This window comes from Peromyscus eremicus, chromosome 6 (genome assembly GCF_949786415.1).
Source record: "Peromyscus eremicus chromosome 6, PerEre_H2_v1, whole genome shotgun sequence".
Taxonomy (NCBI): domain Eukaryota; kingdom Metazoa; phylum Chordata; class Mammalia; order Rodentia; family Cricetidae; genus Peromyscus; species Peromyscus eremicus.
Genome location: NC_081421.1, coordinates 109,177,745 through 109,249,016, shown reverse-complemented (window position 1 = coordinate 109,249,016; position 71,272 = coordinate 109,177,745). Strand labels below are relative to the sequence as shown.

Sequence of the window (71,272 nt, the reverse complement as noted above, 5' to 3'; positions counted from 1 at the left end):
CTGTAGACCAGGCTGCCTTCAGGGATCTGCCTGCCACTGGCTCCCAAGTGCTGGGACTAAAGATATGTGCCTCTACACCTGGCTCAAGTTTCTAAAATTTAAAAGTAGGGCATCTAACTCCTCAGATAACCTGTTTGTTGATTTTTGTTGTTGTTGTTTTGTTGTTGTTTATTTTTTGAGACAGGGTTTCTCTGTGTAGTTTTGTTGCCTGTCCTGGATCTCACTCTGTAGACCAGGCTGGCCTCGAACTTTCAGAGATCTGCCTGGTTCTGCCTCCCAAGTGCTGGGGTTAAAGGTGTGCGCCACCACCACCTGGCAACCTGTGTTTGTTGAGTTGAGTGAGTTGTTAGAGAAACGAAAACCTTCTGTAACATGAATAGTAGAAGTTACAGTTCTTTAAGTGAACAATGGATGAGAGGCAGAAACAGGACTGGAAGGTAGATTTTCTGTTAGCTCCATCTAGAGGTGATCTGAGCTGCAGAGTGTTTTAACACTTCTAGTAGTTGTATTAAAAAGTGGGATTAATCAGTGGGATTTAATTCTTTACCCTTTGAATCCATTATACTTTATATCTCCCAACATTTAATTAGTATAAAAGTTACTGAGATACATAATACCTACTGTTTTAGTTTTTAATATTTGCGGTCTTTTTGTTTTTGTTTTATATTAAAAACCCATCTATTGCTGTGGCAGCATCAGACAGCACAGCTCTAGATCCCTGTATCCCTTTTATTCTCTGTGACACCACACAAGAATTTTTAGCATTTTCTCTTACTGACTCCCTGTAAATCAGGCCATTTCAAGAGAAAGTTCATGAAATTAGAAATGAAAAACCTAATTCTTATAGTTCTTAGTTGATTTATTCTTCCAAGGGTTCACATGAGTTTAAAAACAGGATTTGCAGTTAATGCACTTTGGGAAGCCTAGTGGGGAGCAGTATGGCTGGCTGTATACCAGGAGGGGGCTGGAATGGAAGTGTGTAGATGAGGCTCCATCACACCTTGTCCACCCAGCTGGAGTAGATACAACAGCCATCCTGCTGAGATGGATGTGTAGCTGGAGGGTTTCTCTCCAGGTCCCGCCCAGCCCCCGCAGTCCTGCAGCCCACTTATAAAATGATCACTCAGAAGCTTATATTACTTATAAACTGTATGGCTGTGGCAAGCTTCTTGCTATCTAGTTCTTATATCTTAAATTAACCCATTTCTATTAATCTATAAGTTGCCACGTGGCTTGTGGCTTACTGGTATCTTAACATCTGCTTCTCATGGCAGTGGCTGGCAGTATTATAAGTCTCTGTGTGTTTACTTGACTGCAGGACTGCAGGGTGAGAGAGATTTGTCTTGACCGTGGGCCAGGAAAACTTCAGCTACATGGATGCCTTTGACAGGAAGAGAACCTTGGAGCGGCTGATGTATTTGCCCTCTGGTGGCCAGCCTGAGTAAATGCCGTGTTCATTTAGCTGATAAATTTATCACCTTTTATGCTTTAAATTTTAAAATTTAAACCTGTGCTCCATATTAGACAGGATCTTCTGAAAAGACTGTTCCTTGGAGACGAAGCAGTACTGGGTATCCTTAATCATGTCTCATGGTGGTCCTGAAAAATATTATTTGTGAACTTGACCAAAGGCCAAATATTTAGAGTGTGAAATGCAATTTGTTTTTAGATAGAAAGAAATGTCTCCTCATCACTTAAACAAATTGTCTACTATGCACAGTTTTATTTCCATTTGAGAGTGAGGTAAAAGATTCCTTACAAACCTTTCTGAAAGTTGTGTATTTGTTTCTATAGTGTGTGTTCCATTATATATAAACATACTCCCCTTCCTCAAAGAAGTGAGAGGCTTCTGATATGTGACACAAATGTCACTCAAACTTCCGAAAGTGGATGGGTGATGGGTAATGGCATTCTGTTTGACAACCAATAAACACATCCCTCCACACACTTGCGGAGTTCTGGGAATTACAGTATGTTCCATCACACCCAGCAGTGATTGCCTTTTCTAGTCTGTATTAACATAAAGACTGCTTTTCCTTAATGGTGATTGTATCTGGAGCCTAGCCTGTGGACACTTCTGTATTTTATCTTAGATAGCATAAGTCTGGAATAAAATCTTCCTGCAGACAGGTGGTTACTGGTGATGGCCTCAGTGCTGAATGACAGCTGTGAGGAGTTGGGAGAGTAATGAAGAGGAACTGCAGGAAATGCCAGTCCCATGTTCCTGCAAGCTGTTCAGTTCAATGCTGTTGAGTTTTGGTATCTTTTGAGACTTTCTTTTAATTTCAGAAAATAAGGCAGTTGGAGTGATGAAGTCGGGCCATGTGTTTACAATTGAGCCAATGATTTGTGAAGGTGAGTGTGAGTGTTCCTATACTCTTATTTGTAACTTTTTTTTTCTTTTAAATTTTTATATCTTTCATTTTTGCAAGTGCACACATAGTATGTAGAGGGCAGTGAGTGGGGATTGGTTCTCTACCATGTGTGGCCTGGGAACCAAATTTAGGTTGTCCGGCTGGTGGCAAGCACCCTTTTCTGCTGATGCACCAGACCTTTTAACATTTGTTGAATTTTTATTTATTTTTGTTACCCATCAATCAGTAGCTGGTTCTGCTTGCTTTCTTTTGCTTTGTTCTCCGTTGCATCTTGATTGGTAGTGTGTAGAGAATTGACCATCTAAGGATTTCTAAGAAGATACTGTCTACATCATAATTCTTCTGCTGTCAGTAAATGTAAAGTACCTGCCTGTGGTCCCTATTCATCACGATCTTAATCAAAGGATGAGTTGTTATACAAGTTAATTCCAGCTAATGAAGAAGGCATCAGAAGAGTAACTTGCCCAGGACACATAGCTGCTTATATGGCAAAATTTGCCAGACTGATGAGCCATCTAGTCCTTCAGTCAACATTCACACCTTGTGGTTTCGTGCAGCAGCACAGGGAAGCACCTCACAGACGCTGGTCTCTGGTGGCCGTTTTCTGTGATCCTCTGCTACAGGATGGGCTCTTGTTAGGAGCATTTCTCAGATTATCGCTGGGAAGTACTTCTGCCAGCTCACTGGGTTTAAGCAGTGCAGCACGTCAGTGCTGTTGGCCAGTTTCCAGATCCTCCAGGTGTGAATACTCGGTGTACCTCAGTGACCAGAGGTCGACCTCTCACGTTCTGTTTCCCTGGGGCCGTCCACTTTGTTTTTGAAGTAAGTCTCCCATTGGGACATGGGCTTGCCAATTAGCTTAGGCTGGCCGCCAGTGAGCCTCAGGGGAGCTGTCTGTGTCTAACTCTCTAGAGCCTAGCGTTCTGCACAGGTGCTGGGTATCAAACCCAGGGCCTCATGCTTTTAAGGCAAGTGCTTTGTCAACTGGGCCATCTCCTCAGCCCTCTATTTTCCTTAGCCCTCAAAAAACCTACTTCTCAGGCTGGATGATGGTGGCACAGGCCTTTAATCCCAGCACTCTGGAGGCAGAGGCAGGCGGTTCTGTGAGTTCCAGGCCAACCTGGTCTACAGAGCGAGATCCAGGGCAACCAGGGCTACACAGAGAAACCCTGTCTTGAAAAGCCAGAAAAACAAAACAAAATAAAACCCCACAAAATCCTATTTCTTTTACTCCTCTTTCTCTGGTTATAAGGATTTCATATCATAATCTGTCACCAGCCATTTACAGTTACATCAGGAGTGACATGCTGTAACAGTGCAGGAACTCATGTTCACTTTGTGCACTGGGGTAGTTCAGTCCATTAATCTGGAAAGTTGACAGTGCAAGTTTCTGCTCAGTTTTTTGGGGGTGGGGAGTAGTTTCCATGTGTTTGCTGAAAGGAAGTCTGATGCCTTTATTTTGGAAATGCCACCTTGATTTGATAATGAGGAATAGAGAAATTGTCAAATTGCTACACAATATGAGGAAAACTAGACATCGTTACTTCATTAGTGCTGCAGATGGGAATGAAAGTGGAAAGGCTTTACCTAAAACGAAGCATTAAGAGGGGTCTTGATAGTGCCTATTTCCTCTTTTTTTGATTTTTTTTTTTTTTTTTTTGAGACAAGGTTTTTCTGTGTAACATACCTGGCTGTTCTGGAACTCACGCTGTAGACTAGGCTGTCCTTGAACTCACAGAGACCCACCTGCCTCTGCCTCCCGAGTGCTGGCATTAAAGGCGTGTGCCATGGCTGGGCTGTTTCCTTACTTGATACATACTTACCTAGAGACTGTTTAGAAATGTGAATGACGAATTTAAGTAACTGTTTTTGCTTGTTTAAGGTGGATGGCAGGATGAAACCTGGCCGGATGGTTGGACTGCAGTGACAAGGGACGGAAAGCGATCCGCTCAGTTTGAGCACACTCTGCTGGTCACGGACGCTGGCTGTGAAATTCTCACCCGAAGACTTGATAGCTCTCGACCTCATTTCATGTCCCAGTTTTAATTTCTCTCAAGATGCCTAAATGTCTGAACACCATCTTGTACTGTGCATTTTACTGAAAGTACAGAAATGAAGAGCTTTTAAAAAATCACTCATTTTGTTTTGACTGTGGATAAGAAAGGACTACGGCATTTGGTGTGTGTCCTCAAAAGCTTTCTTTGGGGTCTGAAAAAGCTGAGAAGAATAAAGGAAACATTGTTTACTTCCTTCAGTCCTTGGCCTCACCCCCTCAGTTCTCTGTACTGTGTTTTCTTCTTTGTTCATTGAGCATTTTGACCCTAAGTCTGCTTCTCATTGCTTTGTCACTGCCACAGACCAGACGCCAAGGGCCAGCTTTTGTCCAGGAGAATGGTGAAGATGAGAAATCTTGAAACTCTAGCAACACGTTGCTCCAGATTTTTTATTATATATTGATATATATGGAAATATATATGCATACATTTTAAATTCCATATACGTAATTACTGAACACTCTATGACCTTTGGTTGGGTTGATTCTGCTTTGACAGGATATCTGCGATCATAAATGGATCCTTAATTTGTTAGTGATGGATTCCTGTTGGGAATTGGCCTCCTCACACCCTCATGCTAATTATTTACCCTTGTCTGTGTGCAGGGAAGACTCCTGCAGTGTGCACTGTCAGTGAATGAGAGGTGGTCAGACTTTGTAAGGTCTTTGTAAGGTACGGTAGAAATCGCTGTGCTGCAGGTGGTGGCTGGCTGCTGCAGTCACTTCACAGTCCTCTGCTATTTCAGACCTCTATCTAGCCAGAGGTGTGAGGTCAGAAACCTTTCTTCAGAACCTTCTGTTGTAAGGTATACCTCTGAAGAACTCAGAAGAGTGGCAGTTGTCCTGTGGCAGATGATGGGAGAAAGAATTCCAAATGTCTCCAGGCCTGCGCAGAGTCACGGGTGGCTGTGAGAGTTTACTGTTTAGTAAGCAGCAGTGAGAACTAAGTGCTCAGTGGGGATGCTGCTCTCTTGTATTGCAAATGTACCTCCCCTGTGTAGTTGAGAGCCTCATCAGAAATGACCCTGGTCCCCAGAATCTGTGCTCTTCGGTTGTCCAGATACAGGTGTATGCAGTGGAGACACACCAGATCATAAAGTTGTCATGAGAGTATCCTTGATTACTGGGTATCTCATGACTTTATGGTATATGATTTGATACCAGTGACACATACTTTAAGACATCATCTTTTCCAGAGTGCCTCAGACCTTATTGCTTTAAGAGAATGATGTTTTCATGACTTTAATGATTTAGTAAAGTGATTGAATCTGGTGTAGACTTCTGGGTGTGTGTGTGTGTGTGTGTGTGTTTAAAGTTTTTATTAAACTGTAATATTTGTGAATGGAATGCCTTGTAATATGAATGTTAATATAATATGTAAAGGGAGATTAAAAGTTTGAATGATTATCCCACTTACTGTAGTTGCATTTGTTGGGATTTCAGAGGGAATTGATGGGAATGAGGCTAATTCATAATCTAAACTGAACTCATGACCATTGGAGCACACACCTTTTCAGGTATAATATTGTTCCATAATTGCATGTTGTTTAATCCAGCAGCATGCCAGCACCGTTTGAGGTGTAGCTATATTGTTAGAGCTTTTAAGGCCAAGAGTATGGCATATTTAGAGGAACAGTTTGTATTCTTATAGAGTTGGTAAAGTGGGGATAGTGTTCAATCTATACAAGTAGAAAATAAAGCTTCAGAACAAAATCTTGGGATAGTTTTGTGAAAAGATCAGACATGCTGGTAGGAATGCTTTCCTTGGTTTGATTTAAAACAAAACAATGTTGACTCTAGTCTAGTTATATATCTCCAATTAAAAATAATTGATTTAGTTTACAAAGTATCCACTTTCATCATTGTACAACCACTAGTTAATTTTGGTCAGTACTGGGATTGAACTGGTGGCCTTGTATATAGTAGGCAAGTGCTCTGCTGCAACTCTGCAACTCTGCTGCAACATCCACAGGTTAACTTGTAAGATGGTCATTCTTTTTTATCCTGTCTTGCACTTCCATAGTTATAATCCAAAAAAGAAAACATGTCTGCCCTTGGTACTAGTGCTTTTTTTGTTGCTAACAACACTCAACAAAAGCAACCTAGGGGAAGATTTATTTGGGCTTATAGGTTAAAGGGACATGGTGTATCTTGGAAGAATGGTGTTTTCCTGTGTCCTGTAGCCATCCAGTCCCAAATAAACACTCAGAGGCTTATATTAATTATAAACCGTTTGGTCTATGGCCCAGGCTTATTACCAACTAGCTAACTCATTTTAACTTAACTCATTTTTATTATCTGTGTATCGCCACGTGTCTCATGGCTTTACTTGAGTTCCATTACATCTTGCTTCTCAGGTGGCGGCTTGCAGCATCTCTGACTACGCCTTTCTTTTCCCTGTATCTCTCTTGGATTTCCCGCCTGGCTGTCTCCTGTCTTGCCATAGGTCAAAGCAGCTTCTTTATTAACCAATGGTAGCAGCATATATTCACAGCATACAGGAAGACCATCTCACAGCAGAATGGCGTCCTGGTAGAGCATCAAGCTTGTGTCCTCAGGAAGCAGATGAGATTATGCTGGTGCTTGGCTTGCTTCTTCCTTTTCCTCTTTGTGTTTATTCCAGTACCTTAGCCCATATGATGTTGCCGTTTACATTCAGCATGGGTCTTCTCAGTTAAAACTCTATGGAAGCACTCCAGACACTCCCGTGTGTCTTCTAGGTGACTCCAAATCCAGTTATTAATGAAAATAAATGATCACATTCCTTTGTTTTGTACTTTTTGTGGATAAGCAGTTTAGAACTCCTTCACCGGCATGTATGCTGCTTGTCTCCCATGTGTTTTAAATTATAGACAAGAAGGCTGGGGATTTGCTATTGTTCTTCTTACTGCCTTCTAAATCACTTCTGGTTTGGTTGAAATGGACAACAAAATGCTCTACAAAAGTAGATACACACCTATGGTGTATGTAAATGAGCTCTATCTTTAAAATGTTTATTCTTGGACTAGAGAGATGGCTTAGTAGTTAAAGTGTACTGGCTTGATGCACAGTTGTGAGCACCAGAGTTGTGATCCCAGCATGCATGTCAAAGCCAGGTGTGTCCCCACACGTCTGTAATCCCAGTAGTAAGGGAGATTGCTGGGGTTTGCTGACTGCCAGCATACCCGAAAACCAGGGGCTCCAGGCTCTGTGAGATGCTGCCTCAAAGGAACAAAGCAGAGTGGTAGAGAGGGATTCCTATTTTCTTTAGTCTCAGTGTAGGTGTGTACTTCTACACACACATCTTACAGAAAATAAAATCTGTTTTGAAAATTTTATAGGAAAGTTCAAAGTATAGTGGAGTGAAATATTCGTTACCTATATCCAGCTGTAGAAATTTTGCCACTTTTGCTTCATATATCTGTCTACTTTATATACTTGGTCCTGGGATTGAACCCAGGGCTTTGTATACTTGGCCTGTTACTACTTCAACCCCTATTTCTTTAAGGATGTTTGTTCCAGGAGTATAGATATAGAGTGCTTAACTAGCACACGAGGCTTTGCAGTTTAATTCTCAGTAAGTACCCACACCCCAGGAAAGGATTCTACATGATCATAATGTAATTGTTATACCAACGAAGTTTTAACGTTGTTGCATAATAAATTATATACAGACTCAGTTTCCCCCAAAGTTCTTCTGTGCACCCCACCCTGTTATGGAGCAGTGCTTGTCTTCGTTCTAGAATAACTCCCCTGCCCTTTTAGGGTTTTAGGAAATTAACACTAGAAAAATTGTGTCAGTTGCATATAAAAGTCTAATTCTCATGAGGATATGCTGAGGAGAAATATTTTGACAGACTTCATAGACATCACATTGCATTCATTATGGCCCATGAGTTGTCATAATATTCCAATGTGCTTGATCACTTCGTGTCTGTTCCCATCCTTGTGAATTTTTTAAACAAGTAGATTGGGAGCTACTTGAGGCAATATGGATATCATGTTCACACACTGATTTTAGCATTCATTGATATTCTTTCCTAAATCCACCATTTCCTTGTATTTGCCCTGCAAGTTCGATTTCCCAAATCTAGTATTCTATTTATACTGACATATTACAAAGAAGCACTTCTCAAATGTATCATCCCTCTACATTTATTAGTTGTAAGTCCACTGCTCTTCCTTTAGCAAGCCCCTCAACTCCAACTTGAATATCACTATCAGCTCATAGATTCTTTTGTTGAAAGGGTCAGGGCAGGTTGGAGACAGGCTTTATGTAACCTTGGCTGTCCTGGAACTTGCTCTGACTCAGAGATCGGCCTTCCTCTGCTGGGATTAAAGGCACATGCCTCCACTGCCAGGCTAGATTCTTACTTAAATTTTTTATTGAGAATTTGATACAATGTAGCCGGGTGGTGGTGGCGTACACCTTTAATCCCAGCACTCGGGAAGCAGAGGCAGGCGGATCTCTGAGTTCGAGGCCAGCCTGGGCTACCAAGTGAGTTCCAGGAAAGGCGCAAAGCTACACAGAGAAACCCTGTCTCGAAAAACAAAAAAAAAACAAAAAAAACAAAAAAAAAAAAAAAAAAAAAAGAATTTGATACAATGTATTTTGGATCATATCCCCCCTCACCTCCTCCCAAATCCACCTTCATTTTCCTACCCACCCAACTTTGTGTTTTCTTCCACTTTAAACTCATTGAGTCCAATTTGTGTTGCCCAACTACTCAGAGTGGAGGCCTGCCCTAGAATGTGACCTCAGGGGTTGCTCCCTAAGAGCTCCTCAGTTAGTGATGGCATTTTGTGCTCTCTCCTGTCTTCATGCTGGGACTCTTGACTTGATCACATGCAGTTCTTGTGTGCGTTGTCACAAACTACGAGTTCCTATGTGCAGCTTCTAGGTTGTATCTGGAAAAGTTTGCTTGAAATCACCTACCACCCATGGCTCTTAACAGTCTTTCTACCCCCTCTTCCACAAAGATCTGAGCCTTGGAGAGGGGTGTGATAAACACATCTCATTTAGGGTTGAGCAATCCAGTTATTCTCTGCATGTTGACCAGTTGAGGATCTGGTAATTGCCATCTACTGAAACTTCTGTGAAGAGGGTTGAGAAATCCCTCTGTACAGCTTAAAAAAAAAAAAAAAAAGATGGGTTAACAAATTCCCCACCAGTACCTGCTGGTGCAGATTTCTCCCAGGGTCCAGAGTAGACACTACTAGTGGCGAAGAAATTAATCTGAGGGATATCAAAATAATCTAAGCATACCGAGCTCTATAGCCCATTCACTTTATTCTTCTAAGTCAATTCTATCTACACAGCTTCTTTTATGTTTTCATACTTAGCTCCTCTCTGTCCCTTCTGTTGTTTTCTCACTGTTCTATCTTAGTTCTTTCCATCTTTGTTCTCCCCCAAGTCTCTAAAGTTTCCAGTTTATATACACATAACAATCAGCAATTCTCTGGCTATGTGGCTTTCTGGTAGGGCAGGGGAAGTTTACTCAGTTGCTAGGCAACCTGCATCACAATGTGTAGTATTTGGTTAGTAAAAGCACTTTCGCTCTGAGTTAATTGCTAAGAGGGAATCTTTAGAACTTGGTATAGCACCTGGGCTGAGATAAAAGAGGGAGGGCAAAAGCTTAATTCACACAAGAAATGAAGCTTGGCACCTATCATCCGCCTGGCCTTGTCCATTGTCTCCTTGGGTCAGTGGGAATATTTACCTTATCCCAGTAACTAGCAGATGGCCCAAACACCATCCCAGAATTGTAAGCAGTAAATCTCTTAAATTAGGGTCTTGTGTTAAGAAACCAGGGTGAAGGTAAGGAGTTAAGGATTTAATTGTTAGTGGTTATTTTCTCTTATCTGTAGGTGAGATGAGCTAATGCTTATCTATCTGGAGTCTGTCCTTGGATGTAGGAGAAGTATCTCAGATAAAATACTTTTGTCTGGAGAATAGCCCTGTCCAAATGTTTGCTAATAAACACCGCTGGGGAATGTTATTCAAAATACCCCAATAGTATATGGGAAGTTGTGCTCAGTAAATGATCATTCACACTGTTGGAAGTTCTTGGGAAAATAATCAAATGGGAAAGCTACAATAGCACACAAGAAATTCACTGCAGGACAGTGAATTAAAAAGACAGTAAATAAAAAAAAAAATAAAAAAAACAGTATCACTGATACTCCTTGAGTTCTGGCTTCCCTCTGGAAAAGTTCTTGATTCTTCCAGCTTTGCCAATATCAGCTGAATTCCTACTTCATATTTCTGCGGCTTGCAGCAACGGGTAAAGCTTTTACTTGGTAAACTTACTTTTTTCTTGAGTAATGAGGTTCTATTGTTCACCTTCCTCACCCAACTCTCAATAACAAACAAGCCAAAGATGCCATTTTCAGAGAAGCAATGACCAAGACACTAGGGATCTGATTTGAACTGTGTGGCTAGAGGGACAAATTATACCTTTGTGCACTGACATCAGGGCTTAGCAACATCTTATACGACAATGTGACTGTGAAATAAATTTGCATCAGTAGCTAGGTAGGTCACCAGTTAATTCAGGCTCTGTTTAAACTTAAATCAGTATATGAGCCCTGAGTGAGAAGATAAGTCATGCTCCTGCACACTGTTCTGCAGTGATCACAGCATGGCCTCATTTTGGGCTGTTTGGGAGCAGTTGAGTATACATTTAAGTGGGAGGTAATCCTGGGGTGTTTTCTGCATGCCCTTTATTTGTAATATTTACCTCACACATGGAACTGTCAGGGTCCAGTTGACAGAGTATACTGCACTGTTTATTCTCAAAATTCTACCAAAAGACGCCCTATGGAGTGGGCAGAGCTGAGTTCACGTGGCCACTTGGTTGCTGTCAAGACAGTATTATGTATTTATTATCAAAATATTTGCCTTAATAAAACTTATCAAAAGTTTATTGAATGCTTTGTAGTATACATTTCTAAAAGGTATTTGATGACAAATACTCTAATTAATCTTGGCTTGTTAACTAAATTCATGTGAATGAATTAAAAATCAGCCTTTCTTTTCGGTCAACACTGCTTCTAGACACCGTACTGGGCAGAGAGACAACAAGATTACAACTTATACACAAATGCAGAAAGTATTTTTATTATGTTAAAATATTTCTTGATGAGCAGCAATTATTTATGTGAAGAATTAAAAAAACTGACTTGCGATTATTTGCCTTGTCCTTGATTAGAGCCATGATTACACACATTCCTTCTAGTAGTTTCTGAAGTCTAAGAGGCTTGCAGATCTGTCAGTCTGTTCTGATCACAGGAAAAAGTACAGGATGGACAGTGTTCTCTTCTGAACTTACACCTTTAGAACAGTTCGAATGCTGTGAGACAGAGCAAGAAGAATAAAATTTGAAAGATGAACTAAAAAAATTACACTTATTTATTCCATGTGTATGTATGTGTATGTATGCATCATGGCATGTGTGTGGAGGGCAGTTCTCTTTTTCTACCATGTGGGTCCTGGGGATTGAACTTGAGCCATCAGGTTTGGCAGCAGGCACTTTCTCCCTCTGAGCCCTGAATGGTGAATTTTTAGACCACTGATATTCTATTTGTTTTGATCCTCCCTCCCTCTTTAAGTATCAGGTCATCACTAATTCTGTATTATACAGCTGAGTTGAAAGCTCACCTTTTCCCCGAGTGCAGCAGGTCGAAGGCTTTGTTAATTTGGTCGAAGGGTAGATTGTCAGTCACAAATTCGTCAACTTTTATCTTTTTGGACATATATTCAGACACCAGCTTTGGGACACTCTCTACACTCTTCCAGCCTAAAAGAAATCACATTCTTAAGGATAAATTAAAAAAAAAATAATTTGTTTAACTTTATTTTATGTACATTGGTTTGAGGGTGTCAGATCCTCTGGAACTGGAGTTGTGAACTGCCATGTGGGTGCTGGGAATTGAACCCGGGTCCTCTGGAAGAGCAGCTAGTGCTCTTAACTGCTGAGCCATCTCTCCAGCCCCTCTTAAGGATAAATTTATGCGACAAGTTTCTATGGTGTACCTAATTAGTCATGTTCCTTTCCTGGGTGACACTGATACAGTTAAGAGGTTAAGTAGAATTCAAGGGGAAATGAAACATCCTATAACTGGTGTGAAGTGGAAGAAGAATTAGACACAACATTAGCTGTGAAAAAGTACACACTTAGAGTTAATTGTTCTTTTCCTATATTAGGGCTACTAAACACTGGGCCTGATGACACAGACGTGAAAAGTTCGTTACAGTGGAGGCTGAGGCAGGAAGGATTTAAGTCAAGCCTAGTCAACTCTGCCTCAAAAACAAACAGCTTCTAATTCTGCTGGAGAGCACTTGCCTAGCTAGTACGTGTAACTCTGGCTTCAAAGGCCCTTTCAAATCCAGCTCCTGGAATATGGTGCTCCCAGGAGCATGTGCCAGTTAAATAGTTCCAAGATACTAGAAACTATTTAGTCAGACGGACATCTCCTAAGGTAGACAGTATAGTCATAAAGAAGAAAATTTTGGTCATGCCCTCATTTTAGCATTTACTTTCAAGGCTTTTATTGTGGGTTTCAAAAAAGTTGGTTCAATACATAGTCTGGGATCTTGACACATTCTCTTCAACAGATCGTTCAAAATGTCTGGGATATTTTCCCGCCAATAAGGACGATAGGATAGGTTTGGTTATTTAGTTTTTGAAAGCCTGTAAGAACTATGGAGGTCATTCGTTCACAATAGTTGTGAGACATGTTTTGGTATCTTCTCCCAGCTGAGCACCACAAAAGACTCTTTCCCCAATCTTCTACCCGTAGTTAGATACTGCCAAATGACTAAACAATGATTACACCAGGGGGAAAATGATCAGTTTGATAGCTTTTAGTTTTGCTAAAAAGTTTTGTCAGTGTTTTAGTTTAGGACTCAGTATTGGTTACTACAGAAACCAGTGTTATTCAGAAAGGAGTCTGATCATACCCAATGATGGCTGCATTCTCTCTTGCTCAATTAATTCTTGCTCTCTCATTCTTTTGGTTCTTGCCTTCTTTTTGAGACAAGGCCTCACTGTGTAGCTCTGGCTGTCCTGGGACTCACTCTGTACACCAGGCTGGCCTTGCACCTGCCTCTGCCTCCCAAGTACTGGGGTTAAAGGCCGCTACAACTTGCTCTTGCCCTCCTTTCACAAGTGTGTATCATTTGGTTCTGTTTACTTCAGAAGCCGAATGCCTCCCCAGCCCCAGCAGCCAACACTGACTGATTCTGAAAGCCTTCTTTTCAAGTCTCCCACGAACAATTCATGATAGAACTAAAACGTGTGATGATTTGTGTTCATACAAGAGAATGAGACTGGGATTTAAATTACACCAATGGAAACAGAGTAGAGAAAATCTACTTCTCCACTGCGTTACCTCCAAAGGCAGTGCCTTTCCACGTGCGGCCTGTCACCAGCTGGAAGGGACGAGTGGCGATTTCTTCACCAGCAGCAGCTACGCCAACCACCACACTGACTCCCCAGCCCTTGTGGGCTGCCTCAAGGGCTGCTCTCTGCAAGCACAGAGATAAGACGATCACGGGTGTCCGTGAACTGCACAGAGAATGCCCTCTTCCCCAGAAACTTCCAGCGGAGGAAGGGTGACAGAGCCTTTAAAAATGGCAACAAATCCCCACACTTTTTACAAGTATCTTTAAAAATTAACCTGAGTATTAAATGGGACAAATTTCCTTTTCTTTTTAAACTTTATATCCTATATCCACAATGAAAATGAATGAATCTGGACTGCTTCTCTCTCATAAGTTATAAAAAAAAAAAACAAAAAAACAAAAAACAAAAAAACAAACCAACTACAAATGGACTTAAATTTAAGACCTGAGACTTTCAAAGTACTAGAAGAAAACATAAGGGAAATACAGACACTGGAACAGGGAACCTTTTTGGGTAAGATTTCAAACAACACAGGAAGTGAAAGCAGAAAACAAACAGATTGAGCAAATAAAGACTTCTGCACGGCAGAGAACACCAGAGTGCACACAGATCATTTACAAGAAACCCCTAAACTCCAACAACAAAGAGCTAAACAACCTGGGCCAGAGATGTAAAAAGACATTTCTCCAAAGCAGACAGAGGGCAAACACATAACTGAAAAAATGTTCAACATCACTAGTCACTCCTGAGACTCAAAACCACAACACATCACCTCACTCCAGTGAGAATGACAGTAATCAGGAAGGTTACAAAGGAACTTTCTAGAATTCTCCACGAAAGGAGGAGGAGAGGAGGAGCAGGAGCTGTCCACCCTTCTGGCCTCAGCTTTCTCATTAGCTGTAGAAAGTGGTAAGGAAACCATTTTATTGTGATTGTTTTTTTCTTGGGGTGGAGGGGGTTAGTCAAACCCAATGCTACCTAGGAAGAACTACAAAAGGCCAGCAGAGAATCCAAATGAGGGAGAAAGGCTTAAACAGATTTCTCAAGTCTCTGAGAGTCTGATTCCAACAGCAGGGAATTACATGACAAGGGAGAAGAGCAGGTAATTGGGGATGGTGCAGGTGGGGACTGTGGCTCCGACATGAATGATGGTTTCTGGAGGAGGAGGAGAGAGAAGAGAGATGGAAGTGTACATCAGCTCTCAGTGTCCTTGAAGAAGGTCCAAAAGAAAAAAAAAAGGCTCTGCAAGTGTCTGTGACAATGTGAAGGCCAAAGAGTAAGAAAGGAGCTGTTGGGAGTGTGACCTCAAGTGCTCAGGCCCTGTGATGCAAATCAGTACTCAAAAGCCAGGACAGGGACGGGCTCAGCAAATTCAGTCTGTGTGCATGGAGTGCCAGGGTCACGGGGGACGGCTTGGTCCCAAAGACAGACTGAGCTGCAATGGAGAGATGGTTCAAGGGCAGATTCTACAAGTTCATCTTGAAAATGCACTATGGCTAGAAGATAATACTGTCTGGTGTAGGAGACCAAAGCCCAGGATTGAGCCAGGGGATACTGTTAGAGTAGAGGGACCATGTTGTTTTTGACTTTTTATTTGATGAGAAGACCTTTTATATGTACCACCAACACAGCTTCCAAAAGCCAATACCTACTCTTCACAACCAAGTCACACTCATCACCTCATCCAAGACAGACTGTCAGCATTGAGGAGACATAGAAGGTGAACTAAATGAAGACATGCCAACACATCATGAAACATGCAATACCATATGGAAAGACCTCATCATCAAGTTAAAGCTAAGATTCCTATGAATGACGTCTTCTCTCCTCATAAACGCTCTGTGCCAGAAAACCTCCTTCCTAAGAGAAAGGAAGAGAATGATAAAAGGGATCAGGTAGAGCTGGGGGACTCTGACCCAGACAAGAAGGGAGCAGCCGCGTGTTTGCTGTGGCACAGCCCAAGTGTCTGCAGCTGCTATTCGTACTTGACACAGCTAGACAATCTTGAAGGTTTCCCCATTTAGGCAAGTGTAAACAGTACACAAAGGATTGGTCGTTACCTGGTAATCCAGCAACGTGCAAGTTTTATGCTTCTAGGTATCAGTTTAAAAATAAAAGTAAACCCCAACTCAAAAGTAAAGATTGTAGTGCTGGAGAGAGAGCTCAGCGGTACAGAGGACCAGGTTTCAGATCCCGGCACCCACAAGGTGGCTCACAACCATCCCTAACTTCAGTTCTCGAGGATCCAATGACCTCTTCTGACTTTGTGGGCACCAGGCACACGTGTGGTGCACATACATACACAAAGGCAAAACATTCAGACACATAAATCTAAAAAAAAAATTTTTTTTTTAAAATTCAAGATTTTAGTGCAAGAAGCTGTCAAAAGTAACTGTGAGACACTCACTATTTAATGTTACCTACGTCTGTTAGAATCTGCATCCTTTACTCAGGTCACCATGTAAGGATGTGTGTGCACATCCAATTCCAAAGCTCATGCTCTCCACACTATTCAGCTTTTCATTCCATGCAGTCAGAGGCAAAGAAACACTGTTTTGTTCATCTTTCCCTGATCCCTTCTATCACTTCCCACTCAAATAGTTCCAAGTAGTTGAGAAGCTACTACCATCCTTCGCTTTCTTTAGAATTAATTCCTATCAAAGCTGTTCCTTCCAAAACAAAACCACCTTTAATCTTAAGGACACTGCATTTTAAAAAGTATTATAAGCAGAAAAGAATGGAGATACACAAATACTCACCATGACCTTCACATTGCCAATACACTCAAAGGAGTAGTCCACTCCCCCATCTGTCATCTCAATGAGTACTTCCTGGATGGGTTTAGTGAAATCTTGGGGGTTAATGCATTCAGAGGCTCCAAACTCTTTAGCCTTTGCGAATTTATCTTTATTGATGTCGACGCCAATGATTCGGGATGCACCAGCCACTTTACAGCCCATGATCACTGCCAATCCAACTCCTCCCAAGCCGAAGACGGCACAGGTAGAACCAGGCTCCACCTATCACCAAAGACAGTGTGTAAGCAGCAAGCCAAGAGTCACGGCCTCCCAGGACAGCCACTGTTCCAGCCATGTCTCACTGGACTGAATTAAGGCAGAAGCTGAAGCCCAGGCCAGTCTCTTACCTTGGCCGTGTTCACAGCAGCACCGTAGCCGGTTGAGATGCCACAACCAAGAAGGCAGACTTTATCCAAAGGCGCCGCCGGATCAATTTTAGCAATGGAGATGTCAGCCACAACTGTGTACTCAGAAAATGTGCTGGTTCCCATGAAATGAAAAACAGACTTTCCTTTGCAGGTAAATCTGCTAGTGCCGTCTGGCATTAGTCCTTTCCCCTGAGTGACTCTAGAGAAGAAAAAAGGAAAATGAAAATGGAAGGGTAGACTCATTTCCTTAACTCTCTAGAAAAAAAAGTCACTTTAAAAATAATACCAGCAAATACTCAGAAAAGTATACTAAGACAAAAACTCCTAACTTTGAATGCAGTGGTTCTCAACCTTCCTAATGTTGTCACCCTTTAATGTTGTGGTGACCCCCAACCCTAAAATTACTTTGCTGCTACTTCAAAATTGTAATTTTGCTACTGTTATGAATCATAATGTAAATATCTAATATTTAAGATATCTGATGTGTGACCACTATGAAAGAGTCATTTGACGCCCCCAAAGGGGTCGTGACCCACAGGTTGAGAACCGCCACTCTAATGTATCCATTAACAACTTTCCACATTCCAACAAAACCTTACTAGATAAACTTACAAAGACTGATCTTACTCAGCTTCGGTATCCTTCTGGGATCTGCATACCATAAGCACTATATCCACCTATGTTCTATCTCAGTTAAGTTGTGCTATCAGAACTGAACTGATTTTTACAGGTTCAACTTCTGTGACATTATTTTAAAATTCTATAAAAACTTACAAGCAAATAAGGCTTCATAAATAATGAAGCCCAAACTAGAATTTATACAAGAAGAGATTCTAAACAATTATCCAACTCATCTTGTAAAAAACAAAGGCACCTCCATGGAGCTTCAACAGAGTAATATTTCTCAAGGATCTGAATTCTACCCCACCTCTTTTTGAGACAGGGCTTCACTATGTAGCCCTGGTCGGCCTTCAGGGTGATATGTAGACCAGGATGGTCTCAAACTGAGAGATCCACCTGACTCTACCTCTTGAGTACTGTGATTAAAGATGTGCACCACCATGCCTGGCCTTTCTCTTTGACTGTGGTTAACTATCACTAGGGTGTGATGATATTGTGTTCCCCAATATATTGTGCACCTTAATAAACTTATCTGGAGTCAGAGAACAGAACAGCCACTTATGGTGATATTTTATTTGTACTGAAATGTGATTTTATTTGTATGTTAATAAATAAAGTTGCCTGGAGGTCAGAGCTAATAGCAAGCCATCGCAGAAGCTGGGCGGTGGTGGTGCACGCCTTTAATCCCAGCTCTTGGGAGGCAGAGCTAGGCAGATCTCTGTGTGTTCAAGGATACAGCCAGCATTGGAGACACACGCCTTTAATCTCAATACCAATCTCAATACCAATACTGTACAGACGGGCAGTGACGAGGAGGTCATGAGGTTGGGTTTACAACCAATGAGAAGGCAGAACAGAAAGTCTATATAAAGACAAACACAGAGGAAGTAGCTCTCTTGGCTGAAGAGGATAGCTACAGCAGTGAAGGGTAAGGCTCTTAGCTCTGACCTCTGGGCTTTCATCTTTGCATTGACTCTGTGTTTCTTATTTAATAAGACGGTTACTTCTACAGCCACTAGATATAGAGGCCAGAAAATGGTGGCACACACACCTTTAGTCCTAGCATCCAAAGGCAGAGATCGTCTGGATCTCTGAGTTCAAAGCCACAGTGGAAACAGCCAGGCATGGTGACACACGCCTTTAATCCCAGGAAGTGATGGCAGGAAGCAGAAAGGTATATAAGGCGTGAGGACCAGGAACTAGAGCTGGTTAAGCTTTTAGTAGCATTTGGATTTACTCAGGTGAGGACTCAGAGGCTCCAGTTCAAGGAAACAGGATCAGAGGAGAAGTTGGCGAGGTGAAGAAGCTGTGGTTTGTGTTCTGTCTCTCTGATCTTCCAGTATTCACCCCAATACCTGGCTCTGGGTTAGTTTTTCTTAATAAGACCTTTTAAGATTCATGTTACACTAGAGGGAAAAACAAACAAGCAAAATGCCCCCCAAACAACTCCCTAACCTCATTTATCTCACAAGAGATGGGGAACAAGCATTTGCTTAGGAGCACAGGCCCAGTCAGATGCTGATGGCCCTGAGCCACTTGATGAAGTGTTGCTTCTGGTGCCTCACTGCAGTGTGGAGAAGCAGCAGTCTTCCTTGTGGATTACTGCTACAAAAATCTGAATGTGTGGCATGAAAAGCATTAACACTGTGTCCAGTGGTGTGAGGGTTCACTGCGTGTGTGTAGGTCAGAGGACAACCTTAAGGTGTTGCTCTTAGTCCCTCCACCCTGTCTGAGACAGGGTCTCTTTGCTACTGTGTCAGTTAGGTAGCTCATCTTCTGACTGTCCTGTCTCCTTCCATCTCCCTAAGGGCGTGTGGGACTACACTCTTGTGCTGCTGCAGCTGGCTCCGATGTGGTTTCTAGGGATCTAAAATTTCCCAACTGAGCCATCTTCTCAGCTGCAACATTTGTCATTTCTAATACATACAATAACCTGATAGACACTCAGATAAATTGTTTGAAATTTATACACGAATAAATACACAAATGAGGAGAAAACAGGTCTTCTATACATTGTTGTAGGAGTATAAACTCTTCCATTCACATTGGAAAGTTGTGTGTGTACTTCTCACAACTTAGCCAATCAAATCACAGGAATCCACCTTGAGAAAGTAGCATACATACCCAACAAAAAACCGGTAAGAATGCAGCGCTAATTTTAACAGCTCCTCTTGGTATGACCTAGTGGCCAAACACTGGTATTTGGAGTGGAGTATGACAGAACAACACAAAAGTAGACACGCACACAGGAACGTGGACACTGCTCAGAGACACAAATAGAAGAACCCTGACAGCACACGCCTCATGATCCAACTACACAAAGCCCTACAGGGAAAGCCACCAGGACAGTGGTGACTGCTGCATGAGTCAGGTATTGGTTTGGAAGGGACATGAGGAGCACAGAGGGGCGCTGGCAGAGATCTCTACCTGTACCTGGGAGAAGGGTCTACCCAGCAGGTAGGTATACATGTAAACATTCACTGGGCTGCACATTTACAGTCTGTGTACCATGAGTAGTGTACTGATGTATGGTCTACCTCAGTAAAAAAAGGGCAACAAACAAGATCTAAATGGTCTCAAAGGGTCCTCAAGTGGCAAGCCATACCTCACAACAGAACTGCCGTGTCAAGGGGCTTCTTATCTCCTGTAGGCTTCACACAACCCTTCTGTGGTAATTTTTATTACTTTGATTTAATGGGCAATAAAACAGCTCATAAAAAAAGACTTCATTTCACTTTAAAAATCATGTTTTTCCTTGCAAATTCAGCTGGCTGTTACAGGAAGGGAATGTATTTAGAAAACTCTGACTCCCCTATCCCCACCACCCTTCTTTGGCTCTTTGAAACAAGGCCATACATCTGTAGTCTGGACTGTGACCCTCCTGCCTCCATTTCCTGAGTGTTGAGATTACAGTTGTGGGCCACCACGCCTGGTAACAAGCTCCTGTTTTATATCTTAATGCCTGGTGATACTGGGCAAACTTGGAGATTGCTAGGCCTTGATTTTTTCATCCTTGAAAAATGCTTAGTAACACTGACAGTGAGGCCTCTTTAAAGACAGAATTAAGTAACTCTTGTAAAAAGCACTATATAAATCACTACACAATTACTTGCTGTGATCTATTATTTTTCTTGCGTGTATGGGTCTTTTGCAATGTATGTATGTATGTATGTGCACCATGTGTGTGCCTGGTACCCTGAGGCCAGAAGAGGGTGTCAGTTCCCTGGAACTGGAGTGACAGATGGCTGTGAGCCACCATGTGGGTGTTAGGAATCAAACCTGGGTCTTCTGGAAGAGCAGCTTGTACAAGTGCCTTTTGGACCACTGAGCCATCTCTCTAGCACATATTTACTGTTAATAAGATCTCTTATTATAAGACTATGTTAAAAGAGGGCTGGGGAGATGGCTCAGCAGTTAAAAGCACTTACTGTGTAAACATGAAGATCTGAGTTCAAAGTGCAGAATCCATGTACGACACAAGGCATGACCCCATATGTGGTAACCCTAGTGCTGGGGTGCGGGGGAGAGAAAGCATGGAGTCAGGCCACCCCAGGAGCTACTGGCCAGGGAGCATAGCTGGAATGGAGAGCTTCAGTTTGAGACCCTTTCTCAAAGGAATGCGGTGGGGAAGTTGTGTAATAGTTCCCTCTGAAATTGAAACATGACATTCTACAAGGAAACTCCTTAATCAGAAAGGTAAACAACTCAGAAGAGCTTCAGGAAGTCCCTGAAACTGGCCGGATTCACTCGGCCCCTTCTTGCCAGAATAAGCAATAAAAGCTAGGAGTCCCCTTCAGACAAGCTGCAAAGAAGACTCGCAGACCAGAGCAGCGTCCTGGAAGAGGTTTAGACCAGCACAGGCACCTGGAAAGGACACTCTGTAACTTGTTGGGGGGCCTGCAGGCTGTGCAGTGTGCCCCATGTTCCTGGCTTTTGTGAGTTGTCACACATGCTAGGGTGGGCTTTGGTATTTCTGCTCCTGTAAGTAACCCCTCATCCATATTCCTATAAATAACCCCCAATAAAACTCATGGTTCATTTCACCAAGCTGGACTTCGGTTGTATCTGTACTTTGGTCTGTGGTGGGGTAGACATATGTGTTACACCTTCCCAGGAAAAGTTTTGTCATGCAACAAGGAGGAAGATGAAGGTGGGGCGTGAGCCTCTTGGATGCCCTGCTGGGGCCCCTGCATGTGCAACAGACATACACACAGTACACGTATGTACATTAGATTTTTTTAAAAAGAGCTATATATATATTTAAAAAAAGATACTAACCTTATCTTCTGGCAAAGGTTTGTTTTAGGATTCAGACAAAACTTGCATTCTCCACACTGTGGGATGTACAGGGGGATGACAGTATCACCTGGAAAACAGACGTGAGGTTGTTATCCTGAATGGCGCAGCTGGTTCTAAGTGAACACAGCAATCCTCTCACTTCCGTCAACAACCTCAAGGCTTAGAAATGCTGTCTAAAGAGCATGGTCCTGACACTAGCCAGCCATGCACAAAAAGGTATGTTTCCAAGTTTTTGATCTTAATAAAACTCTAAATAACTGGAGGATAAGGAGGATGGTTTGTTTCAAAAACACCAAATCATTGATGCACCTCTAAAAATTCATGCTTAACTTGCCAAAACTGCTTTATGGTAATAAACTTAAAACAGTTTCAAATGAACAGCTGCTTGAAAAATCAAAGAAGAAAAAATGCATCCAAATACTTGTCCTTCTAAGATAAGTGAAATTAACTGTGACAACTTTTCAGGTGATGACCTGCTCATAAATAAATAGCTGTATAGTTATTCAGACAGTAATGTCCTCACAGAAACAAGCCAAAATCCTTATGAGTGAATTAAATGCTTTCCTTACCTGCCTTCACCTTAGTAACCCCTTCACCAACGCTTTCCACAATTCCAGCACCTTCATGTCCTAAGATCACTGGGAAACACCCCTCAGGATCAGCTCCACTCAGGGTATAGGCATCGGTGTGGCAAACAGCAGTGGCAATGATCTACCAGGATGTTAAGAGAAAAAGTACCTAAGTATGCACGTGCAACTAGAGATATCACATTTTGCAGATTTTTAAATACACATCTTGAATAATTTTACTTCTCTAAAATGAGCATGTTTATAATTCTTAGACCTGGCAGACTTCTTGGCAGTAATGAGGATGGTGGTGTGTTAATAAGTATGGAGGTGTGGCATAGCTATTTTCTTTCTGGTGTATGTGAGCAAGCAGAGGTAAAGCTAGTGGCTTTATTGTACTGTGCCTTCAGTAAAGAGGATCAGAACAGCTAGGGCCATCTCACTGCTGGCTTCCTAACTTGGGGGAATGTGATGCCTAAGAAGACATTGTTTCTGAGAGGTACCTGTCTGTCTGGTCTCTGCCAAAACTCAGAGCTTTTAGTGGAACGGAGTCTTTTTTTTTTTTTTTTTTTTTTTAAATTTTTTTTAAGATTTATTTATTTATTATGTATACAGCATGTATGACCAGAAGAGGGAGCCAGCTCTCATCAGGTGCTTGTGAGCCACCATGTGGTTGCTGGGAATTGAACTCAGGACCTCTGGAAGAGCAGTCAGTGCTCTTAACCTCTGAGCCATCTCTCCAGCCCGGAACGGAGTCTTTTTGCTGACATACACAATTTCTACTCAAACAAGCCTTTCATTGGACTTCTCTGACTTCTAATAATTGTGTCTTGGGGCTGGAAAGATGGCTCAGGGATTAAGAGTGCTTGCTGCTCTTACAGATGATCTGGTTTTTGGTTTTCAGCACCACATCTGGCGCTCACAACTACCTGCAACTGCTCTGGGCTCCAACACCCTCTGGTCTCCTCAGGTTCCTACATGCACTTGGCACATATAAACTCACAGAGGCACATAAACATAAACATTAAAGAAAAAAAGCAATTAAAGGCAAAATCTTGTTTGTATTTATGCTTTTCTGCTTCTGTCCTATGTACTCATTCTTTGCTGTAAGCCACCAATTTCCTGGGGATGAAAGCTGTCACTGGGTCCACATTACCCATCTCAGTTTAGGACAAACTGTCTTTACCGGCAAAAACACCAATCGGCTTAACTTCTGAACATGAACAGAAATACACAAAGTATTATAAGATTTCAGAGTCTTAGATCTTGGCTGAAAAGGGCCTTGAAAAGCATTAGGTTTTGGGCTTCTCAACCAGATACTTGTGAGCCTTGGGACACAGGCTAGTGTGCACAGTGTGTCTGGCAGTGTCATGATGGTACAAGAGACCAGTGACTCTTTTCCTTGAAGAGCAACATTGTTTCAGAATGCTAAGGAGCAAAACACATGTAATGGTTACGACTTTAAAACATTAACTTTTCCCCCAAAACAAGTACAGAGCAGAGGGTAAAACGAAGTTTTATAACTATCAAAGAATCAAAGGTCTCTCTGGAATGCTGTCTTCTGCCTCTCTCTAGCAGTAACTTCTTTTCTTAGCCACAGTAGAGGGTAAGGAGCAGGGGACTCATGAATCCACTGAACCCTGGCCCAGTCCATCAGGGGCAGGGCCTTTTAAAGTTCTCTAGGCAAGGGATTTTCATTTGTTTATTGCTCTCTTCAATCAAGAACTCTTTTTTTCTGGAAGTAAACTGAAGACCAAGCCTATTCTTTGACTCTAATACACCATGCTGTGGGTTATGGGATCAGCAGAAAGGAGAGGATCATATAAAGCCACCTTAAACCCAACCATAAAAGTCCTATGGTGGTAGTCCACTAATCCGGAGGCTTGGCTTCTTAGCCTGAGAGCAAATACAAAATGATGGAGAGGTTGATTCTGCAGCTGGAAGGCTTCCAATGCCTTCTCCTTGACACCACCCTTTGGGTTAATCCTCTGCGGCCCTCAGTCCACTCTTCCATCGGGAGACCTAACTGTAAGCTTTTTCCCACAGTGCCTTGCTGTAACGTTACCTTAATTCGGACTTCATGAGCCTTTGGAGGTGCTACTTCTATTTCCTCTATGGAGAGAGGCTTTCCGGCCTCCCAGGCGACTGCAGCCTTGCATCTGATCACCTGAAGTGGGGGAAAGGGAGTAAACAGTTTATCCTCCTAAATTAATAATTACTTCACGGTCGAATCAGATAACGATAAATGCTAATGTGGAGTGTACCAGGGCTGGGGAGACGGCTCAGTGGGGAAAGGCCCTGCTGTGCAAGCATGTGGAGGAGCTCAGCTCCACAGCACACTTGGATGTAGTGGTCTGTCTGTAATTCCAGCACTCAGATGGTAGAGAGGGGATCCTCAGAGCAAGCTGGCTGGCTAGACTAACTGTGCTGGCAAGCTCTGGGTTCAAGTGAAAGACCCTGATTAAATACATATGGTGGACAGCGACTGAAGAGGACTCCGGATGTCAGCTTTAGCACTCCACATGCCCACGTTTGTACACGCATACACACACTCACACACTCCAGATACGGATACATGCAAAACTAAATAAAGTGAACAACACATTCACAGAAAAACGTATACCTCTGAGTGAGATGGTGAATTGTTTTCTAGGTTTCATATAAATAATATACTTAAAAACATGTATTTGAAGGGCCAGGGATGGTGATGCAAACCTTTAGTCCCAGCACTTAGAGGCAGGTGGATCTCTGTGAGTTCGAGGCTAGCCTAGTCTACATTTCAAGTTGCAGGACAGTCAGGGCTACATAGAAAGATCCCATCTCAAACCCTCCCTGGAAAATACACCACCACCACCACCACCACCACCACCACCACCACCACCACCAAACAACAACAACAACAACAACGCGTGTGCATATAAATGCAGGCACATATATATTTGAAAGGCTGAAGAGATGGCTTGCTGCTCCTGCAGAGGGCTCTAGCTGGGTTCAGTGTTCAGTATCTACATGTCCACCCCTACTTGTAACTCCAGTGCCAGAGGACCTGTGCCTTTTTCTGACTTCCGCAAGCTTCTGCATGCATGTGGTGCACATAAACACAAACAGATACACATTAAAAAATTTATTAAAAAAAAGCATTTAATTGACACACTCATGACACTGTACAATGGATAAAGAAGAACAGATTAAGATACAGGTCCTGCTGGGTGTGGAGGTGCATACCTTTAATCTCAGCACTGGGGAGGGAGAGGAAGGAAGATCTCTGTGAGTCTGAGGCCCACATATAGAAAGTTCTGGCCCTAGCCTGAGCCTCATAGTGAGACTTTGTCAAAAGAAAAAAAAAAAAGAGGAAAAAATAAAGAATACAGGTCCCAAGCTAGGGATGTAGCTTAATGGTAGAGCACTTGCCTTGAATGCACAGGCCCTGGATTCGATCCCCAACACAACAAAAGGCAAGCCAAGCTAAGAACAACAATAACAACAAAATTCCACCCAGATCCTGTCAGTAGGTTTGACAAGTAATTCAAGGAACCGTAAGTTTATTATTATGTATCCTAATAATCTTTTCCTTGGGATAGCTTATAATACACCACTTTAATGCAAAACTGCACAGTGGAAAGGATCCTAAGAAATATCCAAATGGGAGATATGTAAAAATACCATAACCATCTCTTCTGTGTTAGCTAACACATTAGCGATTTGCCATGTGTGGCTACTGAACACTAGAAAAAGGTCAGTGTGAACTGAGATCGATTACAAATGTAAAATTTTGAAAGCTTAAAAGAGTAAAAGTATCTTAATTTAAAAATACTGACAACATATTGAAACAGTGCTGTGACTATTAGGCTGGGTAAATATGCCATTGGAATTAATTTTATGTGTTCTTTTTAATGTGGCTTCTGGAAAGTTTAAAATTCCATATACAATTTACATCGTGCATCTAAAGCAATGAGATACCACAGTGATTACACCCAGCACAACCCTTCCTTACCACAGAAGCAAGCCTAATGAGGAATGTTGGGTTTTGTTACTTCACTTGATGCTTATGAAATATATTGACAGACTAAAGGTTGCAAGCCACCGGGTTTACAGGAGATAGGCTTCAAAGTCAATAAAGACTAAAACGTGATTTAAAGAAACAGGTACACGATGCTGCACACGGCAAGCGAAGGCAGGGCGAAGAGCCTGACTTTTCTTAGTAGTTTGGAGCACGGTCAGTGTTCCGGCTCCGCTATCCTGCAACTACGACCCGGGCAGGCTACTCCATCCCGCGTGAAGGGCACGGGCCTCTCCCCATCCGGCTCGGGCCGAGCAGAGCAGAAAGCAAAGCTGCTCTCCAAGCGCAGGGCCGAAACAAAGCCTCCCTGCCCCCGCTGCGGCTGCGCTCGCCTCCCGAGGCTGGCGGCAACGTGCCACCCGGGCGCTCCCTTCCTCTGCTCGGGCCCATCGCGCGTTTCAATACCTGGTTCGCCATGTCCGCAAGTTCGTAAGCTGCACGTCGACTAGTGTAGCGGATCCCGGGTATGGGCGGGTCGTGCGTGGGAGGCGGGTCGTGCGTGGGAGGCGGGGCTGAGCGCGGGAGGCGGGGCTCTAAAGCAGAGACGGCGTGTGCGTAGGGGCGGGACTTGAGGGGGTGGGCCCTAACACAGGAAAGGGCGGGACCTGAGAGGGGCGGGCCCTAACACAGGAAAGGGCGGGACTTGAGAGGGGCGGGCCCTAACACAGGAAAGGGCGGGATTTGAATTTTGGCTCCCGCGCTGCCCTGCAGAGGGCTGGGATTTTGTCCAGAGCCGGTGAAACTTTTTACTCCGGACTGGTCTGACCGAGTCGCTGCAGAGCATCTCTGTGGAACTTCCCTGACTAGTTTTAGTGCAGTCGTTGTAGGTAAGGCTTAGAAGTGAGAGAAGTATAACGTGAGGAAACCGGAATGCCCCTGAGCCGCGTGGAGGACAAGCCACGCCTTCCATGTCGTCCCCTCTCCCCTTCCTCGTGCTTGGCGCTTCTGGGTACAGGATGCATCAACGCTGCTTCCCGCTGTGAGACTCCTGATAACTCGGAACACTAGAGGGAGAGAGAGAGGCCGTCCTGGAAACAAACTGCCCCAGCTTCGGTTCCAGCAGCTTCTGATGTGTTCCTGGGATTTCAGGGGCCATAGGTCACGGGGAGAAAAATTAGCAGGAAGGGAATGAGGGAGCAGAACGGGCGCGTTTTAAGAGCAGACCACCTGTAGAGACGGAGGGTGCTGCATTCTTGATATAATCCTAAATGCTACTTGTAGCCGGGGAGTTTTTGTTGAAATGTACCTACTAAAACACCTCATTCTCTTTGTGTTTTTCAAGGCTTATTTCCTGAAGACAGACCTTATGAGTTGACGTTCTCCACAATACTTTTCGAAGCCCTTCCCTCATTTCACACTAACTCACACTCTGACTTCTAACTTATATATAATAATTATAGGATGACCACCAAATTCTGTCCCCAATCAAAGTGGCTTTCCTAAATGTCAAGCTTGAAGTGCAGAGTACCTACTAGATACCTGTGTGTATTAGGGTATCTCATAGTGCTTAAAACTCAGCTCATTTAAAACTAATCTTGTACTTTCTTGTCTACATCGATGGGAAGTAATGCCCATCTACTTGTTCCAGCCAGAAACCCGAGAATCACAGTGTAGGGTACTTAGATTGTCCCAAATGACCAGAAGACACCCGATATGCAATTGCAGAAAGCAGCTTTATTCTCAAGACAGAAAAACCAGCATGCTAGGGTCCACCCAAAGTGGCATCCATCCTAGGGAAGAGTGAGGCAGTTCATTTTAAACTTGCTTAGTGGAATTCCAGCTGTGGTTAGGTGTTCCTTGAAGTGATTGGGTATAGACCCTGACTGATACAGCAGTCATAAAATGATTGGTTCATGACATCTGCTCAGCAACTGTGGTTGCTATGTCAGGGGTCTGAAGACGGCAAGAACAGTTCCTACTTGGGGTGGGGTAGGGCACTGTTTGGCCACCGCACTGAGCATACTTCCTGAGAGTCTGGTTGAAGTCAGACATGAATCAACAAGGATAGTGGGGTAATATGGGGCACAGGTCTTAGCAAACTGGCCCCTTAAAAAACAAACAAACAAACAACTGGTTCTGATGCCTCCATTCCTCCCTCCCTTGAGTTGAAACGTAAGTCAAATCTTTGAACTTAATGGAGGTCTATATTATTTGTAGGCAGGGACCTATATTGGCTGTGAAGGACCATTAATTTAATTGCTCCTGTGCATTCTTTTATAGTACAGAGGAGCGTGTTGACTATATATGGCCCAAAAATCAGTGCTAGCAGTAGGATCAATAGGGGTCCTACCAATGTGGTTAAGGTGGTGGCTCATGGGGACCATGAGAACAAGGTTTCATACCAGTTAGAACTGTCCCTTCTTCGTTTTTCTCTATCCTGTAACCTTTTACACACCAGGGGCAGATTCTTTTATCAGCCCGAGTGGTTAGTGTAGAAGCAACACTGTTGTCCGAGGGCCAGGCATAGTCCTCCCTGTTGTAAGAGGAGGAGGTCTAACCCTGGTGGTTCTGTAACACTACCTCTGCTAAAGAAATGAGGGATGATTCGAGGTGGGAAATAGATTTTTCTAACTCAGCCAGATCTGCATCGATCAGGGCACCTAAAGTTTTGTAATTTTCATGTTGTAACACAAGGGCAGTAGTGCCTATTCCAACTATCCCCAGACCTACCAAAGTGAGAATCAGGAGCGCTGAGACTGCTGTTGTAGGGAAGGTGGCTAGGTGGGTTCTCATGGTCTCATCTGAAAAGAAAGAACTTGAGGGAAAATCTGAAAGGACACAAAATCCTGAGTTTTGTTGTAGTGTCTGGGTGTGTACACATGGTGTAAGACCCGTGGATCATGCCCACCAGATGCCTTTAGGCACTTTGAGGTAACAGGTGCTGGAAGTCCTGGTAATAAAGTGGATGAAGTTGCAGAGGGGCAGATAAGCCTCCTAGAATGCAGGATACAAAGGCCAGTCCTGCTGATGGATAATGTAAGCTTGGGGTGTGTTCCCCATGGGCAGGTCAGAATTATTTAGGTAATCATATGTAGCCAATAGGAAAGGAAAAACTTGATTAATTGGTCCTTGGGACCAGGAGAGTACCCTAGCAGGGGTGATATTATAAGGGGGCTGACTGTCCTGGAAAGGGGTGGTCCCGTGGGTGTAGCCAAGGCATTTATAACTGGATTTGGGCCAACTGGGATAGGCCGATGTAAAGGGACTATGAATTGTTGAATGGTGAATAAGACACCGTCATAACCATTGAACCATAGTCTTAGCCACCAAATCTTTCCAGTTGTCCAGTTGGCTTGTCTCCTGGCTGATGTAATGGATCCAGATCAGAATGGGGTTGCATTTAGCTGACCCTGCACAGGCTTGGAGGTCTTTTTTCCCAAAGATGGAGATTAGAAATTCCTAGTAACAGAAATATGGTCTGGCTTGTTAGTATCCCAAGAAGTGCTAGTTTCACATCTCCAAGTGGCACAATAGAATTGTCCTGGTCCTCCGCAGTTGTGCATGGCCGGTCCAGGACATAGAATTTGGTAGCTTTTAAGTGGTCCTTCAGGCATTGTCTGTGACAGTCATAACCTGCAGAGCAGTTATCATAAGGCAGAATCTTTCCATCTATACCAGTGTCCCAGGTTGTCCCAGCAAGATCATAGAGATCTATGTGCTGGATGATCAGATCATGCATTTTATTTTTTCTTTACTTTTTTTCTCTTATTGAAAATTGTTTTTTTCATATAATATATTCTGATTATAGTTCCCCTTCCCTCAACTCATCTGAGATCCTTCCTGCTCCCCCACATCTGAATCCACACCCTTTCTGTAGCTGGTCAGAAAGCAAACAGGCATCTGAAGACGATAATAAAATAAGATAAAACTGGAATAGGGCAAAATAAACAAACAGGAGAGTCAAAGAAAAGCACTAGAAACACATAGCTGAAGAGAATACAAATGTTCATACACACAGGAATCCCATTAAAACAAACCAGAAACCAAAATATATACTCAAAGGATCTGCAAGGTTAAAAAAAAAAAAAGTTCTGGCAAAACATGAAACAACCTCCAAAGGTGCCAATGAGTCATTTTGTGTTTGCCATCTACTGGGCACGGGGCCTGCCCTTAAGAGTGGACTGTGTCCCCAGTGAGACTCTGTTGGGGAGAACTAACTTTTCATTTGTGAGTAGTTATAAATTGGGGATAGCTTCCGGGTTAGGGTTGGGGGCTTGGGTCTATTTCCCCTCTCAGGGCTGGAACCCCATTGGCCCAGACCTGTGTAGGTACTGTGCATACTGCCTCAGTCTCTGTGAGTTCAAATGTGTTTCAGTCCTGTGTTTAGAAGTCCCTGTTTCTTCTGTGTCCTCCATCCCATCTGGCTCTTACAATCTTTTTACCTCTTCTTCTCTGGGGTTCTTTGACCCCTGAGGGAGGGTTTTGATGGAGACATCTCATTTAGAAGTGAGTGTTTCAGGTCTCTCACTCTCTGCACATAGCCCAGCTGTGGGTCTCTGTGTTTATTCCCGTCTACTGCAGTAGGAAGCTTCTCCAATGATGGCCGAGCAAGGCACTCTTTTTGAACATAAATAATCTTGCTAGGAGTCACTGTATGGCTATGTTCCTTTAGCAGAACAGTAGTGTTTTGTTTTCCCCTAGCTCCCTGGACCATCTGTTCTCAAATTCGTAGCCACCGAAGCAGTGTTGGTGATGGATTCCATCTCATGGAGTGGGCCTTCAATCCACTCAGATAGTGGTTGGTTACTCCCATGGCCTTTGAGCCCTATTGCACTGCTGCACCTTGCAGGCAGGTCGTCATTGTAGATCAAAGTGTTTGTAGGTGGATTGGTGTTTACCCTTCTCCTTTGGTAGCATGCAGAGTACCTTCCAGTACTCTGAACACTTGTCAGTAGGGATGACAACCCTAGGTAAGGCACCAGCTTGATTTCTCCATGTTCAATGAGTTGTATAGGTGTTGTCTTCAGCAGTGGGGCCTTACTGTCAGTTTGTGGAGATCAACCAATAGCCTTGGCAATAGTCTGGGTTATTTGGGGGTTCCCATGGGGCTCCTTTTGCCAACAACTTGATTAGATATAGTTCATTCCTGGCACTGAAAGTTTCATTTAATGATGAGAGATTTCCAGTTGGGGATCCATTTCCTCCATTATTTGGCAATTTTATTTAGATCATCTTCATATTTTAGGAAGGTTCTATCATAGTGGGTTCCCATACAACCTCTCAAATGGCCCTTAGTTTTAGCTGTTCCTCCCCATATTTCCTCTCACCCACTCTTTCCTCCCACTTCCCATTTGATTCTCCAATTTATGTGTCCCTCCTACCCCCATCCATCCATAAATATCTTGTTTTCCCTTCCCTGGGGAGCTCTACCTCTCTCCCCTAGTCCCTTACTCTATACCTAACTTCTATGGATATATGGATTGTACCTTGCTTATTGAATACTTAACAGATAACATCCATATACAAGTAAATACATGCCATGTTTGTCTTTCTGGGTCCGGGTTACTTCACTCATGATTATTTTTTTCTAGCTCCATCCATTTACCTTTGAATTTCTTTCTTTCTTTCTTTTTTTTTTTTCAAAGCTGAGGACTGAACCCAGGGCCTTGCCCTTGCTAGGCAAGTGCTCTACCACTGAGCTAAATCTCCAACCCCTACCTTTGAATTTTATAGTGTCATTTTTTAAAATAGTTGAGTAATACTTCATTGTGTAAATCCATGTAGGCAGAGTTTTTCGTCAGAACCGCCGGCTCCCCAATAACCACACAGAGACTTATTAGTTATAAGTGCTTGGCCAATAGCTTAGGCTTGTTACTAACTAGCTCTTACAACTTAAATTAATTCATAATTCTTATCTACATTTTACCACATGGTAGTATCTTTTTCAGCACAGCAGATTCATCTTCTGCTTTCTCTGCGTCTGGCTGGTGACTTCCACCCTTCTTCTTTCCAGTGTTCTCTCATATTTTCTTTATCCATTCTTTGGTTGAGGGACATCTGGGTTGTTTTCAGTTTTGGCTATTATAAATAGAGCAGTGTATCTGGTTTTATGTTGATATCTTTGATACCTTTGGAGTGAGTTTTGTGCAGGGTGATAAGTATGGATCTATTTGGATTCTTCTACATGCAGCCATTCAGTTGACCATGACAATGTGTTGAAGATGCTGTCTAAAAAGACAGTGTGTATTTTTGGCTTCTGTAAGTGTGTGGCTTTATGTTTGGGTCTTCAATTCAATACCGTTGGTATTGGTCAAGGTGTCTATTTTTATGGCAACACCATGCTGTTTTATTACTATAGTTTCATAGTACAACTTGAAATCAGGAATGTCTATACCGCCACTCATTCTTTTATTGTTCAGGATTGTTTTAGCTCTCCTGTTTTTTTTTTTTAATTTTGTATTTCCATATGAAGCTGAGAATTATCCTTTCAAAATTTGTGAAGAATTATGTTGGAATTTTGATGAGGATTGCATTGAATCTGTAGATTGCTTTTGATTGCTTTTCGATTGACAGAAATGGAGAGAGGGATTTCCATATGACTTTCCTGGGCAATATAAAGAGACTTCTATTTACCCCAGAGAGGATTAACAGACCAAGAAAATGAGTTAGCCCAAGTGGTAGTGTGATGAACCAATGTGTTTATTGAGGTTACTTACAGGAGTCTGTTACAGGTACATGGGTGACACAAAGGCATCTGTGTCACAGAAAAGCCCATCTCAGTATGGGTAGCTTTGGTTGTCAACTTTGTATATTTGGGAATATGGAGCCTCAGTTGGGGAAATGCCTCCATCAGATTAGATTTTGGGCATGTCTGTGTGACGTTTTCTTTTTTAAAAGATTTATTTATTTTTGTTTCATGTGTATGAGTTTTTTTGCCTGCATGTATGTAAGTGTACCCTGTGAGTGGAGCCTGCAGAAGTCAGAAGAGAACATCTCATTCTCTGGAACTGGATTTGCAGGCAGTTATGCCTCCTGATGTGGGGGCTAGAAAGCAGACCTAGATCCTGTGTAAGAGCAGCAAATGCTCTTTAACTCTGAAGCATCCCTCCAGCCCCTGTGTGGCATTTTCTTAATTGTTAATTGACATAGGAGGAACCATCCTACTGTGGGCAGTGCTACTTCTGGGCAGGTGGTCTTGGGCAGTGTAAGAAAGGTAGCTTAATTTGAGCCTGGATCAAGCCAATAAGCCATGTTCCTCCATGGTCTCTGCTTAGTTACTACCAGGAGTTCCTGTTCTGACTCCCCTCAGTTATGGACTGTTCTCTGGAAGTATAAGCTGGAATACCCCCACCCCACCCCACCCTAGTGGGGTCATGGTGTTTGTCATAGCAACACAGAAGCAAACTAGAACAGATGATGACCTCAGAAGAGCTGCATCATGGAGTCCTACGCTCAGTCAGTCTTCCACTTCCTCTGTACTTCAGCATCTCCCAAGACCACATGCGGCTGGGAGGCAGGAAGGAGTGGCAGGTGGAATCTCAGGTAAGGGTCTAGTGACTTCCTTCATCTCTGTATAATTAATACACTCCTATCTATCTCTGGAGTGTTTTGCTTATTTTGTTGCCATGACTATGGGGCCAAGGTTTTCTGTAAGTCACACAGTGGTCTTGGCTTTATGAACAGCAATGGTCATGATATGCCCTGAAGAAATAGCTACACAAGAGGGATCACTTTTAATTTAACAGCAATAAGAGAAGGAGGTACAGTTTTCCTTCTATATTCCTAAGTGTCTTGTTTATAGTTTCCTTCTAAAACAGACCTTGAAACTGCAGTGACAGAAATGATCTGTCCTTGGCTTTATGGTCTGGAATGAGAGCAACCTGGCTTAGTAGCACTTTAGAAAGGACACATTTGGGCATTTTACAGAGCCCAGTATCTGCCAGTAGTGAGAGAGCAACAGAATAACGCAGAAATACAGACAGAATTCACTAGTGTGTTTAGAGGATGTAGTGGAAGGAAAAGTGTGCCGGCCTTGTCACTGACAAAGGCCCTGGGCATCCCCTGCTGTGCTTCTTAGCTTCCACCACAAGGGGGAAATTGGCCTGCTAGACATTAATTAATTAATCAAGGCTTGATTTTGTGGAGAGGCATGTTTTTAAAGGTGATTTCTTCATTATGTTTGCATCTTCACTCAAGTTTTTAATCCTCAAAATTCTTATCTTCAAAATGTCTTCACCAGTTTTTTTTTTTTTGAAATGTTTCATAATTTGAAAAAGAAGAGAATGAACACCTCTAGGTCTGTCACTTAAGTGTACCAATGGATACTTGGGCCACATTTACTTTCTGCCTCTTTCTGAACTCCCAAATCTTGTGAAATCACATCTATCTTCTTCAGCAAGTATCACTCAAGAACAAGAACATTCCATGTTTTCCTATCCATCCTCAAGAAAATGTTTACCTTGGCTGGGTGTGGCAACACATGCCTTTAATTGTAGCACCAGGAGGCAGAGGCAGGTGGGTCTCTCTGAGTTCCAGACTGGCCTGGTCTATGTTTGAGACAGGATCTCTCAAACAATGCAAAATAAACCAAAAACCAACCAAACATCCATCATCACCAAACTAAAACCAACAAAGAATGTTTAGCTTGCAGAGACATCATCTTCATAAGCCAGTTGGAAAAGTAGTGTGTGTGTTCTTGTAACAGATTCCCTCGCAGGAATAAATTCTGCCTTGCCCACTCTATGGGGTGTATGGCTGGAAGCTGCTCTATAAAGCACTCAGGTTAGGAATATGGCCCTACCTTCAGGGGCCTTAGAGCAGAAAGTGTTTGAGAATCACATTAGGTAATTCATAGGAAGGGACACTTTAAAATGATAGCTTTGATATCAATAGAAATTGCTGTTCTTCCCAATTTGTTTCTCTCAGTGAAAATGGCATCTAGGACATGGAAAATTAGAAGCAACACCAGAGGGTGCTGTGGTAGCATTTTGAAAACTAAGGTGCCAGAAGGCATAGTGATTACATTAAAACCCTTTGTCCTTTTCAGACAAATGTATAGTAGTGCTGTGATCGGACTGCCTTCTAAACTCAAGTGTTCTACACTATTATAGGAATGCATAAATATTGTCAATAATGTTAGACCCACAAAACAGCTTTTATAAATAAATTTGTGCCCTGTTATGTTGGGGAAAACACATTTTGATATTTAGATTTAATATCCCAAAGAAGGTCAGTGGTATATGTGCCTTAAAACTTTAATCTTTAGACTAAAACATTGGCAAATAAAGAGCAGGCAGTTCTTTACAACAACAAAGTACATTGCCCAGCAAACCATTACTATAATATTTTTTGGTTTTTCCCTTTGGAGGGAATGAAGTTCTAGTCTGTTACAGTGGCCTGACACTCTAGACATGGTGTAGTATGTGTTGCATGTAGCCTTTCAAGAAGTGGTACTCATTAGTGAAAGAGAGCTTGCAGGAAAAGGAGCCAGCTGTCAGAATGTAGATTTTCATGTATTCTATGCATTGCAAACGGCATTACTTGTATGTGACTTTTTTTAAAAAATAAGATGTCTATCTGTAGTCAGGGTTGGTCTTGATTAAAGAAAAGAAGAATATAGAAAGTGTTTTTGAAAAATTCCACTCAAAACAGGAAGTCTGTGTTCAGATAGTGTCTTCTATATATGACAGGGAGCTGCACCAATGAAATCTTTATACAAGATCTGCACAGTGACAACACCAGTTGAGATTCTGACATGAACAGGGGATATCTCACAAGGCACACCCCTAGATGAAGATCTACAGGCAATTAATGGTTACTAAGAGAGGAAGAACCAGTCTTTCCCAGGAAAGAGTCCCCTAAGAGGTTATCCAATCTCAATTGATTAGCCCTAAACACATATAGAATATAAGTGATACTAAATGGACCTAGCAGATTCTATTTGTATATACCTGTGTTTGTGTGTGTGTGTGTGTGTTTGTGTGTGTATACATATATTTATACATATATATACATATATGTATATACATATGTATGTAACAGTTGAAGAAGAGGTCATGAATTTGAGAGGGAATAGGGGAAGGGATATGAGGGGAATTGGAGAGGGAAGATGGATAGAAACAATGTAAATACAATACTCAGTATGAAATTCTCAAAACCCAAAACCCAGATAACCCCACCAAACCCCAAATGACAGCAACCAAAAAGAAAGAATATAGGTTATTTGGATGCACATAACAACAGACTTGTTACCAAACGTGTTTCCTGTCTATGTGTTCAAAGATTGTTCTGCCTTCAAGGAGACTGCAAGCATAGATTTGAGAAACAGTAGTAGCAGCATGTGTTAAAGTTTCAGGAAAGTCACTGAGTGCCAAAGGCAATGGGAAATGATGCATTTTGTGGTAGCCAGGTCTTTAACGTAGGTGGGTATGAAGCAGTCTAGGGGTCAAGGAAGCGAAGGAGAAGAGAGGATAAGGAGAGAAGACAAAGCATACTGGGATAGCACAAGAGGTTAACAACTGTGAAGTGTGCCTTAGTCCCCACAACACTGAGAAAGGAAACATGCCTGTAGATGGAAGTTTCTGTCCTGCCTGGTCCTACAGCCGTTCAGTCCCAAATAAACACACAAGAGGCTCATATTAATTATAAACTGTTTGGCCTATTGCTCAGACTTATAACTAACTAGCTCTTACGCTTAAATTAACCTGTAATTCTTGTCTATGTTTAGCCATGTGGCTTGGTACCTTTTGTCAGTCCAACATTCTCATCTTACTTCCACTGTGTCTGGCTGGCAACTCCGTCTCTGCTTTTCCTCTTCCCAGCCTTCTCCTAGTCTGGTCGCCCACCTACACTTCCTTCCTGGCTACTGGCCAATCAGTGTTTTATTAAACCAATAGGAGTGACAAATCTTTACAGTGTACAAGAGCATTAGCCCACAGCATTCCCCCCCACCGTTTTTTTTTCAAAACAAAAATCCTGAATCTAATCTCCTTTGTTTAGCCTTTTTCCTGACCATTATCCATAACAATTTGTAGGCTGACAAGAAGCACCCCTCTATCAGGCCAGATAACCCAACCACCACACATGTCCAGACCAATTTTCTTCTATTTCTAAAAAACAGTCTTCAAGAAGCAGGAACAGATGATACATGTCTGATCTCAGCACTTAGCCACAAGGAGGAGGATGGCCTGTTTATTTGAGACCAGCCTGATCTATGTCATGGTTTTGAGACCAATGAAGACTACATACCATAATCCTGTTTCAAACCAACCAACCAGGAACATGAGCCTCTGCTTTGAGACATTACTGCTCTGTAAACGGGCTGGTCTTAAATTCAGAGGTTCACCTGCCTCTGCCTTCTGAGAGCTGGGATTAAAGGTGTGCACCACCACTGCCCTGCTTTGTTACTTTCAGTTGACTTCAGAAAATAGCATCAGTTTGTGCCAATTACAGTTTATTGTCCAGCAAAGCACAAAACATAGTGTATTACAATTATCAGACAAAAGAACAGTTACTTTATAGAGAAAAATTGAGAGTGTAGATATATTTTTTCTTTTAAACATTTTTTGTATAGATTTTGATATCCCATTACTTATGATTGTAATGAATGATTATAAAATGGGGCTAAGAGAAATTAACAGATATTAAAAAGAAATTATAAAAAAGATTTAAGAAGAATAGCTTATAGTTTATTAGAACACATAAACCATATAATAATATTTTATACACACATATACATATAATATATGTGTTACAGTTTTCTTTCCAGTAAAAAGTCTCTTTATTGTGGAAAACTGTCAACATAAATGAAACTGGAAAGAATAGTATAATGAAATTCCATGTATTCATCCTCATCTTAAGAAGTTACAAACATACAGCCAATCTTATTATTATTTTTTATTTCCCACCTCTACTTCTGAGAAATAGTTTTAAACAATTCCTAACATATGATTCTATTTATCCAGGTATCTTATTCATTCCTCATCCATTTATTTTTCTGGGCTTTGAACTCAAGACTTTGCACATGCTAAGCAAGGGATGTTCCTCTGAGCCACAGATCTAGCATCAGTTATTTCATATAGGAAATCTGAATATGTTTTATAGGTGCACTTGCTATACAATTTATAGTTTATTTAAGTTGAGGTGTGAAGTGTAAACTTGTGCTTAAACTCATAGCTTTCTTTGGCTCATCTGTGAAGTAGTAAGTCAACCAGACAGACTCATATCCAATCAGATAATATTCTAATTTATTTCTGCATCTTCAAAAGGTCAGGATTATTTGGATGCTGCTGCATCTTCAAAAGGTCAGGATTATTCGGATGCTGATAATAATAATAAAACAACAATAAATACAATTTATATGAACATTTATCCAAAGTCCACAAGGTTGTTTTTCTTTTCACTTTAGAGTTTGAGCTTATATTTCTTTAGAGAAATATGTACTATTAACATATACTATTTATATGCAGTAATGGGGTTCATTATGACATTTTAATGCATGTATACAATGTTCTTTGACCATATTCACCCTCATTCCCCTCTCTTGTTTCATTCTCATTCCTTCTTTCAGTAGATGCCCACGTTGTTAAGAATCATTTCTTCTATTTTATCATCTTTCTCCATTCATGGCGTTAATAATGTTTGTGACAGTGTTAATAGACTGGGGGAAAGTGGGAACTTTGACATGACAGAGTTAGGCTCTTGTTGCTGGTGGTGCTGTCAAGAATTAAGGCGTACTAGCTGGGGAATGAGGCTTTAGTGTTGGGAAGTCACCACTCATGGCAAAGTAGGACATAAAAGGAGAGAGGCTGATGTGCTCGGATGCTGCTTTCTGAAAACTCTACTGATGGCAGTCCTGAGTCATCCTGATGTGTATAAACAAGGACAGAAACCCTATCTCAGACACCACAGTAGGAGCTGAGGAAGGCTGGCATATGCAGGGTGCCATGCTTACACAGGCTCTTTACCCAGGAAATGGAAGTTAGATGGACTGTGGAGGGAGTCATTGTGTCCCTTTGCTTTCTCGTCATTCCCTTTCATCTGTGTAGTGAGGAAGGCAGGAGGACTTTCCCTCTCATGGGATTCCTGTACCTGTGTGGAGATGGCCACTTGTCCATCTGTAGATAGTTAGGTGGTTCCCTCAGAGCCAGTGAGGGAATATGAAACTCACCTCAGGTAGACCTATATTTAAGCTTCTGCTCAACCACTAGTTGCTTAGGAATTCCTTGTGGAATATGGGAGATTTGGCCATCTTCTAACAATGCAGCATGACGTTTTTCACTTGGCTGCTACCACTTAGTAGGTCTTGTGGATATATTCTGTGACTGGGAACTTAGGAGAAAAGGGGTTGTGGTAGAGGAGCTATGAATCCCAGTTTTTCAGACCTCCCAACCCAACTCCTAACTTGAGAAATACTGTGGGCATATTGAGATTTACAAGATATTGCAGGGTTTATCTATTATATTTACATAATACAGATATAAAAATAACCATTTTTTCTCTCTTTCTTGAATTTTTTGATATGGAGTGACTAATGTGTTTGAAAACTGGGAAAGTACGTGTCACTGGGTTATGGTCTCCTGTTTCTTCTCCATGAAATAACCTGAGTCCTTAACCCATAGACCTATTTTTTTTTTGGACCTATTTTTTTTTCTGCAGCGTTTATTTTCTGCTTCCAGCTCCCATCACTTCCACTTTAATTTAGGCTCCTCCACTTTAATTATCCCTCTTCTTTTTTTGCCATGTCTTTTAAGTTCTTTGGTCTATTTCTCTTTTAAATATCATTGTTCTTGGTGTCCACTCTTTGCTTCTATTAATGAAGGCTGTAAATTAACTAAAATGATTCATCCCAGTCTTACCCAGTCACCAGCCTCTAGGAATCCCTCATTTGGAGCGTTGTTATAAATTAATGCCTAGGAACCAATACTGAGACACAGTCCAGCTAAACTTGTTGGGTAAAGGGATCTTACAGGAGCCCCAGGATAAGGCAAGGCAGAGAGAGCTAAGTCCTGTATATACCTGCTACTCTGCTCATACCTCAGTGGTTGCACAGGGCTCTGACCATAAAAGCCCTTTGACAAATCACAGAAAATGATTCTAGACTTAGGCACACTGGACCAGAGGAACCTACCATTGTACTATAGAAATCTTTCCTTCTAAGGACCAACTGGCTTGAGTTAATACTTGTGAGAGGGAAAACATCTGTCAGTGTATGCCACTACTGTATACTGCATACCATAGAACACTGTATTGCAGAAATGGAAGCCTTTCTCTTTTCCAAACAGCTACTATTTGATCTGTTAAGACATCTAGTGATTTTGTTGTAGAGAGTCAGAAGAGACATCTAGTTAGTTGTTAGATTAAATAATAATCATAAAGGTTGGGGTTAGAAAGATGGCTCACTGTGTAGGAGCGTTTGATGTTCTTGCATCTTGAGCCAGGTTCAGTTCCCAGCACCCACATCAGATGGTTCACAAATGCCTATAATTCTAGTTCCGGGGGATCTGACATCCTATCTTGGCTTCCTTAGGCACCTATATGCACGTAGTGCGTGTGTGCACATGCACAGACACACGAACACACACACACACACACATGTGCTCATAAAACAAAATGACATAAATAAAAAATCATAAAGGATTTCTAAACCACTCAGTCATAGACTTGGCAGTTTACCTTTTTCCTTGGTTCATCAGGTCAATTGCCTCATTGATTTTGTCAAAAGGTAGGGTATGGGTCACCAGTATGTCCAGATCAAATTTCTTATTTTTGTAGTCAGTAACCAGGTTTGGGACAGAATCTACACTTTTCCAACCTGTAATTAGACCACAATGCCATATAAAGAAAGGTGTGTCATTTGACGTACAGAAGTAGTTTAACGTTTCTCCTTTAAAGACATCTTTATGGAATTCATACACGTACGTAACATACCTTGCTAATATCTACTCACCCTGAGTTCTCACTCTTGTTACCTGCCCCACCTCCTGCTGGTGCTCTTCTAGTTCAATGCCTTTTTCATTTATTTAAATCTAGATAAGTGTGTTTGTTGAAGGGGTGAAATTACTGGGTCAGATTTGGGTTGCTTTAAATACATTAAGCTTAAGCTTTGCTCCATCTTTAATTTTATGGATTTATTGTATTTAAATTTTTTTCTTTGCCAGGCAGTGGTGGCACATGCCTTTAATCCCAGAACTCAGAAGCAGAGGCAGGTAGATCTCTGGGTACAAGGCCAGCCTGGTCTACAGAGTGAGTTCCAGTACAGCGAGGGCTACAAAGAGAAACCCTGTCTCAAAAAAAAAATTAAAATAAGTAAATAAATAAATAATAAAGTTTTTCTTCATAAGAAAAATTCAAGATTATTATCCACTCTAGCTAAGAATTATCTTAATTAGACCAAATTTCCCTTTTGTTCCTTTCAGCTGATTGGTTTATTTCAATACCTCTTGAAATTTTTTCTTTTCTTTTGAGATAGGTTCTTGTCATGCAGCTTGGGTAGGCCTTGAACTCAGTATATGAAGGCTTACCTCAAACTTTCGATTCATCTGCTTCATGCTCTTGAGTGTTGGGATTACAGGCTTGCATCACTAAACTCAGCTACTTAAACTCAATTTCAAATTCGTAGTCATAGTCATATTTCCACGCAAACTTCATTTACTTCTCAAAAATTGGAATAGTTTTTGTATACTCAATGTTTATACAAATTATTATTCTTTTCAAAATTCAATAATCTTAAATAGTTTCATATATTAGCGAGGAAAATGAAAAATTATAAAGAAGAAAACTGACCACCAAAGAACGTTCCATTTATAGAACGGCCCATTATAAAGTCCACAGTGGATAGATTCATTTCTTCAACCTTTGCTCCAACCACAGTACATGATCCCCAGCCAAATATCGTGCACTCCACCGCTGCTTTCTGAAATGTCAAACAGAAGATTACCCGGGCAAGCAGAGAAATAAACACGAACTCTGGTGTGGCTATATACAGTGCTTCAGGGAAACTTTGTACAATGTTGCCAGTTATATAATAGGTTCAAGTTAAGAAGGCCATCACATTATCTGATTGAACCTTGAGGCTCTAGTGTTCTGTTACATGTAAAACTCACAAAAATCATTCTTTTTTTGTTTTCTTTTGTATTTTGAGACAGGGTTTCTCTGTGCAGCCCTGACTGTCCTGGAACTTGCTCTGTACACCAGGCTGGCCTCAGACTCAGAGATCCACCTGCCTCTGTCTCCCAAGCACTGGGATTAAAGGTGTGCACCTCTACATCTGCCTTAAAAAATAATCTTAATAGTATCAAAAGTATATTAAAAGGAAATGGGACATAGTTTACCCTGTACAAATACCATTGTTTGACCTCAAAGTATAACATGAATACTGAGAAACATGAACGTGGAATTAAGAAGACTATGTAGAGCATGAACTTTAATCAGTAATGGTTTGGCAATCTTCCACAAACATTTACTGGGCCTGTGATCAAAATATTGAAAAGTATGAAGAGAGTAAATGATTCCGTAGAGCCTGTTGGCCTGACCTCCTGATAGGTGAACTGCTTTTTTCTCTCTCCAGATGTTTTCTTGTTCCAAGTTTTATTGCCAAAGTCATAAATGAGAAGCATCAAACATTGTTCAATGGTGAAGAGGCACACATTGAATACTTAGATTTAAAAGTAGGATAAATGGGCTGGAGAGATGGCTCAGAGGTTAAGAACACTGGCTGTTCTTCCAGAGGTCCTAAGTTCAATTCCCGGCACCGATATGGTAGCTCACAACCATCTGTAATGAGATCTGGCTCCCTCTTCTGGCCTGCAGGGATACATGCAAACAGAACACTGTATACATAATAAATAAATAAATCTTTTTTTAAAAAAAAAAAAAGCTGGGCGGTGGTGGCGCACGCCTTTAATCCCAGCACTTGGGAGGCAGAGGCAGGCGGATCTCTGTGAGTTTGAGGCCAGCCTGGCATACCAAGTGAGTTCCAGGAAAGGCGCAAAGCTACACAGAGAAACCCTGTCTTGAAACTCCCCCCGCCCCAAAAAAAAAGTAGGATAAATATGGAGAGATGCTATTTAAAACTGAGCAAAAATACTAGAAAATTATACTTTGTTTCCTATCTTTTTTAGCCTACAGTTAGGATGTATCCTGCCTGTTATATCTGCTCTTGTTGAGATTGTGAGGCCGTGGATTTGAACTTGGTTGATTGCTGAGTCTCCACATGGAAGAGCAACCCAAGAGATTTAGATATAAACTATAATCATTGACTGAGACAGAGAAGATTGTAAATCTGGGGTTGATGTAAAAATGCTAAGAATTGAAAACGTAAGTTTCATTGTGGAAGACCATTCCATGTAGAAGCCATTAGGCAAACAGATAAATATTTTAAATCTTTTGAGATTCATATAGAAGACAAGTGTAAACTTTGTTCACATACTTTGTGGCCAATTTGATTTTGAACTTTTGGGGTGATACTTTTACAAAAATCTTTGTTGGCTTCACATTGCTGAACACTGCATCAGCTCCTGCCTCCAGGGTCCTGTCCTGTGTGAGTTTCTGTCTTGGCTCCATTCAAAGATGGACTACAGTGTGGAAATGTAAGCCAGATAAACCCTTCCCTCCCCATGGAGGAGTGGTGTTTCATCACAGCAATAGAAACCCCAACTAAGGCAAAGTCTAGTGCCAGCTATCGTGATAAATGAAACAATGCGGCTGGTAGGTCGCCTCCCACTGTAGACTCTGAGCCCTGGGAAGTGCAGAATGGATATGAGCACTGCAGCTGCAGGGCAGGAAGCCCAGAACACAGGGCACAGTGCAGGGAAGAGCCCTGTGCTGTCCTCAGTAGCAGCCAGTGTTTACCAGCTTTTGCCACCTGCTAGCTGCTGTCAGGCGGTTTGTATGTGGCTGGTGAATGGCTTTCTTCCCGGCTCCATTCCCTTCCAGAGAGTGCATGAGTCAGGTAAGACCCAGGGAAAGAAACAGCACAAGGTCTGTTTCTCTCCAGCTTTTACTTCTTTAACCACCTCTAGGAGGAAGGTTTTGTAACCAGGCTGCACGACAGTGTCACTCACGTGGAAAAACATCACAACTGCTTCTCACCCACATTACTGGACCAGGAAGAAAAAAGACAGATAACTTAACCGATAAACTCTGTGGTCATTTCATCCCCAAACAAACAAAAATAAAATCAGTATCTTGAGCAAGTACAATCTAGGTGATTATTTCCTGAGAAATAAAGCTGGTCACTACCACAATTGAAAACTACAGAGATGACCTGTCTGTGGTGGGTGGTTCATCGTCTTTTTTTATTTGACTTGATAGAGGCAGGGAACTTCCCTGGCTAAGCAAAAATAAAGGAACCCCTAAGTTTCCTGTTAGAAATAATTGGAATCATCATGGAAAACAAAGTTGGAAAATATTATTTTCTTCCTAAGAAGAGATGTCCAAAGAACAAACATGTGGAGATAAGTGGCATGGCTGCTCACGTTGGGGGCCTGAACTCAGAGGCCACACTGGTGTTTGGGACATGCTGTGACTTGGACTCGATGTGACTGTGCAAGGAGTCACGCATTGGTCTTCTGCGTGGCAGTGTTGATAACTGGTGGGATCTTTAAGAGGCCTAATGGACACACGTGCTCCCACCACAATCCATTGCATGTGGGGTGATGCAGATGGGAGAGTCTCACCCGAGTTGGCCCTGTGCTGTTTAGATGTTTTCAGTTTCCAAAATGTAAGCAAAACAAACCTTTCTCTTAAGCACCAGAATCACAGGTAGTTCATTATAGTAACATAAAACGGACTAATACAGAGCCCACAGCAGTGAGCTTGGACGGAAAGGGCCTGAGGGAGTAGTTGATAATTTATAGTTGACAATTCTTTTCTTTCTGGCCCTTGAAAATATTAATATGAGGAAAGACATCTACTGTTATAGACTTGGCTCACTTTCCCTTATTATTTGGTGATTACAGAACATATTAGAAGTAAGATGCAATTGCTGGGGATGGGGAGAGAAATGCACATACCAAGGTCTGAGCTGTTCCTGCACAGTCAAGGGAGAAATCCACACCTCCGTTGGTCAGTTCAGTGATGACATCCTGGATGGGTTTATCTAGGTCCTTGGGATTAAGGCAGTCAGTGGCTCCCAGGGCCTTGGCTTTTGGAAACTTCTCGCTGTTGATGTCAATAGCGATGATTCTGGAAGCACCTGCCATTTTACATCCAACTACTGCAGAAAGACCTACACAGCCCAGGCCAAAGACAGCACAGGTAGAGCCAGGGGTGACCTGCAGGCAGAAAAAGTGCAGCGTGACTTAGAGCTGCTGCTTTTAGCTTCTTCTTTCATAGGAGAGGGAGAGATGACTCAGACACATAAATTAAAAAATGTCTGTTATAAAACTAGGATGTATCCAATGGTGAGAATCTGCCAATGTGAAGACAGATGCATTCCTACCAAAGTTTGTAAAAGTTTTTAAGGGCCATTAAGCTATCAGTTCATAAGGAAAAAACTGAAGTGGAAAGAATTCCCTTATTTCACTTTGCCCTTCAGTGGTGTTAGAAAACAATTAAAAAGCCCACACATTCTAAAGGAGTTGTTTTTTCCCCTCATTGAAACTGGGTGAGAGGTAAATTGGCATCTATAGTTCTAGTGGACCTTATTTTGTTGTGCTGTTGTTTTTGAATGACGATTAATATTTCTATAAATGTTATAAATATTTCTATAAATGGTTGCACTTGATTATCCCAGATTGTCACTTTATTTAGGTGGGATGAAGTCCAAATATCTTTGCGTGGAACTGAAGGATGCTCATTTGCTTGTTGGAGACACGTTCTCACTAGTAGGCCACAGTGGCCTTGAACTTGAGATCATCTTGCTTAGGCCTCCATATATTACTGTATAGTACAGGCATGTGATACCATACTTGGTAAATTTTTGATGACTCCTATCCCTTTCACTTTCATTTCCATGATTTTCCACAACAGCCATATATGGTGGCACTTTTCTCTCATTGTGTCTCAATTTCCTCTTCCTGAATCCAGCCAGCGTACTTTCCGTCCCATTTCCTTAGAGTAGATCCTATCCTTCTAGGCCTGGCTTAAACAGCAGTCTCTCCATGAAACTGGTCTTGATTCTTCAGTCAGAAGTCAGTGCTGTTTTGCTTTTCTTATACCATACACAATACTTTATAACCCCCTCCCCCTTTCTTGGTTTGGTTTTGAAACAGGTATCACATTGTAGACCTAGCTGACCTGGGAGTCACTATTTAGCCAATGTTGGCCTCATGGTGATCCTCTGGCCTCAGTCTCTTGAATGCTGGGAATACGGGTATGAGCCACCATGGCTGGCCAGTGTTTTAATGCAGAGGCTTGTTTAATCTCCTGCATTATTGAGGACTCATGTATACCAAGTCCTTGATGAAGGGCTTCTTACATTGACTTAAAATATGGTAAGAGAAGTCATGTAGTTGGCACAAATTCTTAGAAGAGTGGCAGAAAATATGACACAGAGAAAAGCTTAATTAGTATTTTCTGATGAGTATTAGAAACTGTTTCAATTACAGAATAAGCACAAATCTGTCCACGGGACATGTTGATGTCAACTAATTTGGAAGCATAATTAGTAAGGAGCACAGATGTTGCACATTTTTACTTTATGCAGCGGGGAAAGACAGACTTTTGAGTAAACTGTGCTGAAAAAACTGATAACAACATGCAAAACAAAATTAGACTTCCTTTTTTTTTTTTGAGACAAGGATCTCTCTGTATAGCTCTGGCTGTCTTGGACCTCACTATGTAGATCAGGGTGGCCTCAAATCCACAGAGATCCATATGCCTCGCCTCCCAGTATGATCAAAGGCATGTGCCACCGTGCCCAATTGACTCTTATACCATATACAAATTCAGCTCACAGTGGATTAAAGACTTAAATGCAACAGATAAAGCTATAAATCTGCTAGAAGAAACATAAGGCAAAGTATTCATGGCCATGATCTACACAGTGATTTCTTGGATCTTACTCTAAAGAGCACAGGAGCTGGGACAAAGATCACAAGATCAAACAAGGCCATTGTGGGCTTCCTAGTGAAGCCCTGTCTCCAAAACCAGAACAAAACAAAGAAATTGAAGCATGGGAAACAAAAGAAAAATAGATGAATGGGATTATAGCAGTCTAATAATTTGCATAACCAAGGAGACAGACAACAGAATTGAGAAAACCTATGAAATGGGAGAATATATTTTCAAACCATGCAGGCAACTCAGTGCTAATACCAAAAACATCTGAGGAAATTTACACTGAATGGTGACTATCATCAGCAGCTAATCTATACTTAAATATTGCTGGAGATACAAGTAAAGGTTTTTTATTACAAGAATGTAATTTTGTGAGGAAATAGGTATGTTATTTTATAATTTAACCATCCACCCACCCATCCATCCATCTATCTATCTATCTATCTATCTATCTATCTATCTATCTATCTAACTATCTATCTCTGCCTGTCTATCAGAACATCACATTATATCTGTCTGTATGTCATAACATTAGAACTCCATATATTTCTGTTAATTAAAATCATTCAAGGAACTGAAGAGAGTGCTCAGTGGTTAAGAGCACCTGCTGTTCTTGCAGAGGATCCAGGTTTGATTCCCAGCCCTCACATGGGAGCTCACAACCATCTGTAACTCCAGTTATAGGGGATTGGATGCCCTCTTCTGATCCACAAGCACATATATTCTATAGTGCATATACATGCAGGCAATATACTCAGATACATAAAATAAATACATTTTACGAAAAGTTAAAAAACCCCAAACCATCAAAATCTAAATTCGAAGTGGAAGTCCAGCATGGTGTGGCTCATGCCTGTAATTCTGGCACTTGGAAGGCAGAGTCAGTAGGACCATGGGTCTTAGGGCAGCCTGGTAGACGTAGTGGTGGTGGCAGCAGTGAATGAGTGAGCTACAGATAGACAGATGATGATGATGATAATGATGATGATGATGATGATAGATAGATAGATAGATAGATAGATAGAAATGTTAAGGAATATTTGATTACACTGTAAAGATGTATCTTTGCCAAAGCACCTTCTGATTGGCTTAATAAAGAGCTGAATGGCCAATAGCTAGGCAGGAAGAGGTTAGATGGCACTTCCGGGACAGAGAGGACTCTGGGAAGAAGAAAGACAGACTCGCCAGCTGGATGCAGAGGAAACAGCATGGGCAGTATGGAGAGACGAGGTAATAAGCTACATGACAGAATGAAGATGAAAATAAATGGGTTAATATAAGTCATAAGAGCTAGTAGGACAAGCTTTCAGAATTAATAAGTCTCCGTGACGCTATTTGTGAGCAGGTGGCCCAAAGAAAAACCCAACTACATAGATAGTGATAGACTTTACTTATATCTAATATATCTAGTGGGGTCAGCAGGGAGAGATGGGGCTTCTTTGCTGGAGTCCTTAAGGGATGTCTGAAGTATCCACCTAAGAAATCTTTTTGTTTTAAAACTATCTTCTCTCTTTGTTTGTAACCTAGTCAGCCTTGCAAGAGTGTTCAAATCCTAATAGGACCCCAGGAACACATCTTGCAAGAACATATTCTCTTGAAGCCACAAGGAGATGAGTAATGGGTAAATTCTTATTGACTGAGGGAGAATAATCTACAGAATCAGGGAGAAAGCTGGGTGACCAAATGGAGATAGGTGGGGTTTCTCCATTTGCTGTTGTCCACAGATGAGCATTCATATTTAGAGGACATGTTTAAATGAACTTTATTTAAATCAGGGCACATGTATATGTAGCCTGCTAAACCAATGTTTTATATATGCAATACAACTTAATATGCTCACAACTACTGAAACTATTATTTAGAGACATCTAATAGCCCACATAAAATCACAGAGGCTGAACTGGAGATGTAGCTCATTGGTACAGCATCTTCCTAGCAGGTACAGAGCCTTGGATTCAATCCCCAATATGTGGAAATAGAAAATCATAGAGGCAATAAATGATACAGCTAATTATAGTGGCAATAAGCCAGATTGTGAAGACAATTCTTCTAACTTCTTTATATAACATTGTCTCCCGGTAACCTCTGTTTGCAGACAACATAGCATTTACCTTGGCAGTGTTGATGGCAGCCCCGTAGCCTGATGAGAACCCACATCCAATCAGACAAACTCTCTCCAAGTTTGCGTCATCATCAACTCTGGCAAGATTGGCTTCTGAAACTACAGTGTACTGAGAGAATGAACTGACTCCCATGAAATGGTAAATTGGTTTTCCTTTGCAGGTGAATCTGCTTGTTCTGTCTTCCATGAGCACTTGTTCAGTATTGGGGTATTTAAAGTTCCTAGAAAAAGAAAAGGACACAGTTATCATATATTTGTCGTGAATGTTTTATGGAATCAAACGGCAAAGTTGGGAAAATAATTTGGTACTTTTCACGTCATACATAGTATTTTTGAACTATTTTAGTGTTAATACCAACAAACTTCTGTTGAGTGCTTTTTGTGTGTCAGGAGCTCTTTTAAGGGCTATATTGTTAACTCACATTTTTTTTTTCTGATAGAAAGTTCAAGTAAAACTAAAAATAGATTAGTACAATGATCCTCCATGTACTCCAATGACCTTCCATCTTAATTAACTGTCCAGTCAAGTTTCACCTGCCACCTTCCACAATACACATCTCCCACATCATATCATTTCATTTGTATTGAGATATCTCAGTACATATTTCTAAAGGATTCCTTTAAGTCGGCATATTGCATTTTATTAAGATGTGGTTTTAAATTTATATCTCCCATGTTGTAATTTCCTTGTGGATAACTGGAGTTGTCAGTCCTGAGTTTCTCTCCTTATGAGTGTTGTTGGTCGTTCTACTGAAAGCTGTTTTAACACAACTCTCTGTTTCAGCCTTTCCTTTTAAATTAGAAGTTTTTATTGAAATGTCTGATTCAGATTTCACATTTTTTGGGGAGAATACTTCAAAGGTGGTGTGATGTACGTGGAGGGCTCATTGCATCTTATTATTTCTATTTTTATACGGTTAGAATTCATGGCCATTGTCTCAATTCATCATTTCATTAAGAATTTGCAAAAAGTATAGTTTTAATTCAGCCTTGCAAACTGACATTAGTATTTTCTTGTAGATAGTGAAACAGAGGCATGGATATGAGTAATATGGTTTTAACTTATTTTTGTAAAAGATTTGCCTATTATGTGTGTGTATGTGTGTGAGTATATATGTGCTACATGTGTGTAGGTGCCACAGAGGCCAGGAGAGGGAGCTCCTGGAACTGGAGTTATAGGTGGTTGTGAGTCACTGTGTGGATGTGGGTAACTGAACCCAAGTCCTCTGCAATACTAGTGACCACTTTTAACTGCTGAGCCATCTCTCCAGCCCAGGTTTTAACTTCCTAAATAACAAGCTTCAATCAGCATTCAGGACAAATGCATCTTTCTATGGTCTCAATAAAATAAGTCTGAGGTGGCCGGGTAGTGGTGGTGTACGTCTTTAATCTGAGCACTCAGGAGGCAGAGCTAGGTGGATCTCTGTGAGTTTGAGGCCAGCCTGGTCTATAGAGCGAGATCTAGGACAGGCACCAAAACTACACAGAGAAACCCTGTCTTTAAAAGACAAAAACAACAAAAACAAAACAAAACAAAAAATCAGTCTGAGGTGATTAAGATTCACAACTGTTGAGCCACAGTGTCTGTGTGAAAAACCTGAGTTCAGTACCTGAAGCTGTGTGGCCCTGGAGTAAACTACTGTGCCTCTACATATTCATTCTCCCATCCCTAGAAGTACATACAAGTTTAACTTGGAATTTATCATTCCAGTGATGTGTTTACATGTTTGTTACATACACATGTAACCGTAAATCCTGGTACTGTCTTTCTGTGACACACTATATAATACATCCTTTAGCATCTTACTTCTTTCTATTAACATGTGTGTAAAATTAGGTTAGTATGTGTATTTTAAGACTAGCTATTTTCATTATATTGTATTTCATTATGTTACTATATAGCAGTAGATAAACCTATTCTTTCACTGAAGGACACTCCTGTGTTTTTTTTATTGCTCTTATAAACCATGTGATTGAACATTTTAGCGTGTTTCTCTTCCTGTGTGTTTGGAACAATGTCTTATAGGCACATAGAAGTAGAATTAGTAAGGGAAAGTTCTCATCCTTTCACCTCCATTTATGTTTGGCCAGTGTGTCCAAGACAGTCATACCTACTTACACTCTTATTAACAGTCAGGGGGCACTTACCGGATTTTCCCACAGAGGTTTGTAAGAGGACTCAGACAGAACTTGCACTTTTTACACTGCGGTGCAAAGAATGGAATTACTTTGTCACCTAGAAAGAAAGGCTGCATGTTAGATGGTACCTAAGATGTAGTCATAGTTTCTGAAGCATGGCTATGATATGAACTGGTGGTAGAGAACTTGCCTATTTATGTAAGGTCTCAGGCTTGATTCCCAGCTCTAAAAAACTTCCTCCCAGATAAATCAGTGGAAAACAACCTTTTTTATAGTTACACATTTTATATTAAAAAAAATATAGTATTTCAGGAGAATAGAGGACTGTGAGTTCTTTCAAGTACTGCACTCTTTTCTTTCTTAATCTGCTCAGCAGCCAAGTAACAGCCTGTACTGGTATTAGCAGGTACAGAGTTCTGGCTGAGAATATGTTCACTGAAGTCTCTTGAGTATGACTGTTTACTGCCTTCCCAAACACTCTGTATTGAGTGTATAGAGAGCATCCGTGTAGGACAGAGGAGGTGGGACATGCTAGGCTAGAGGTAGATCACAGACTTTATATCACTGCCCATTTTGTACCATTCTGATTCACTTTAAAATCCCACATTTTCTAGCTCCCCATCCAGTTCCTATTTGGTTCTTTGATGACCAATGTTAGTGTATGGCAGTCAAAACATTGCTAATGTTATTATTTTACTTCTCAAATCTGCCATTTTAGAAAAGAGAAATCCAAATCCATTCACAAAAAACATTATAACTGTCCCCAGTCACACAGCTAGTAAGTGGCAGAGTCAGGACTAAAGGTTGACACTGGTCACACCTTCAAGGATGAAGGTTTTGAGGAAGCAATCTGTTTCTGTGTGCATAGTGTGTATGTTACATATATATGTTATAAAATATGATCCACTGGCTTGCTTCAGGGTATTGTGTTTTATCTTAGGAACTTCCAAAATGACACTTCAACTAACATTGACATGTGTGTGATGCTTTTCCCTCAAGCCTCCTGCAAGCCTTCACTCTACATAACCATAAAGTAAATTTCCATTTCACATGGAGGAAGTATCTGTGAGCCGTGGAAGCTTCAATGTACACTAACCCTATAGCTGTGCTTTGTATGACAATTTCTCTGTTTATGTAAATAAATGGCGGTATTTCCAGGATTTTAGGAGGCTGTTCTGGTTTCAGATATTCCACTTCCTTGTTATGCCCTGACGGACGGCTTGTGTCACTGTTTCTCTGGGAAAGATGAGCTCTGTAAGCAAAGCCCAGACAGCATACAAAGCAAAGGCAGTTGTGAGGAGCCATTACAGGAAAGGCTGGGAATTTCTAGTCCATTGAAATCAGAAGGTGAAGTACCTGGTTTGAAGTTGGTCACTCCTGGCCCAACACTTTCTACAATTCCTGCACACTCATGGCCAAGGACTACTGGGAAGAGAGCTTTCTTCTTAGGGTTGGTAGCGTTGATGTCAGTTGGGCACACGCACATGGCGATTACCTACAAATCAAGACAGACTTGAGTTGTGGTTTTGTTGCTGTGCTCTTAGGCCCAGTGGTATCTTGAAGCATTATAGCAGCCCAAGTATTCAGTAAAAGAATTATAGTTTGAAACAAAAGGGACATATATGATTTACTAGGCTGTATTTCTTTCTTCTTGGAATCCAGTTTAATTTTCTAATTTTCATTGTTTTTGGGAAAAAAAAAGTGTTGGTGATACCGTCTCTAGGAGAGGAAAAATCAAAGGTAAAAGGGATGAGAGAATGTACACCAGGCAGTGGGGAGAACATAGGTCTACATGGCTTGTTCTGCTCTGTGGAGACTGCAGGAAGTGAAGTGGAGGTAATAAATCTTCCGTAGTAAAGAGAAACTATGTCCCAATCTCTCTTCAACTGGTCCCAGTGTGATTCTTCAGATTCATCCATAGGCTTCTTCATGCACCCTCACACACAAACCTGTGATAGGTTGGTCTAGAGGAAAAGTGGATAACTTTGGACTTCCTGTTAATGGTTCTGCTCTACTCCTCCCTACTTACCCAGCCTTAATAATTGGCACCTGTGACCTCTGTGGCCCAGGGTGGCTCTCCAAGTTTTCAACCTCCTTTGTTTTGGACCTGTTTTTCTCTCTCCCCTTTTTTAAAAATATCACTTTCCCATAATTAGCATTTGGAAAACAAAAAGAAAACCTAACTAATTCTAATCCAAAGTTAAGTTACTTTGCTGTTTCTTAGGGTTGATATCAATATTAAGATAGTTGAATTAAATTTCAAGCCCACTATACAAAAGCATGATGTAGTGGTTTGAAAGAAAATACCCCCCCCAAAGGAAGTGACACTATTAAGAAGAGTGTCTTTGTTGGAGGAAGTGTGTCATTGTGGAGGTGGGGTTTGAGGTCTCATATATGCTTAAGTCACACCCAGTGTCTCAGATCACTTCCTGTTGCCTGTGAGTCAAGATGTAGAACTCTCAGCTCCTTCTCTAGCATCATGCATGCTGCCTTGCTTCCTGCCATGATGATAATGGACTAAACCTCTGAACTGTAAGTAGCTACCACAATTAAATACTTTCCTTTATAAGAGTTGGTATTGTCATGGTGTCTCTTCATAGCAATAGAAATCCTAACTAAGACACATGATAATGCCTCTTTTTAAACCTGGATCTAAAAATAAAGCTGCCCCTAGGGGAAAGTCAACATTTAGTTCAGGGCCATGTCTGTATTGCTCAGCTAACGTCCCTACTCACCTGAATTCGAACTTCGCCAGCCCTAGGGGGAGACACTTCAACTTCTTCAATGCAAAGGGGACTGCCTGTTTCCCAGGCAATGGCTGCCTTGCATGTAATAACCTGAACGAGAGAGGAAGGAGAGAGGTGAGAGAGAGAACAGTGGTGAGTGGAGGGAGGGAAAGACAGAATAAGATGATTTTGTCCAAAGAGGCCAATGCCATAACTGTATGAGAAAGGAGTTTGTGACTAGATGCACGTATACTTACAATATTTTCAGGAGATATTAACAGAAGTTAATTTCTATGTTATAGCCATTGTAATGTTTATATTTTGAAGAAACAAATATATGAAAACTTATCCTAATACCATGCCTACATATTTATCTCTATAGCAAAGAAGATATAATTATTATAAGGCTTACAGTTTTGGTAGATGGCCAGTGGGCATTTGTACTCTAAAGTACCTGAGCCCAGGTCATTAGCATAGGTATGATTTACTACTGGAGTGTGGTCATTGGACCAACAGGTATACCTGTCACTCTGGAACTGTTAGAGAAGAACATCCCATCCTAAACCCACTAACTTGAGTTTAACTGAGGTCTCCAGATGGTAAGATATCTGGGAAGTGAGGCTTACACAGTCAGTTTATCAGGAGAATGTAAGTTCAATAGAAATTGTTCTCGTTCTAGAATTGAGTTAAAGTGCATGAAAAGAAACCAAATGCCTAAAGCTTTATAATTAATTCCTACATTATTTTTTCAATCTCAAATTACATTTTAATTTCAAATATAAATAAAATTGAAAGAAAGTCTATAATCCTTTGTCCTTACTACAACCTGTACTGTTGATATAATTTTTTTGACCATTTGAAAACTTGCTTCTCAATTGTTCTTTGCAATATTTAATTATGATTTAAATTGTTATTTCTTATATTACAAATACAAAGTACATTCATTAAAAAATTTCAAAATACAAATAAGAAAAAATAATCCATCTCTACTTTTATCATTTTCTTCCTCCTTATGTTGAAAAACCTTTGGGTGTCCTCACATGGAGTCATACATATAACATTTTGCAATCTACTTTGTCCCATCCATTCCCATGCTTTAAATTACTGTGCATTGATGGTTAGAGCATAGACAACTTAATTTTCCCCCTGCCACCATGTAAATAATATGTGAGTACCCTAGAAGACACTTCAGCAAATCCAGAGTTGTTTTTCCTTAGAACAGATTTCTAGCTTATGGACTGTTCCTACCCTTTAGTTGACTTTAAATCGCTGTGCCTTGAGTGTAACCCAGAAGGAAGCATCTTCAGCAAAAGTGCAGAGACACAACAGAAGCAGAAACCAAATGCAGACGTAGGTTATGTACTCACTTTTCCCTTGGTGCCCATCTTCCTTAGTCAGCTTGTTTTGGAAGTGTCTTTCTGACTGGCCTTTCACCTCTACCCAGAATGCTCTGTGTCCTGCACTGAGGACTCTGAATAAATAGCATTCCTGCTGGCTGGTTGTCCAATCACAGCCCTGCCTGACTCCTGCTGTGACATTTGTGCTGTCATAGTTCATCTACAAATTCATCGCTCCCAGCTGGCACCAAGACTTTTTTTTTAATTAGCTCTTTTCTTATCTTTTATTGCAGTATATTAAGTAGAGGATAGTGCACCAGTTGTATAAGGCTGAGTTACAAATAACTACTAATTAAAGGTATTTCAATTGCTCCGGGACTTCCCTCTCACCAGTTCTTCTCTTCTACACCCTGATAATAATTTCCTTGCAATTTGTGATTTTACTACATATTTTGCTTACCTATCTAATAGTTTAGTTTTGTTTATTACTAAGTTTGTGTGAATAGACTCATAGTGTATACCCTTCCATGTGTCTCCCCTTAATTCCGTCTGTTGATCGGTCCCAGTGCCTTTGTTTATTTATTGTGTGTGTATGGGTGTTTTGACTGTATTTGTGTCTGTCATTTGTTGATCGGTCCCAGTGCCTTTGTTTATTTATTTTGTGTGTATGGGTGTTTTGACTGTATTTATGTCTGTGTAGCACCTGGGGGCTTGGTGTCCATGCAAGCCAGAGGGACTGTCAGAGCTCTTAGGATTGGAGTCATAGACAGTTGTGAGCTGCCACTTAGGTTCTAGGAATTGAACCAGCTCCTCTGGAAGAGTGGCCAGCACTCTTAATTGCTGAGCCATCTTTCCAGTCATCCACAGTGCCTTTGATTGTAGTTTATTTTTCTTATTGTTGAACATTACACTGTTTCAACTCACCATAATTTATGCATCCCCCCTTTTTATGCTGTTTTTTCTTTTTGCTCATGGTGAGTCAGTGGCTGCATAAAATTTTTCTTCGTGAGCTCTGCTGCACATGCTCGAGTTTGCTGAGGGGAATTCAGGACTGATACAGCCAGCACATACTAACAAGGCAACACTGACTGTTGGAACATGGAAATACTTTTGTTTCAGGTGCTAAAGAGCCACTGGCTCAAAAGCTGCCCGAGTCGATTTTAACTGCTGCAGTCAGGGAGTCCTGTAGTCCCTGTTGGGAAACAACTCTCATTGTCCCTCTGGATGTGTGGGCCTGACAAGCAGTCCCAGTGGCTCTGGGTCTCACAGTGTCCTCCACAGACAGCAGTGCTGCAGCCCCTGAGGACCAGTGCCTAGTGCCTGCCTGACCTGGACCCTGACCACTGATGCCATGGGCCAGGGCCAGAGTCACACATGATGGCTGTTTGAGAAGAGGAATGTCTCCAACTGACTACCAACTCAATTTAAAAAAAATTATATTTTAATTTCAGATTTACAATCTTAGACCTATGTATAAAATCATGTATCCATCCTCAGACGATGAGTGGAAGAGTTCACATCTCCCAAGCTCTTCCTGCTGCATCTTCTCTGAAGTTCTGCCCTACAGCTGACTAGTTTTCCCTCTGTAGTATGGCTGTAATCTGACTGCGTCCTGATTGGCAGCTCTTTTGGCTGCTGTGGGAATGGCCAGATGTGCCACTGTGATGGTCAAAGTGACTTATGTTTACAAACCAGCTGGACCTATGAGTGACAGGATGGGGAAACTCATGCTTAGTCACCAGACTTAAATTTGATCCTATGATTGTACATAAGGATACATAATTCTTTATGATCTTTGTTTCCCTGACCATCATTGAGGATAAGCAGTTTGGTGTTCTGGAGTCAGGTCACAGTACTTGTCAGTTGGTTAATGAGAGATTCATAAAGATCATTGTTACACAGTTTTCATTTCTTATAGTACTTTTTGCTTTACACATTTAAAATTGTTTATTACATTGTGTGTGTGTGTGTGTGTGTGTGTGTGTGTGTGTAGGTTAGGAGAAGTGAAGGGCTAAATTCTCTCCCTTAACTGTAATGAGCTCTGGGAATTGAACTTGGAGGCAATCGTCTTTACCTGCTGAACCATCTTGCTGACCCTGCTTTACATATTTTGTATTTTGATCACATGAGAGCTCTGTATTCTGTGTAGTAAAAGTTTAATGTGTTTTCCCAGCATTCCTTGTTGGTGTGGTTCTCTCTAGCTATGTTAATCTTTTTCATGTTCCCATAGTATTCACTCACTCTTCTTGACTTCAGTAGTTTAAGGTTGAATAAAGGTATTTTGTTCAACTTTTTAAAGTACACAGCATGTTTTCTCTGCCACATGTTTATTTTTTGTTGCTGTTCTTTTGAGACAAGTTTACTCTACATAGCCCTGCTGTCCTGGAACTCAGTATGTAGACCAGGCTGGTTTCAAACTCAGAGATCTGCCTGTCTCTGCCTTCTGAGTGCTGGTTTGTTTGATTTTATAGCATGCCTGGCCTATTCCACTTTTCAGGACCCCATCCTTCATTTTGTAGTTCACTGGGTTCCATCTTTATCCGCCTACTTAAACATTTTTAAAAAGGTTATTAGTAGTAAATCAAACTAAACCTTCCAAACACCTATCCTTTTATAAAATTTCTCTGTAGCAGTGAGCTTCTCTAGCCCTTATCATCTCTGTGTTCAGTATACTGTAGTCCTTCCTCCCTTCCTTCCTTCCTTCCTCCCTTCCTCCCTTCCTTCCTCCCTCTCCTCCTTCTTTCCCATCTTCCTTCCTCCATCCCACTCTCCCTTCTCTCCATCCAATCCTCCATCCTCTTCCCTCTCATCTTCCTCTTCTTCCTTCCCAACTTCCCTGGTGCTCTAGGCTGGACCTGCTAATTGCTCGTAGACATCTCTGTTTCCAGTGTTTATGTTCACAAAACAACCCGTCTCCTTTTTTCAAACTTGAAAATAGCTCTCTCTTACTGCGGCTTTGACTTGAGAGTCTCTATTCTTTTTCTCATGGTTCCCAAGCTCCCTTGGCTGTCCTCTCTACAGCACTGACCAGCTCTGTGCACCCCCTTTCATTTCTGTCTTCCCACTGTTACTAATCTGCAGATAGGCTTCTCATTATTTCTTGTTTACACTGTGGTAGTAATCTTGATATGGAGTCTCCTGTTGGCACAGCTCTGTCTGCAGTCCCTGTTTCGAAACACTAGATTCATATTCCTAGTAGTTTCCTTTAAAAATCCTTTTCTCTCCTTTTCTAGTTTTTAAAAAGTCAGATACCTTTTCTAGTCTAAAAGTATTCAGAGTTCTCTAAATCTTTCCAAATGAATCTCAAAACCCACTCAGGTGTTCACGAACACTTATCCACACACTAAACTATGTTAACCCTTACCCTTGAGGGTCCTGACTTGTGTTCTGCTCCCTAGTGCTTTCTGCCCTCCTCTGACCCTCTTGCTTCTGTGCTGTCCTAAGTAGAGCTCTTCCACAGCGGTCCCTCCTACTATACTCTGAGGTAGCCATCAGGCATATAGGCTCTGTCTTCCCCACTCCGTCCTGGCCCACTCTTTAGGCACACCGAGATAGCCACATGAGCCCCAACTGATTTCATGTTCATGTTCTGTTATTTGTACCTGCTTGTACAACCCCATCTACTACAAGAAGAAGCTTCTATGATGTCTGGTGAGCTAGGCATGACCGGTGGGTATAGTAGTATGTCATTAGGATTAGAGAATTTCAGGGTCCTGGAAAACACCAGGTACTATATAAACGCCGGTCAAGTTATGTGTCTGCCTAGGGATCACAATAAACATGAACACAGATAGGCATCAATACACCCTCCCATGTGCTTGTGGTGCTGCGTTTCCATCACCGTCTTTGATTTCTTCCTTCCTTCCTTCCTTCCTTCCTTCCTTCCTTCCTTCCTTCCTTCCTTCCTTCCTTCCTCTCTCTATTTCTTTCTTTCTTTCTTTCTTTCTTTCTTTCTTTCTTTTCTCTTTCTTTCTTTCTTTCTTTCTTTCTTTCTTTCTTTCTTTCTTTCTTTCTTTCTTTCTTTCTTTCTTTCTTTCTTTCTTTTTTTTGACACAGAATCTTACTGTGTGGCTGTGGCTGTCCTGGAATTCACTATGTAAACCAGACTACCCTTGAACTCACAGAGATCCATCTGTCTATCTCTTCCTCCTGAGTGCTGGGATTGAAGATGTGCACAACTCTGCCAGGTTTTCAACAGCTTCTTTGGAAGTAAGTGAAGTTCCCAGAACAAAGCCATGGATGTGTTGAAGGGTCTGCAAGTGTGAGGACCAGGACTTGATTCCTAGAAGCCATGTTCTAGGCCCATGCTGGCCATGGTGGCATTTGCTTGTGATCTCAGCACTGGAGTGGCAGAGACAGAAGGCTCTTTGTGGTTCACTGGCCAGCTAGCCTGGTCTCCCTGGTGAGTCTAGACCAATGGGAGATCCTACCTCAAGGTCAAGGAGGTGAACAGTGTTCCAGAAGATGACACTTGAAATTGTCCTCTGTCCTCCAGCTGCACACGTGTGTGTGCCCACACCACATCCCCACCGGGCACATACACACTCACACATGTGTGCCCACACCACTTCCCCCACCGGACACACACACACACACACACACACACACACACACACACACACACGTGTATGTTCACACCACTCCCCCACCGGGGTACATACACACTCACATATGAGTGTTCACACCACTTCCCCACCGGGGCACATACACACTCACACATGCATTAAAAGAATTACATCATTGTTTATAACAAAGAGGGATGAATGCTTGGCCTCTGGCTTGGGGGCCGGGGCATAGCAACAGTAGCAGGACTCAGAGAAGAGCACAGGGCAACTGTAGACCAGGCCTGATGAGCTGTGATGGGGGAAAAGGCCAAGGAGCAATTTTGCAAAGGGCTGGGACCCGGGGAAAATCAAACCCTTTCCTGATTTTAAGCACTATCAACACATCAATTCTGTGGTGTGTCAAGATTCTGTTATCTGCCAATATTATTTCATTTTCTTAATAGATTTGCAGAGGGGCTAAGAAAATGAGAAGAAATGGAAGACGTTTTGAAGAGCAGAGGTAAGCTCTTCAGAGAATGTCTCCATGGATACCCTTTAGTTCTTGCCTTATTTTCTGAAGCTGCACATCTGTATCTCCCCTGTGCCTGTCCCAGTCATCCTCTGTAGCGATCTGCCAGTATCCTTGAGAAACCAAGCTTAGAAGTGTCACTCACTGGATCTTCCTGTTCCTTAAAGATCAGTCCTCTAAGTCCATGTCGCCTGGCTTGCAGTTCTGGTGACTTCCCCAAAGCTCCAGCCAAAATAGCAGTAGAATTTCAGGGTAAGGTTCAGAGTCTAATATTAAATTCTATCTAATCTATCTAATCTATCTAATCTATCTAATCTATCTATCTATCTATCTATCTGTCTGTCTATCTATCATCTATTTACCTAGTATCTGTCTAGAATAGTACAATTTGTGGAGTGGTAGCTCTATGGTCCTGGTCCAAAGGTTCTAGGACTGTGTCTTCTATGTTGGTTCTTCTGGGTAATGTTTCTCCCAAATTGAAGACTAATCTTTTTTTAATTTTTTTTTTGGTTTTTACCCACAACTGATTTTGTCACTTGTCATACATACATAGTATACATGTGCTTGTAACCTAAGAGTAATCATTAATTCTTAGAGAATATATGATATAAAACTACATGGAAGAAAAGAAAGGTCAGTTTACTATGTAAGTAACATGAAGCCACTATGTGGCTTCCATAATTCTGTAAGTCATTCTGTTCAGGTTAAATGATTTTCTCCCTTGTACCATCCAGAATGTTGAGAATTCAGTGGCAGGCTTCTGATTCCCAGAAAATAGACTCTGAAGTACCCTTTCTGGCAAGGACTCTATTGAGTTCCTATCCAGGGACCTTTGTTCCTGCTGTCTCAGTCTCAAGGGAAAAGAGAAGCCGTGTCTCTCTCATGGGTTACTTTTATAATGGGATTGGTTCATATTATAAATTGTTTGCTGTTTAGCTAATTCATATAGATAAAAGTGTTGCTTGCTTTTGTTTAGTGAGACCTACCTATCTGTCATAGTATGAGGCATTTCATATGTAAAATACAGCAATGTTTGTTTAGTGGAGCAATGGTTTGAAGTCTGTTTGATTACAAAGTTCACATCTATCATCAAGCTACTGCTTTGGCAGCTTTTGGCATTTGATAAAATTTGGACTCTGTAATTTTCCTCTCTTTTATTACTGGTGAATAGATTTCTGGACTCTGGGACATTGTTCAGTTCACTTTTATTATTTAAGTTAATAATTGCCTGCTGATGTTAGTCTACTGGTCTTGATTAGAACTCTGGAATAAAGGTTAAATTTCTCATCTTCAGATGAGTATATACAGTTACTTTAGTATTGAAGTATTAAATACAATTTTCCTAATCACCCAGGTTTCAGCTTATTCCTTACCTCTCCTAATTTGTCAAACTGGATTCAGGCTCTTTGTGCCACAAGACTCCTGTGCCTTTCCTTCACAGTCCTTCTGCTCTCATGCTCACACTTGACATGCTCACTGGTACCCCTGCTGCATGTGAGTTGGCAGAATGTTGTGTGCAGAATTTAGATGGAACCACGAGAATTCTGCAACACTGACAAACAACACAAGCTGTGTGTTTATTGCAGGCCACAGCAAGAAACTGGACAGATACATCTGAGCTGCCTGGAAGCAAGGTCAGTATCATGGGCTGTTCTTCCAGGGGAAAAAGGTCAGAGTGTGGAAGACACAGAACGAGATGCACAAGCACTGAATACCACATACATCTTATTAAATATTAATGAAATATAAAATGAGCAGTTATAGCTAGTACACTTTTGTATCCTGTGAATGTTAAAAAACAAAGCACAGCTACTAAAACATATAAGAAGCCTGTCTATGGATGTAAGTAATTCGAGAAATCCACGGAGTCTGCTTAAAGGGTGAAGGAATTTATCAGGGAGGAAAACTCACTACATCATGGGAGATTTATTGTAGGGTCCTGGAAAGCTGAAGTACAGTCCAACGTTGTTCTGCTGCTGAGATGGTCTGCACCATCCGGCCCACAGTGAGAAAGAAGATAGCCTACCTGTGTCTCAGGTCTTAAGGGTAGCCCCAAGCCACGCCCCTGGGGTGGATACTTTAAGGTCATAGGTAGGTAGACCAGTTACCTGCTACATCTCTAGGGGCAATGTTTCAAGGCCTTAGACAGAATAGCTATCCACTGTATGTAGGCCTTGTGTCCAAGTCTCTTCCATGCCTACAAGCTTAATTGGTATTGAAAATTCACTTCAATATTTAAAATCTGTCTTTCAGTCCAAAATAAGTGCACTTTTAAATTCTGGCTTTTCTAATATTTTTTGCATTTTGTGATTAACTACCTGTGTGTGCATGCATTTGTTATCAGTTTTTCTCATGAGACTGAAAGCTTTATGAAGGTAAGGACCATATCTGCTTTGTTCAAATCATACACACACGATGCCCACCTAACAAGAGCCTGGCCTTGAGTCGTTATACAAGCTATTTACTGAATGTTGAAGGAGTGGGGTCAGATGAACCATCTTCAGAGAGAGGCCAGATTTGGCCTCTGCAGCAAGACTGGGAATGGTGTTTAAAAGTCTCTAATTGCTGAAGACACTACACACTGGTGTCAGGACACAGAGAAATCATGCTGGAATTGGGCTGGATGTTTCCTCCTTGCTGGCTAGCTTTCACAGTGTGGGAAGTGCTTTACATGTGTCTAGGGGAGAAAAGTCACCAACAGCCACACTCAGTTGTAGACCCTGAGTGTTACATTACTGACTTCCTGTGCCATGTGTGCATCAGTGGCTGTGACGAGGTGGCCAGCTGCTTTCTGATTGGATTGACACCCACTCCAAAGGGGGCGTTTCATGTGTGGTATGTAAAGTAAACCTTCTGGAAGTCAGTGCCTTCTCAGTAGCTATCTTTATGCCTATATAGAGATTACTGGTCACTAGAGATCTCTTCAGTCCGTGGTGCTGGCTGCTGTTCATCCTTTATGCTTGTGATAGTTTTCCATCACTCTCACAATCAGATAAGGTAAGAACTTTTTAAAAAGAGGAAAGTTTGGTGGATGTGGTAGCAGACGTGAGTAATCCAAGTTCTCAAGAGGACGAGGAAGGAGGGGTGAGAATTCGAGGCTACCTTGTGGTGTAGAGTAATATCCTAGGTGCAAGGAGGGTTGAGAGAAAGGTTTATTTTGCTCATCATTTTGGGAGTTAATTGGCCTATCCCTTTCAGGCCTATGGTGATTGTACGCAGTGGAAGAAACCTTTCATGGTAAAAACTTCACCAGAGAAAGGAAAAGCCAGGCACACTCCCATCCATTCAAGGCCATACGCTTACTGACCTGAGACCTCTCCCTCTTACTATGTCTCATCTCTTGATGAGACTATTACCTCCCAATAGTGTCATGGGCCGGGGGCATGAAGCCTCTAACACATGCTCTTGTGGGAGACACTTTCCCACAGTTGCATTGTCTGCTTCTGTGACTAGGCCCATCTTGCTGCTGCTGGTGAAGTGTTGCTTCCTGGCCTCTGTTATTTCAGACTGGCGTCATCCCAGAAGCCTGGAGACTCTTCACTTATGCAGCGTTTCCTTACTTGTGTCTAGCTTATTCCAGACACAGCTGAGCTTCTTGGTGAGGCCAGTGCCCTCACTCCTGCCTTTGTGGCCTCCAAGTCATGACATAGTTCTTATTGTCCTGGTGAAAGAGCTGTCCCCTTTCAAGTCACCCAAGGAGTTAGTCATGTGTTGGGCTTCGGTTCTTCTTACAGACTGCTACACTGTGTCTGCTTCTCAGAGCCTCTTGACCTCTTCCTTGGTCCTGTCAAAGCATCTCTTCCTTTCAGCAGTACTGCTTGCAGGCTACTGTTTCTCTTCCTTCCTTCCTTTCTTTCTTTCTTTCTTTCTTTCTTTCTTTCTTTCTTTCTTTCTTTCTTTCTTTCTTTCTTTCTTTCCTTCCTTCCTTCCTTCCTTCCTTCCTTCCTTCCTTCCTTCCTTCCTTCCTTCCCTTCTTCTTCTTCTTCTTCTTCTTCTTCTTCTTCTTCTTCTTCTTCTTCTTCTTCTTCTTCTTCTTTTTTTTTCCAAGACAGGGTTTCTCTGTGTAGTGCCTGTCCTGGATCTCGCTCTGTAGACCAGGCTGGCCTCGAACTCAGAGATCTGCCTGAGTGCTGGGATTAAAGGTACGTGCCATCACTGCCCAGCTCCCAGGCTAGTGTTTTTATCTCAAACTTCAGGGAGCTATCTTAGTAGGACAGAAGTGACATTAGATTTTAGGGAATTAAGTCCTCAGTTACAGGTTTGTGTTCCTAGTTCCACAACCTCTCCCTTACATTATGCTTTCCTGGCCTAGTGTGCTCATCACTGACTTCATTTGTTTTTTTTTTCAAGTCTTATAGATATTTATAAGCCATGTCTATAGTTATTTTCTTTTGCAAATTATTTTCCTAGTCGAGGTAAGACTTCAACTTTGGCTTTATTCAGTGGGCTAGAAACCATGAGGGGATGTACGGGTGTTCCCCAAGGAGAGCAAGCATGTCCTATGAGTCATTATCATGGTTCCTTGTAGTCTCTAGGCCAGGAGAGACTGGAACCCCATAACAAGGGGAATAGAATCATTGTATTTTTTTATTGGCATATACTGTTTGCACAAAATAATGCTTTTTATTGTGATATTTTCATGCATGTATACGAAGCACCTTAACCATATTCCCTTCCTCATCACTGTTTCTTGTCCCCCTGCCTTCTGATGATCACTCCCTCCCCAAATAGTCTACTTCCATGTCCTTTCTAAAGATTTATTTTTGTTATTTTAAATTATGTGTATGTGTGTATCTCTGTGTGGGTATGTGCATGTGAGTGCAGATGTCCATGGAAGCCAGAGGCAACTAATCTCCTGAACCTGGAGTTATAGGCAGTTGTAAGCCACGTTTTGTGGATGCTAGGAACTGAACTTGGGTCCTCTGCAAGAGCCTCATCATGTTAAAAAATTTTTTTTTAAGTCATCTGCCTATGAGAAAAAAACATGGGTATATGCATATATTTTATTTATTTATCCATCCAGTGATAGATGTATAGGTTGATTCTGTAGCTCAGTTGTTGTGAATAGTTCATATGGTGGTTTGAATGTTAATGGCCTCCTTAGCCTCATGTATTTGAATGTTTGGTTACCAGTTATTGGTAAGAATTAGGAGATGTGGCCTTGTTGGATAAGGTGTGTCACTGTGAGCCTTGAAGTTTTAAAAGCCCAAGCCAGTCCAGTGCCTCTCTCCCTGCCTGCTGCCCATAGATTAGGATGTAAAGCTGATGTTCCCGCGCCATGCCTGTCTGCTTCTTGCCATGATGACCATGGACTAACCTGAAACTGTAAGCAAGCCCCCAACTAAATGCTTTCTTTTATAGGAGTTGCCTTAATCATGGTGTCTTTTCATAGCAGTAGAGCAGGAACTAGGACAATGTAACAATAAACAAGGGCCTTAGGGATCCCTATAGTGAAGCATGAACCTAATTAGTCTTATCAATAAAAACCAGGAATCAGATATTGGGGTGATAACCTGAAAGTTCAGAGAAGCAGAGGAGCAGCTGCCAGTGACTGTTGCTGGAGAGCTTCTCTTAGGTCCCACCAAGCCCCGCAGTCCCACAACCCACATATAAAATAATCACTCAGACGCTTATATTACTTATAAACTGTATGGCCATGGCAGGCTTCTTGCTAACTGTTCTTATATCTTAAATTAACCCATTTTTATAAATCTAGACCTTGCCACATGTTGCTTGTCCTGGCAGTAGCTGGCAGTGTCTCCTCTTCCTTCTTCCTGTTCCCCCAATTCTCCTTTCTCCTTGTCCTGCCTATACTTCCTGCCTGGTCACTGGCCAATCAGTGTTTTATTTATACAGAGTGATATCCACAGCACTTCTCCTTTTCTTCTTTTTTTAAAAAGGAAGGTTTTAACTTTAACATAGTAAAATTACATATAACAAAACAATTATCGAGCAAGAATTACAGTTCAATATTAAAGAAGATGTCCTATCTATCTTATATTTGTGAGTTTAAGGTTTTATATCTAACTTATCTTTTATCATAACTGAGGAAATTACAACTATCTAGTCTTTAACTACATCAAAGACCTCAGAAGGATATAATATTACCTGAGAAATGAGAGAAGGATGCAAGCAACTTTCGGGAGTCTTGCAGGGTAGACAGAGACAGCTGACAGCCTGGACAGTCACCTCATGTTCCTTTGTAAAGTTGGGGCATTTGTCTTTAGCTCACAGGGCTAGAGTTTTTCCGTCCTTTTTTTTAGTGTCATGTAGAATGTTTGGCAGTTTTCTCTGTGAAGCAGGAAGTTGAAGGACCATCTTGTTAAGCAAAGTTCAGTGGTCATCCTTCTATGGGTCCTGCATGTCCAGTCGATCAAGCAGTCCAGGCAAGAACAGTTTCTTGCCCAAATGGCTATTTTTGTCAAGGTGAAGATAAACTCCATATGGAGTGTCTTTGATGCCCATCCTCCTCTTCGAAGTAAATCCAGTGTTGCCAGGAGCAGGTATGTCTCACTGTCCAGAACATCTAAATTTTTAAAACATTTTAAATGCCATATTCTGTAGGTCTTTGAAGTGTTTGAAGACTACCTATCTATCTAAAATATATCTATGTATACCTAGAAGACTTAACTAACATGGCTATAAATATGATTATCATAGATGACTAATTATTAATTTAATTTTTAATTATCCATTACAATTTTAAATGAGTTACATAAACATAATACCTCAAACAAGAATAGAAATATATATACAGTGTAACAAAATTAACTTTAAGTTTTTATCAATAAACTAAAATTTATACCAATGTAAAACATTTTAAACATAAACTAAAATCTATACCAATGTAAAACATTTTAAACAAGTTGTTCTTTAAAAGTAGGTTCATTAATCTACCCTTTTATCTTATCATCTCTATATCCTATATATCTATATCATATCCCCTTTTCTTTTTTAGAAAGAGATCGCACTTATAATCAACCTGTTTTAAATAAAAATATTGGTTTTTTTTGTTCCTCACCAGAAGGTTCTTCTGATTTGGGACACAAGAATCTCTTAACCATTTTTTTTTTTTTTTAAGCAATATGTCTGGGTTTAGAGTGGGAGTGAGCCAATTCCGCCTCTAAAGCCAGCTTGGTATATTTGGGAATTTGGGCGTAGCATCTCTTACTACTTCCTGGTGGAGGGGGGCGCTGTATCTTATGGGGATGCAAAGAAAATTTTAGGCTTATGGGGTAGTCCGTGGGGCTGTATTGTCTGAGCCAGTTGTCTTGAAACTGTTCTGGATGTTAGATTATCTGGGCATGGTGTCATCGGAGACCTTTCAGGGGGTCTTGGCTGGTCAAACCTGATGTATCTTAATTTGGAACAAATCAATAGCCTCTGGCTTTTTAATTTGGAACAAATCAATAGCCTCTGGCTTTTTAACCTCTTCTTAACCTTTCCGGATTCTCTGACCAAAAAGGGCCGAGATCCTGCCTTATCACTTCCTGCCTCTGACTCCTGAGTGCTGGGATTAAAGGCATGACTGTCCCAAATGCTGAGATTAAAGGCGTGAGCTACTATTGCCCAGTTTCTGTAGTTAACTAGTGGCTAGCTCTGCCCTCTGTTCTCCAGGCAAGCTTTATTTGTCAGAACACAAACAAAATATCACACAACACTATAGTGTGTTGACTTTGATTTCTTTAGGTGTGTACTCACAGGCACTAGTTTAAGCTAGAAAGGTTCAAGGCAATCTGGAGTTCAAGGTTCTCAAGAGAAGCTCATTTCAGTCTAAGATCCACCTGTTTTTCATTAAGGCTTTGACTTTAGTCTCAAAGATTTATTGAGACTACAGATTAAAATGGCTCTGCAGTTTGGATAGTCTTAGGGCCAAACCCTAGGCTTGATTTTCAGTCCAAATCTCCTAATGGTGGGAGATAAAGGAAGCTTAAGTGCTGCCCTAGAGCCCTCTCGACACTCAGCCATGCACGCTCTCAGTGATGGGCTGCCTCAAGCCTACCCGTCTCTTACCTTCAGCATGCGACACCTGCTCCTTATCTAAGCTCAGCTCCCTGTAACTGTCAGGGTTGTCTGACCTCCGAAGTGTCAGTGATACTGCTCAAGGCAGCACATACCCTGTGTTCGCTATCCATTTCAGGTCACCACATAGACTAAGAAATTGTTAGTGCTGTAATTAGTTAACTGACTAAGCTCACTGACAAGACAAAGAAAAGCTAGTGGACTGCATTAGGATCATGTCAGTCAGTCTGGTGGCGAGTTACCTGGCTTTTGGAGGAAATTGGAGAGAAATAGTTGGGAGTAGTAAACATGTTTTGAAGTTATAGTGTGGGTTAATGACAAATGCCACCACTAGGGGGAATGCTAGCATTAATTTACAACATTTAATAGAAAATTGAGGGTGTGTGAAGGAAAAACTACTAAATAAACCATCATATACTTGGAGGAATCTCAACATGTTGGAAAGTCAGAATTTCCCAGAAAGGCATTAATAAAGCCCAATTTTTCAAGTTACTTTGAATATCTTTTTTCGACTTGCCCCCGCTTTTTGAGGCTTCCAGTGGAGGGACTAGGTTACATTCAATTGAGTGGTTGGCCCAGGGACTCCCCAAACAACCCAGGCGCTATACTAAGACAAAATGTTGCTCTCTGCAAACCGACAGTGGGGCCCCATTGTTGAGGACAGCACCCATACAACTCACTAGAGAAGGTGAGCTGCTGCCTGACTGGAGCCCTCACTCCTACATTCCAGGCTCTTTGGTGAGGGAAGGTACTCTACAGGCTACCGAGAGAGAAACGTGGACACCAGCCCAGCCACAAAATCTTTGACCTACACTATGTTCTGCCTACAAAATATTCTAGGGAAATAGTGGCACAGAATTTGCAGGAGTAGCCAACCAATGTCTGATTTGAACTAAGACCCACTCCATGAGAAGGAACTCATACTCAACTCTGCTTGGGCAACCAAGAACCAGAGACTAGATAGCCCAGAGACCTAGGGTAAAACCAAACACTCCTTGAAAGAAAGAAAGAAAGGAAGGAAGGAAGGAAGGAAGGAAGGAAGAAAGAAAGAAAAAGAAAGAGAGAAAGAAAGAAAGAAAAAACAATAAAATGATTCCTAATGATATTGTGCTGTACTCATAGATCAGGGCCTTATCCAGTCATCATCAGAGAGGCTTCCTTTGGCAGCAGATGGGAATGGATGCAGAGACCTGCAGCCAGACATCATGTGGAGAGAGAGTCTAAATTGGAGGTCTCCATCAAATCCCACCTTCCTGAGCTCAGGGAATTCTATGGAAGAGGAGGCAGAAATATTGTAAGAGCCAGAGGGGATGGAGAACACCAGGAGAATATGGCCCTCTGAAAATTAAGCAAGGCTCATATAAGCTCACAGAGACTGAAGCAGCAAGCACGGGACTTCCACAGGTCTGCATCAGGTCTTCTGCACATATATTGTAGCTATTAGCTTAGTATTTTTATGGAACACCTAACTGTGAGAATGAGTGGGTCTCTTGCCCTGTGCCTGCTCTTGGGACTCTTTTACTTCTGTTGGGTTGCCATGTCCAACTTTGATATGATAGTTTTTCCTTCATCATATTATATTTTATTTTATCATGTTTGGTTGTTATCTCTTAGAAGCCTTTTCTTTTCTAGTGAGAGACAGAAAGGGAGTGGATCCAGAGGAGAGAGGAGATGGGGAGGAACTGAGAGGAGTAGAGGGAGGGGAAGCTATAATCAAGATATGTTGTATGAGAAAAGGATCTATTTTCAATAAAAGAAAAAATAATATTTTTAGCAGCTTGTAGTACACCAATATAAAGGATTCCTTGTGAATATGCAGGAGCTGATGGCTCTCATTTCCAAGTTATTAGGGAACATTGCCAATAACATGAATGCGGTGCCACAGCCCAGCCTTTGCCTACTCACTGTATTTCAGTAGAGGACCTCTATATTTTATACATACTTTATTATGATTTGAGTGATAGCTAATGATCTAACTATTCTTTCAGATGAAAAAGTGGAAGAGACTCAAAACTTTGCAAGATTTAGGCAAGATGTATTTAGAAGCCGGATACCTGCTTATAGTGTGGGTCTGGGATTAGGCAAGCCTAGGTAGAGGCCATAAACCACCCCTGTAGTCACTATTCAGGGAAGCGCTGTGCCTAGAAACTGCAGAGTTGTGTTTTGCTTGGTGGTTGGGACAGGGACATTAAATGTGGCTGAAGTGGTGGGGCTTGGAGGCAGGACACAGGTTTATAGGACCCTACCCTGGGAGTTGAGTGTAGTCTTCAGCTAGCAACAGTGGTGACTGGCTATGTACTGATGTAGAGAGACATTACTTGTGTAATATTTTTGATCAGGTATTAACAGAAAGACAGAGATGCTGCTTTTGTGATAAAATTACAAGT

At 41.5% G+C, this 71,272-nt stretch overlaps 3 protein-coding genes and 2 long non-coding RNA genes across 5 annotated transcripts in view; 2 read left to right on the top strand and 3 right to left on the bottom strand.

Annotated features, from left to right (window-relative positions):
* The window catches only part of Metap1 (methionyl aminopeptidase 1), a 35,180-nt gene extending 30,551 nt beyond the window's left edge, over positions 1 to 4,629 (top strand). Inside the window, 2 exon segments of the mRNA XM_059266335.1 lie at positions 2,290 to 2,355; positions 4,258 to 4,629. Coding sequence (XP_059122318.1) covers positions 2,290 to 2,355; positions 4,258 to 4,421 — 230 coding nt within the window. The 3' untranslated portion in view covers positions 4,422 to 4,629.
* The window catches only part of LOC131913606 (uncharacterized), an 11,611-nt gene extending 1,045 nt beyond the window's left edge, over positions 1 to 10,566 (bottom strand). The window contains exons 1-2 of the long non-coding RNA XR_009379932.1: positions 9,583 to 10,566; positions 1,509 to 1,599 (exon numbers count right to left, since the gene is read on the bottom strand). This is a non-coding gene — a long non-coding RNA (uncharacterized LOC131913606). The remainder of the gene's footprint in view (positions 1 to 1,508; positions 1,600 to 9,582) is intronic.
* Positions 10,567 to 11,500: 934 nt separating this feature from the next.
* Positions 11,501 to 27,033, bottom strand: LOC131913605 (alcohol dehydrogenase class-3). Its single transcript, XM_059266336.1, has 9 exons — positions 26,932 to 27,033; positions 24,532 to 24,633; positions 22,470 to 22,611; positions 21,880 to 21,967; positions 16,960 to 17,179; positions 16,574 to 16,834; positions 13,801 to 13,936; positions 12,068 to 12,206; positions 11,501 to 11,759 (listed from the first exon to the last, which is right to left on the bottom strand). The coding sequence occupies exons 1-9, from the start codon at positions 26,941 to 26,943 to the stop codon at positions 11,735 to 11,737; spliced, it is 1,125 nt and encodes a 374-aa protein (XP_059122319.1). The 5' UTR covers positions 26,944 to 27,033; the 3' UTR covers positions 11,501 to 11,734.
* Positions 27,034 to 38,284: 11,251 nt separating this feature from the next.
* On the bottom strand, positions 38,285 to 55,921 carry LOC131912733 (all-trans-retinol dehydrogenase [NAD(+)] ADH4). Its single transcript, XM_059265031.1, has 9 exons — positions 55,821 to 55,921; positions 54,463 to 54,564; positions 53,084 to 53,222; positions 51,737 to 51,824; positions 49,578 to 49,809; positions 45,480 to 45,740; positions 42,250 to 42,379; positions 41,140 to 41,278; positions 38,285 to 38,786 (listed from the first exon to the last, which is right to left on the bottom strand). Exons 1-9 carry the CDS (start codon positions 55,836 to 55,838, stop codon positions 38,762 to 38,764), a joined length of 1,134 nt encoding a protein of 377 aa, XP_059121014.1. The 5' UTR covers positions 55,839 to 55,921; the 3' UTR covers positions 38,285 to 38,761.
* Positions 49,566 to 62,781, top strand: LOC131912734 (uncharacterized). Its single transcript, XR_009379699.1, has 3 exons — positions 49,566 to 49,727; positions 60,799 to 60,854; positions 62,450 to 62,781. It is a non-coding gene; the product is annotated as an uncharacterized LOC131912734 (long non-coding RNA).
* Positions 62,782 to 71,272: the final 8,491 nt, after the last annotated feature.

What these genes read in the sequence shown, in the direction of transcription:
- LOC131913605 (XM_059266336.1), bottom strand. An exon ending in GGTTACTAAGGTGAAGGCAG is followed by an intron (nt 21,968 to 22,469) that starts GTAAGGAAAGCA and finishes TCTGTTTTCCAG; the next exon opens with GTGATACTGTCATCCCCCTG. An exon ending in TTGGCAATGTGAAGGTCATG is followed by an intron (nt 13,937 to 16,573) that starts GTGAGTATTTGT and finishes CTGTGCTTGCAG; the next exon opens with AGAGCAGCCCTTGAGGCAGC.
- LOC131912733 (XM_059265031.1), bottom strand. An exon ending in AGTGACCAACTTCAAACCAG is followed by an intron (nt 51,825 to 53,083) that starts GTACTTCACCTT and finishes CTTTCTTTCTAG; the next exon opens with GTGACAAAGTAATTCCATTC. An exon ending in AAATGGAACGTTCTTTGGTG is followed by an intron (nt 41,279 to 42,249) that starts GTCAGTTTTCTT and finishes GTCTAATTACAG; the next exon opens with GTTGGAAAAGTGTAGATTCT.